Source organism: Mercenaria mercenaria, chromosome 4 (assembly GCF_021730395.1).
Source record: "Mercenaria mercenaria strain notata chromosome 4, MADL_Memer_1, whole genome shotgun sequence".
Lineage (NCBI taxonomy): Eukaryota > Metazoa > Mollusca > Bivalvia > Venerida > Veneridae > Mercenaria > Mercenaria mercenaria.
Genome location: NC_069364.1, coordinates 94,949,346 through 95,008,691, shown reverse-complemented (window position 1 = coordinate 95,008,691; position 59,346 = coordinate 94,949,346). Strand labels below are relative to the sequence as shown.

The 59,346-nt window shown below is 35.0% G+C and overlaps 1 protein-coding gene across 1 annotated transcript; it reads right to left on the bottom strand.

Annotated features, from left to right (window-relative positions):
• Nucleotides 1–27,556: 27,556 nt before the first annotated feature.
• LOC123552479 (organic cation transporter protein-like) lies at nucleotides 27,557–55,033 on the bottom strand. Its single transcript, XM_045342166.2, has 11 exons — nucleotides 54,861–55,033; nucleotides 52,415–52,704; nucleotides 36,986–37,226; nucleotides 35,948–36,051; nucleotides 35,247–35,398; nucleotides 34,500–34,668; nucleotides 33,929–34,141; nucleotides 33,545–33,771; nucleotides 31,122–31,303; nucleotides 30,101–30,252; nucleotides 27,557–29,744 (listed from the first exon to the last, which is right to left on the bottom strand). Exons 2-11 carry the CDS (start codon nucleotides 52,555–52,557, stop codon nucleotides 29,651–29,653), a joined length of 1,677 nt encoding a protein of 558 aa, XP_045198101.2. The 5' UTR covers nucleotides 52,558–52,704; nucleotides 54,861–55,033; the 3' UTR covers nucleotides 27,557–29,650.
• Nucleotides 55,034–59,346: the final 4,313 nt, after the last annotated feature.

Below are 59,346 nucleotides of genomic sequence, written 5' to 3'. Positions count from 1 at the left end.
CGCGAGGTAAAACTCTTCACACTGGATAAATATCTCCAAATAATATTGGTTGGCTCCATTTGATATATGTTAAATGTAACCCCAAGCAGCTGATGTTGAATCGCCATCATTACAGTGATGTAAATAGATAATGTCAAACCCGTCCCAACATTAATAGCTTAAACACAAATTCGTTTTGTGTATTTATACAATGCACAAACCTTTAATGTTTGATATGTATTGTTATGAAGTTAGGTTCTCAATAATGGTACAAACACAACATTTACCAGGACGTCGCGAAATAAGTTTTCAAAGTTGCTTTCATTATTCAACAGAAATGTTACTTCATAATTTTTAATATATATATATATATATATATATATATATATATATATATATATATATATATATATATATATATATATATATATATTTCAATTTCGAGTTTTGAACTTCTTAACGTTTAATATACATGCTTGAAATACCCGGACACTGCTTTCATACATTTTCTACACCACTTGAGGTCTAAAACGTCTATTATTAAACTAACATGGGAATAAATACGCGTGAAATTCTAATGTAGAAAAGGTTTTGTAAACGCTCCAAAATTGCCACCATCATATCAAATTGCCTACTTCAAGCAAATGTAATTACGTTTCCGTCAAATGCTCATTTCACTGAAATGACTACGTTTTGCTGAATAATTTCTTATCTGTTTATGGCTTGAAATAGAATGTCAGCTGTTATTACTTCATACTTAATTGTAAAAATGTCTGGACTTTCGTATCAATCTTAAAAGAGAAGCAACAACCGTTACCATCTTAAGACAAGGAAACATATAAGCAATTTGCATATATGTACTTAAATCTATAAAATTTTAGATTTCCTGAACCTGACACGATATCAAAATCTTGGATTAAGAGAGGATGGCATTTAAGTTGATTTGTTATCAGCTCTTACTTTGACATTATTGCATGTCTCAAAGTACCTATCTTGTAAAACAGTTTCAACTTACATGTATATATAATAACCTTTTCCAGATTCTATTTTTGATTTGAAATTTGAAAATACGAACTATATGTTTAGTAAATACAATTTTTTGTTATAATCAATTCGTGGTAAATGACCAGACATATTTCTCTTGATTGGAATTATACAGAATATTGTCACTTTAATAACAGAAATTTCCTTAGGTAAAATGAAACCATTAGGAAAATAAATGTATAAACGATTTGATAGTATCTAGAAGCATTATGAAACGCTTATACTTCTCATTCCTCAAACTACGTTTCAGTATAAAAATAATCAGGATTCTTTCATGAGATATATTTGTTTCTGTTTTCAAGACACTCATACAGCTGAGTTATAAAGTCATAAGTCACTTTCAAACTTTGGTGTCGGGGGAAGATCACAGGTACTGCAGTCTGGATGTTGAAACCACTGACTAGCTAAATTGTTTATTTCTAAAATAGAATTATATCTGCACCGTACAGTATTTTAACCTTTCCTTTAATTTAGGTCGTTTGACAACACCCTTAACTAGTTTACAGTCTTTCTGTCAGACGTTGGAACATATCCTTTCATAAACTGGTGTTAAGTTAGCAATGTGTTAAGTTAACAGTTGAGTTATGCACATCTTGCCTAATGTTGGTAAGCTGTCGTTGACTTATATCTAGATGAAGCATATCTCCTCAGTTTTCATATGATGCTTTAATTCTTTTTATTATCGCACATTTTTCTCACTATCGCATATTCTTATATTCTTTTCTGGCACTGACGCGCAAACATCCTGTCTGAGATTACGGGAGTCAAGCAATATAAACAGGTAGTTTTTTTGGTTTTATTTCTGGTATAATTTGGTTATAACCAAGTTTATTCTACTGACATTTATAAACATAATTTATCAAAATATTAATAAATTAAAAAAATTAATAAACTTCCTTCTTCGACATGTATTCACATGAAAGCGCCATATATATATTTACTTATTTAGCATGTATAATTAAACTTAAATTACATTATAAACATTTTAATAGTAAACTGTTGAACAATTGTCCCTTTTTTCGAATTATTTGTATTTTTTACCTCACTATCAATGTATATCGTTTTCATGTTGTCAACGTTTTTTGTTTGCTTTTTCAGATAGGAAATTATAGAAACCGTTTAATTTGTCTTCGTAATGTGATTGATACTTAAATATAGTTTCATTTTCAGTTGCAGTTTTTACTTAAATATGAGAAGGAAACGGTTTCTTCTGCAGCATAATTTACATTTGATCCACTATTGATGACTGTGTTAAGAATCAAATTCCCCAAGTATACTCACAAGAAGTATGAAACACACACACTCAAACAGAGAGAGAGAGAGATAGAGAGAGAGAGATTTAAAGTCTTGGATACTTTAAGTTACAGGTATGATATCAGTTAGATCATCAGTATTATTCACTAGAGGAAAACCTAGGTATGTATCTTACTGAAAATGATGTGACTTTCTGAATATATAATAATGCGTAGAAATGACCATCCACTGCTGTTATTACATTACGGTCATAAACATTTCTGTCTGGACATTAGTGTGTCAAAAGCAATGAAGGAACTTCCGATTTCGTTTTAAAACAAGAGAAATATAATAGCAACCGGAAAGTTCACAAAATAATTTCATGTACTTAAATCTTTAAATAGATTTTAGAAAGCATGCCTTATTTTTAGGTATATGAAAACACACAGTGTGTAGTCTCATTAAATAAAGTCGTTACTTACTTACTTACTTACTTACTTACTTAGTCAATTAATTAATTAATCCATTAATCCATTAATTTATTTATTAATATAAAATTCATGAAACTGAACACGATAGTTCTTACAGTTGAAAATACGATTAGTAAAGTAAAAGAAAGATCATGTTCAAACGGACAGAGTAAAGTATAATGTGTTTTTGCACCCAATTGTGAAACTTAAATATGCCGTATTGACCCTTTCTTTTTTGTGTAAGCACCCTGTTTTGCCTACATAATGAAGCTTTTTTTTTTAAACGAAGTATGTAGTAAAACGCGTTACTATTTTTGGGGAAAATTAAATATAATATTAGTTCCCTGGCAGTGCTTTTGATACATTCAACGATATGTATAAAATGTTTTCATCTATATTTTTTCTGACAAAAGACTTTTTCCATTCAGCTTGAGTAAAAGCCCATCAATCGTGCATGACATATTAACGTTTTTTTGATGAATCACTACTGCTTTATTTTGTAACCATATCCTTGCATTTGAAAAGCTTAGATGAAGTGCTATCAATTGAAGCTGTATTAAGATCATACTTGAGGAGACATTATGGTATCTTCCCATTCATTCTGTGGAGACATCGCAAAGTATAAAGTAATTTGCTGGACTAGAAAAAACACTCAAGTAATATGTAACCATAGTGCAGTTAGTGCGTAGTTTCTTTATTTTCACAACAACAAACAAAATAAGAATTCTACGCCCGCTTAAAACTTATAGAAAGTAAGGGTAAACATTTTGTTTTGTATTATAAGAATTTCTTTCTCCAGACAACACATCAACAGGTCTTAATAAAGTGGGGGGTTTTTTTAATAAAATTGATGTTGAAATGAATACTATTCATTTTTTACAAATTAAACGCGTGAGATATACAAGCTGTACAAAGGAAACATGAAGAAACCCCCTCCCCACACGCTATCTTTTACACAAGAGATGTTTTAAGATAATAAATAAAATATCAGCAGGTCTTGATAAAGTGAATGTGTACTCAAATAAATCCATATTCCGACATCCATTTTAGATATGCAAAACTCAAATAAGATGTTATTGTGAACACAAAACACATTCTGTATAAGTAATTATCCGTTTGCGGTAAATGACCAAGCTCTGTTGCAACGCAAACATATTTCATTTGGTCTAAATTGTATGGACTGTTGTCAGCTTGATAGCGTGAATTGTACAAGATGTCCAGTATACAAAATGAAAACATTGATTTTAAATTTGAGAAAAGAATATAAAGTTATTTGATATACCTTGGATCTGTACAGTAATTTGTAATAATACAGATCAGTAACTGCCTTCATATGAGAAATGTTCAAAAGATAATAGGTAAGGGTAGATTCCTCGGAAGCACAGAGCACCACAAACACAGCCTCAGAGCCACGCATTTGCAAAGTAGACCCACAACAAAAAGACTAAATATTGCCTTATTTGCTGTAATTCTTAAAAGTGATGCAGAGAAACAGTAACAACATTCTGATGTCTGATATAATATTGATTTTTTTTTTCTTACTTACTGTTGGTGCACCGCCAGATGACAAAGCACGATATGGAACGACTTTGACTCGTGTAATTCAATTTCCCAACGTCTATACCAATACATATTAGGTCGATTGTGAAACAAAATTTAGTACTTATTTAGTTCAAGTTATTATATTAATCATTCTTGACACATCATTCCTTATGGTATCCATTGTCACAACGGTAAGAGAGAAAAAGCCAGTTTCCCCTTCAAGCAATATTTTCATGTATTTAGTTTAAGACATTCTGTCCCGCTAAAAACAAAGACTTTGGTCAAGTAGAGTTGTTTGATATACATCATTAATCAATTTACACGTCCATAGTGTTGCCAAATGTGTTTGTTTTGTCTTCGTTTTCTGTGATTATCGTCGTCTATGTATTTCATATATTGATAATACACACATCTGTTAATACATTGCTGTAGGCTTTGGCGGATTTGAGAGGACTGTTTTCTTGGAACATGGATTTTCCTTATGGATCTTTTTCTTTTTTATTTCTTTTTTTTTAAATATGTTTTGTTTTCTTTTTGCTCTACTCTATGTAAGATCCCAACCTTTTTTCAGTTTTTTTCTTTTGCAAACTCTCCGTACATACAACTGACAGTACAAACAGGATTACCCGGGTCTGATATCATATCTGTTTTATAAGAATACACAAACGACTTCATTAGGGATTTGAATACATTTTAATGATTCGAAAAAAGACTTATTATTGTTTTGTGAGTGGAAGCTTAACAAAGTTTCTATTCATCCAGCCACTGGGTCAGTACAATAATCTTCGACCTTGCAAATATTGCCTGGTTCAGCTGTAAAGCTGTAGACGTTAGACTGGATCATTGTAATAAAGTAGAAAACGTAGAAACTCCGCAAGTTGAAAACACAAAAAAGAAAATGTTGCAAGCTCGGTTTTATGAGCCTGTTCATGAACGGTAGTGGGAATTCAAGCTACCGTAACCGTCCATGCACTCTAGACCAGGGTTAAGTAGGACTCAACATCTGCACATGTTCAAGTACTTGTAATGTCATATTACAAGTGTGTCATATATATACACTAGTTTTTCAGACAGATGTTACAAACACCAGGGAAGGCATTTACGGAACTTTACTCTAGTGTGTTTACTACACTACAGACGAAGATCAGCTTGCCGAATCCCTCAATATAATCTTATCAGTCCATTGTTTCAACTCGGGACCGTGCACCGCTTTTCAAGTGTATAATTTAAGGTTCAATGAAAAACGCCGTATGTACACATCTTTGAATGTCTCTTAAACAAGTTTTGGAGAATCAAAAAGTACGTTTTAAACAAATCCTGCATGTTTAAGCACGTAGGTTATACAAAAACACTGTGACACGGAGGATTTTCTATTGCAGATACCGAAAATGAATTAAGCGAATTTATTTGTTAGGTTTAACGTCGCACCGACACAATTGTAGGTCATATGGCGACCTTCCAGCTTTGATGGTGGAGGAAGACCTTAGTCGTAGAATCCTGATCATCCTGATCAACTGTAAGGTTACGGTAAATTGATAGTTCAGGGAAGCAATTCACTTTCATTAATAAAAGGGAAGTCCGCTGTATTAGATGTATATTGAAATTGTCGGTTCAAAAGCAGTCATAGAAAGACTGAACTACAGTTTGGACAAAAAAAAGTACGTAATGAAATGCCAGTTCATTAAAGTCTGTTCCATTCCAAAGGTTTACCCCAACTTTGGTGTCATATGACAAAACTACGACACTTACCGGCAAAGTAAACATGGTTTAATAAACTAAAAAAAAGTCACCCTCGAGAAATTTAACGATTTTTTTCTGCTTTGCCAAATATCCAAATAAATGACAAATTTATGTTTTCAACGGCAGTCTCCCATTGTAATTTCTTGTCGCCATTGGAGTTTGCTCTCTAAATTTAAGTATAACGGGAAAATTCACGTGAATTTTATCGGGAGCGACTCAAAACTCATTTCGTTTACAATTCCCTACATGTAAATACATTGAGTGAACTGAAAGTTTGTGTTTAAAAATATGTTATTTAGATTTAACAAAAATGTAAATTGACTCACTTTTAACCTTTTAAAAGTTTAAACCCTCCAAAAATCTTCCAAGTCCTCTGTAGCTCTATCCAATCCTCAGTGAATCAGTTGTAAACAAACAAGCTCTTTTACACACCGATGAAATTCAGGCATCAATCGCACCATGCCCTTGAAACGATGACTTGTTCAATTTAACATCATTTCCAAACGCATGGTTCAAAGATAACCTGTATTTTAGCATCCTTACTGAAGTATTTACAGTCCGCCACATATCCAATTTCTTTCACAATTTTCAGTTTTCAAAACACAATATTCGCCATATCGAGTCCCGGTTGTGTAATGCTTCTTTTTCTCCGAAAGAAACTTATGACGTATAAGATAAATGACGTAGTATTGCTGGCAATATGCAGATTTATTCGAGGCGCACTAGGGAAGAATTACACAGGTGTAGATACACAATCAGCGATAGAAGATAGACATCTTGACGTACATTACGCTAGAATTAAACTTTACTTTTTGAAATATATGTTTAAAAATGCTTCATTGCTTATCATTTCATCAACTATCTGTTTTTTTTAATTATAATTTTGCTGTTTAGGTCTATATGAAGCATCTCTTTTTAAACCTGTGACTTACTCTTGATCGAAGGCTGCTAATTTAGATTTCTTTAAAAGCGAAATCGGATCGCGAACACATTCTCTCTGTTTATTAAATTATTATTATCATCATTATTATTATAATTATTATGTCAGATTTATATTTGACTCAGAGAGAAGTCATAGAGCGTAGAATATTGTTATTTATAACCGCCGATTTCAATTATGAAATATATCCCCGAACTATCATTTTATCAACTTTTATTGTCCACCGGGGTCCGAGCTACGATGTCCAGAAACAGATCTAACATTCAAATACTATTTTCAGATCATTCATGAATAATTAACGGTATGTGAGCTGAAACTTTTTTCCGTTAAAGTTTTACTTTAGTCTTACATTATTCTTAAAACTGCCAGTCAGGGTTTTTAACAAAGGTTTGATATTTTCTTTTTGTTCCTGTTCATTATTTTTTATATATCGTACATTTCTGTCGTCGCAAGTGTTACGTCACTTCAGTTTTCTGCTGGATTAAACGAGCACAGATTAAATTTTTGTCTCTGGCACAAAGTCTTGTTGATAAAGTCCACGGAGACCGATTAATAATTCTTTTTTTGTCGGCCTGTGCTCACACGTGTATCATAATTGGCACGTGACGAGGCGCGCGATCGAAGAAAATATAATAGAATGTCCAAAATGATAAGCAGAAAGTGTAACATAGGCGTAGGAGAAGCGGGACCTGAAGGACACCTACAAATATGGTGTACAGCACGTATTTTGTTTGTCCCCCCCCCCCCCCCCCCCCCCCCCCTCCACCACTCCCCGTCGTTCCCCGCACTTTTAATTAAAACAAGAGGTTTTTCCATAGAAGTAACAGAAAAGTCCATTTGAGAGCGCATTTACATAAGAATTTGATGCAACGCAAATAGTCCAAAGATTATAGAAACATACTGATCTAATGTAATGAATTTTGAGAGAGAGAGATTTAACATAACTATGCATACCAAACCTGAATCTGAAAAAAATAGAATGCTTTATAGCTGACGAAGGTTTTCATATATACGCCGAAACCTAAACCGAAATAAAAGCATGCACGTCGGGGGCCTAAATCGGACTGAAGATGATTAAAAAGGACAGTTTTGCTCATGCAAAATGTATGTCAAATAATCATACAGGCTTTTTGCCGTGCAGTTCCCGGGAATTAATATCTCTATGTATATGTACTTGTTATGTGTTTTATGTTATCCGTTCCTAATTTTGGGGGGAAAAGTGCACGTGTTTTTATTGCGCTTCACCGGTTCATCAGCATAAAGTTTCATGTTGCCGTCATGTTTTTTTTATCAACAGAAACGATTCTGATTTTATTATAGAACGTTATCTTGAATTATTCTGTAAGTTTACCAAATGAAAATGTGCGATTCTGAGCGTGAATGAATTTCGTTTCTGTACGACGGTGACTATATGTTTATGAAATTTTCTTGTGGAAATATTAATATTTTGATTATGCGTTAAACTTCAAAAAGGACGACAAGTTGAATCACAAAAAGACTTTTCACTTATTCTGGCGGACAAAAAATTATTTGCCAGCTGGAACAATGTTTAATATATCCCTGTACATCTCGTAGTCTTACAAGCTCATATACTCTCCGTTTTTGAGGGCAAACATGTGCAAGATACGGATCGAAATGGATATGATTATCCAATGTTGCTATTAAATGTTATTTTAATAATAACAATACAAAACGTTAAATTGTTACCTTTGAAAAAGAGGCTATTGTCCGTTCTACATTTTTTATCCACAGTGGTGACTAAAGGATTTTACATGCAACATAATTATGGAGTCTTAAAAAAAAATCTTTTTAAGTTATTATTTTTCTGCATGTTTTCCGAATACTCACTGGTCAGAGTTTAAAATTTGGTGTTTCAGTGGAACATTTACATAAACTGATATTTCTTTGTTAGATCTGGGTCCTAAATATAACTTAAAAATACAGGGAAAAATTAACAAGATTATTTAGGAAAACCCAATATTTGTAATTCTAAACGGTCACGATGGTTTTTGTATGTATGAATTTATTTTAACGCAAATATTTCGAGTTGTAGACATCTAACCCTTTTATGTTTAAATAGTTTTTTTCCTTGCCCTGTCCGTTCAAATTCAGTAATGCTACGTGTGAAGGGAATATCCTGACGGACTCCGAAGTTTAGTTCTCACTTTTATTAATTAAATCCATAAAGATACTTCCGAGAGGTAATATCTATTTAGGTCACATCCACTGAAGTCAAGTTATATATAATTTTCTTTCAACGACAGAAAACATGACATAAGGAAAATGCCCATGTGTTACTAAAATATCGAGACGTTCGCACGCACATTTGTTTTTCTTTTTAGAATGTCCTTGTTCTTTTGTACTTGTTTCTTTCTATTTTCTTATTTATTTATTTATTTTCATGTTGAGGTGGCCTGAATTTCCCCAAGAATTAACATATTATGATAACAAAAACAGTCTTTTCAAATATTAACTCGGGCGTTTTAATTTTGAGTTAACCCCTAGTTTATTGCGCTACGGGCGCCGCCATATTGGAAAGTCGGCGTAACGTCATATAGCATTACGGTCTATGGGGAAAAAGAAAAATCCAAGATTATATCTTTAAAATACACTTTATTGAAAAAATGAAAAAAAGGTCTAGAGATATTGATGTATGGTATATAAATATGGTTTTTTGGACGATTTTACCGATACTGATAATTCAGAAACGAGGTAAACGCAATAGGTGGAACAGACTTTAGGACGGATTTTGACGGACTCTACTATACATACATATTCAGTGTATAGTACCACACTTAGAGTTGCTAGTAGTTGGGCAGATTCGGATAAATTGATTACTTGTTCTCAATATCTTTTAATTTCCTCCAACAGTATTGCGCATTGATTGTATTAAGATGGTGTTCTCTTTTCATTAAAATGGATAGTGATATAAAGAAATTGATAAATCTTTTTTTTACTTTAGTATCAATTGAAATATATCATCAAAATCTTTAACCTTTTAACTGAATGAAATAATAATCTTCATTAGAGGTAAATATGAGCCGTGCCATGGGAAAACCAACATAGTGGCTTTGCGACCAGCATGGATCCAGACCAGCCTGCGCATCCGCGCAGTCTGGTCAGGATCCATGCTGTTCGCTAACAGTTTCTCCAATTCCAATAGGCTTTAAAAGCGAACAGCATGGAGCCTGACCAGACTGCGCGGATGCGCAGGCTGGTCTGGATCCATGCTGGTCGCAAACCCACTATGTTGGTTTTCCAATGGCACGGCTCATATATTGTTCTTATTTATGGAGAGGAACTATATCATTTTTCGTTCGTTCTATTCTTTCGTATTTGTTTAGTATATGCATATCATACTAGTAAAATTCTGATTTAATGATAAAAAAAACGGAATAAAAATTCAATACCTTGACAGTTCCTCTTTGTTCCTGATAGTATATTTCTCGATTCAAAACACGTCATCTTAATATCATAAATTCATAACGTTACGCTGCAACTGATAAAACAAAACCGGAACTAAACATTGTTATTTGTTTTGAAATGTCATGACGTCTTTCCTGTTTACGGACGTTGGTTTCCCGCGCTTTGTTTAATACACTGCCATAAGATATAGTTCTAAAAAGAAAGCCGTTGGATTGATTTTATTTTTATTATTATTTCTTGAAATCGGTATGCAAGAAAAAGATTCTGTCACTGGTTATAGGTGCAGATGGAAATATCCGGCTCTCGGATAACTGTTTAGGCGGTAACTCGGTAGGAACCTCGTTACCGCCTAAACAGTTACCCTCGAAAGGTTAAGCACAGAAATTTGCGGCGAAATTTCCTCCGGGATACCATTTAGCAGATTACATTACATCATCTCCTCGGTCAACAGTGTCTTCTTCTATTCTTCTGGTGAATATCTCTCATCATATTCAATGGTTCAAGAGTCAATAATTGATTTATTGCATCAACTTTCCCTTTTAGGCTGAATGGTAGGAACTAAAATTTGATAGACTGAAACTTTTTAATTTACATATTCAACATATTTAATAAGTATCAGGACACAGGTTTTGAGTCAACAAATAAAAAAAAAAAACATTTTACATTAACAAAATTTCAAAGAATCACATATTACATGCTTCTTCAAAATGATTTCGCCATTTGTGCAAGGTTGCTAAAATTCATTAATCAATCATTATCAGTCATTATGTTTTTCGTTTAGTGAGTGCGGAATTAATAGAAAGAAAACGTAATTTTTATCAGAGGAAAATTAGAACGTGAGTTTGAAAGCTGCACAATTCGCAAATGCTCTACTTTTGACACAATCGAATCTTTAATACAATCTTCGAGAAGATCGTTTTAACCTTTACCTTGCTATATTTTTTTTAAAATGGACTGGTCCATCATTCAGTTTGGGCAATACCACTTATTACTCGAAATTACACTGAAAATTTACTGACTGAATAGCGAACAGTGCAGACTATGATAAGCTTGCACAGACGTGCAGGCTGATGATGGTCTGCACTGGTCGCAAAGGCAGCATTACTTGCTGCCGGCAGGCTAAAGGTTAACGCATCGAATGCAGGACAGCAATAACACAGCAGCCTCGGTTTGAGCGAAATTGATCAAGAGGGTAATGCTAAGTACAACACACCTAACCCTATCCGGCATCGACCCAGTAAAAACTTAACAACTACTTAATCAATGTAGGACTAATACGAAGGCATAGTGTAAAATAAATGTAAGTTAAAAAAATAAAAATAATCTTCCAAGTTCTTTGTTAAATGATATGTTAATAAAAACTAACATTTTTATATTGATAGATAATTATTTGCGATCACTGACCAGGAGATCGGCTGCAAAAACATGCACCATGCAATTGATATAAACTATGTAGTATATTGGCAGTTGAATAGTGAGTTAGACTAAATTTTCCATTAGACGAAATGAACACACTGATTTGATGATAACAAAATGAATGAGAAAGTGCTGTAATAGACATTGTTGATTACAAAATACTGTATGGTTGACACATTTCAAGCCAGGCAGTAACTGCTATACTCTTAAGTTGGCGTTATTTTAGTTACATAGTTTAAATTTATTGGGCAATGTCAGAAATATACATGTACTTTGACCGACAAACACAGCCAACCGAAACTCGTACGATTTTATTCAGACCATTGTTAAATTCATGTACCTGCTGATGATTTCCTTCAACAGCCCGTGTGTGTCAACTGTGGCTTTATTGAGCAAATTTTACACAGGTACATGAGTTTGTCGACATACGAGCATATTTTCAGAGATTTTCTGACAAATAATTAATTTTTGATAATGCCGAGGTTAAAATGCTAAGAGGGCGCCCAAGTTTAGGCTATGGTCGAATGTAGGCGAACGCAAGAACAAGTCGCTAGACATTTTAACGTCTCTCGTTCGACAATACTGCATCTTGTTCGACGTGTCAGAGACACGGGAACGCTTGTCGATAGGCCCGTGTGTAACGTCAGAACAGCAGGACAATTACATAAGTCAACGCCATTTGCATGACAGATTTGTGACGGCTGAATACACGTCACGTTTAGTGGTAGGTAACCGTGGACGGCCTATAAGTCGACATACAGTGAGAAATCTGCTGAGAAAACGGCAATTTTACAGGCGCAGGCTCTACCGCGGTCTAGCTGTTACGCTACGTCACCGTCACGAACGTGTAATTTAGACCAGCAACCATCGCGGTCGGCGTTGGTAGAACTTGGTGTTTAGTGATGAGTCATGTTTCAAACGGACGTATCCATGTATACAGACGACGGCGTGAACGCTACGCTAGAAATTGCACATTGCAGTAAATTCCTTATGGCGGGGGCGAAGTAATCCTGTGGGCAGCCAGCTCTTCGTGTGCCAGGGTGATATCGACCAGATATTAAATCCTGTGGTTGTCCTTATATTCCCTCAACGTCAAGGCTTGGTTTTTTAGCATAACAACGCTCGACCTCACGTTGCACGTGTAACCAGAAACCTTTTACAGACGAGCAACATTGACATTTTGTCTTGGCCGGCGTGCTCCCCGGACTGCAAACCGATTGGACACGCCTGTGATTACCTTGGACGGCGGTTACATCAACGTCAATCGCAGCCTGCCAACGTCCAGGAACTGATAGCAGCGCTCCACTAGGAGCGGGCCAGAATCCCACGGTATCTGGTACGAAACTGGTGCGACGTCTTCCTGCTTTCGTTGCCAGTAGAGGTGGCCAAACACGCGCTACTGATTGTGTCAGTGAAATTCCTCTGGCCAGTCTTCTGCATAATGCTACCATGACATGCTGTCTAATTAACCATCAATTCTTTTAAATCATCAGATTTGCGATGGGAATTGTTCTTTTTTAATTTTGAATCACGTTTAACAAAATGTTGTAAAATGAGTTTGAATGAGGCGTTTCTTTTTCTCGTCAATGGTGTAATTTAATACGGGGTTATCTATGATTTTTATGGGTAATATGTAATTTTGTAAATTCTTTAGTACAGACTTATCATGACTTTTACTGTCTAAAAATATCATTACTTAAATAATCATTAGTTGCCATGTTAGTAGATAAAGAACGATGTTGGAATAATCCTTTTTCTGGTATATCATTTTCCATATGTCTGAAGTAAAAAGTTTATAATTTATTCCTAAATTTATTATGGTCGATGAGTATTTTCTAATAATATCATGTACATTTAATTTAGCTAAGTGCGGAGCGAACAAGAGGCACAGTCTTGTTAAACCAGCTGTGCCACCTTCAGCAGACACATAGGTTTTCATTTGTTTACCCAGATCTGTTTGAAAATGGAAACACTTTCCAGTCCCATTTTGCTGTTTATAATTGTTATATATCAGAAAGAGGATTATGAAATCGTAGTTTTATTTCCAATCTACCACCAACAACTGCCATATAAATACGATGCTTGGTGCAAACTTTCCTTCCAAAAAACGATATTGCGAAAAATATTGCTACACACTGTTTGATAAATTAGTCTACATGTAGTAGACCTCTGTTGACAAAAATAAACCATATCAAAACTAGGAAGAATATCGAACAGGAAAAGCCACGTTCTAAAAGCCAAACCTGTTTGCAAGTCTGAAGTACAAGATGATCCATAGTGTATATTGTATCTGAATCGTATTGAAACTCCCAAATCGAGTAAAGCTTGTTTCGGATTCGGGGTTTATCCCAATCCATTGACATGTATTTATGTCGTAATCACTTCTTGATATGTTTAATGTATTTTGATAGAGTCAGCATTTATTTTTAAAGGTTCTAAGCTATTTGTGTTTATGTTAAACACATCGAAACACAGTTTCTATTTACAGTTGTTTGTATAACTATATGTGTGCATATATACATTTATCTGTATGCTATGAATGTTTTATATATGTTATATATTATAATTTCTAATTATAGTGCAAATGTAATAAATGGTACTAGTATGCATCTCTGCCAATTATCAGATATAGCCGTACCATCATTTCTCTAAGAAAATATTTAATTGGCTCCTATAAAATTGATTAAAAGAAAGTACAAAATTTGTCTTTATTCATCATTCATCAGTCTAGTGGCTAGTCGACTCTATAGTTTTCGTCAATAACATCAGTATTTTTGTCTTTCTGTCTGTATGCCTTATTTTCTATTCAGGTATGAAAGATTGTAATCAAACCAGATGAAAAACTCTACAAAAGTGATAATAATTAGACATTAAACATACAAACTGTTTATACTAGAAATATAGACTTGTAGAGAACAACACGAAGAAGCTTACACTCATACTTGCTGGAAAAAAGAAAAACGCAATTCTTTGCAAATTGACTTATATTGAAAACTAATAATCGTCTTCACTACTTACTGACTTACGTAGAAAAAAAACAGAATTCACAACATTGTCTATTTTCTGAAAACTACATGTAACAACTGTGTAATACTTTTATTTGGTTAATGCTAATGTCTATGGCATTGTTTTGGTTATCCGCTCAGTTTCCTGACTTGTCTTTGAACGTGATTTACTCTCAGACTGACTTAATTAAATATCCTTCACTTGTCAAAACGTTACCACGTAATCCCGCAATAAGCAAAAAGACACGGACTAAATCAATTGTTTCTCATTTGTATGGACAAAGGACAGACGTAAATATTAGCGTCGAGATAATTTCGAGTTTAGGAGTACATGAAACTATCACTTATGGTATAGATATTCCATACAAGTAGAACATAAATCATTTCTACTGCTTTTATTAAATTAAACGAATTTCAGACCAGCACAGTAGCAACAGGATTACAATTCTGCCATGACTTAAGTATTTCAATTTAATACACTCTGTTCCAGTTTACCACTGTCCATTTATTATACGTCAACATAATATATTTTCAATTTAGAATTCAATATTCTTGAAAGGTTTGAAAGAGGGCTGGCATTTTAAGATTATATTATTTTAGCAAAAACATATTTTACAAAATAGTAAACCCATTCCCATTAACTACAATTAGTTAACTATTTAATATTTTCAAATTTGAACTCGCGTTAACATCCATAAAATTCTTGAAACGGGGCTGGTATTTCAAGATTAGAAAATATTGTAATTCTTGATTTTGTTACAGCAAAGTTCAGAATGAATTCTCAAGTCCTAGATTATGCTGTGTCCTAGGATATACTATGTCCTAGAGTGTACTGTTTCATAGAATATACTGTGTCCTAGAGTGTACTGTTTCATAGAATATACTGTGTCCTAGAATATACTGTGTCCTAGAATATGCTGTGTCCTAGAATATACTGTGTCCTAGAGTATACTGTGTCCTAGAATATACTGTGTCCTAGAGTATACTATGTCCTAGAGTATACTGTGTCCTAGAGTATACTGTGTCCTAGAATATACTGTGTCATAGAATATACTGTGTCCTAGAGTACACTGTGTCCTAGAATATACTGTGTCCTAGAGTATACTGTGTCCTAGAGTATACTGCGTCCTAGAATATGCTGTGATGTCCTAGACAGATCCTTTAATAGTACAATTAAAATTCCTACCTTGTCATAGATTGTTTCTTTGAAATGATAAACTTTCAAAGGAAGTATTTTAACACTTTCGTTGTAAAGATATTATCACATTGAAGGTTTGTATTGATGTCTGACATTTGGTTTGGCACGGACAGTACATACTGGGTATACATAGTCATTTAAGATGCCAACATTACTGGTTAGACTGACAACTGATAATATATCTAATATGTATACACTATTACATCTATCCACAAGTTTATTTCCATGACTCTGGAGACTAAATTTTCATATCTCTTTACATTGAATGGTTTCCATTTTTCTCATTTAGCTCCATTTGTAGTATTAGATATCATTCACTTTATAAGAAGTCAATCCATTTTATTAGTATATAAAATAAGACAGATGGATCAGTAATCACGCTCGGCTCGACATACAGTCTACCAAAATAATTTCTAGAATCCAGATGGTATTACATGTCAGTCACTGCGTTTAATATCCTAATGCAGAATCAGAATATTATACCGGAAAGAAGCTGACGATTTTAAGAGTAAACAAATTTCAAATTTAAATCATTGATACACTTTTTGTTCTGTTCGTGGATATTTTTGTTACCTTGAATATATGTTGAGGGGATAGTTTAACATTAAATTCGTAGTCAAAACTTTGTTTACTAGAATCTTTTGAAGAAACCCCGTTTTTTACTATGACAACATTAACTAAATTTCTATGTAAACATTTTGTACTTAATCTGTTAATACATAGTGCATGTAAATAAAAACAAATCATTTTGCTGTCCTATGCGTTCTTCAGAGGCATGCTTTTTGATTCAATACATCAAGCTAAGCGACGTATGATTTTTATTGAGTCGGTATGACACTAAACTCAACTCTAACGAAAACAATACACAGCATTCATGAGGAGTTACTTTTGCAAGAAATTTTTATTACATATTCACAAAATTTTATTTCAATCAAAGTCTGCGTGACATTAACAATAGCGGATAGCTCCTTGTCACACCAAAGTTTTTTAATCTGTGTAGCTTTAATTTGGAAAATATATTAGTGACTATCCTCTTTTCTTAAGCCATTGTGCATTTTCACTTAAAGGCATCGCTCTCCATTGATTAACATATACTTAAGAAAAAGTCTTCTGGTTTGACAAAAAAGTACCAACAAAAATGTTCAATGCTGAAATTGATCCGAAACCTTGCATTTGTCTAATGAATGTGCTCATGCTCACTTCATATAGATGACATATACCAAATTCCGTTTGTATTGGACTACAACTGAAGGAGGAGCAGAGTAAGAGGGTACATTTGTAGTTTTTTATTATTGCTATTTCTATAACTGGGGCATAACTCAAATAATAATCAGAAATGGAGGTTAGGAAGGCATGCGCATGTCCACTTGATTTTGATGATGCCTATTAAGTTTCATTGGAATCAGATGAAATCTGTAGGAGGAATAAAATTCACAAATTACATTTCCACTTGATATTAATGATGTATACCAAGTGTCTTTTGAATTTCATGAAAACTGTAGGAGGAACTGAGTACACCAAAAAGGACGGACGGATGGACATTTCAAACGTTTTATGCCTCCAGGGTCTGCGACACCGGGAACAAAGGAACGACATACGTTTTCCTTTCAAAGAAACATACATAAAGCTGATAAATTAGTGAAGTCGATATTCATTCGAAAAATGGCATCATAAAATATATGCTCTGTGAATCATAAGCGCTTCTTTCGCGCATTGCTTTATTGAATATAGTCGTCAGTTGCGTAAAATAATCATTATCCAAGGTAAAATGTATATTTTTATACTGTTTCCATTTTAAAATATACTAGGACCGTGCAAAGAGCGCTATTTGCAGTTGAGTTTTTATATCAATAATTATTGTTAAATGTGGAAATAATTGGAGACAACCTTTACACAACGTCTATTTCGAGGTCTCTTTATGAAATACTGTCGGTATGTTTACGTATTATTTAGTTCGTAGATACTTAATACTATCGGCGAGAAGTGAATCAATACCTAAAGTCTCGGAGAGTTTATTAAATTCATTTATGTTGTGTATTCGCATCATGCTTACCATTTTTATTATAAAAGTCGAACTGAACATCCAAAGAAAAACATCATTCTTGCGTGTTAACTTCCCGTATCGTTTGTCGTTAATGTTAATATTTTAATTTTATTTTCGTAAGGGATATTTATCAACTTTTAAACCTGGTAAACAAAGAAACTGATGTCTTCTAAATATTATTTTGAAACTGGCATAATATCGCGGTCACAAAGGAATATGGCAAGGCTCTGCAGTTTCCATTTACAACTCCCTGACAATTTCCTATTATCGAAAATGTGAATAAACCTAGTCTTAATCCAATACCAACAGAATATAAGCCTACAAAAGGAGAAAATATTTAGGACATTTTTCACAAGCACAGCTTCGTTTTAATTTGTATTATTTTCAATAATCAACTGATGTAAGAGTTCACACGGGATATTGACATTGCACTTTTTCCGTTATTAACAATTTTCTGAATATATCCTTGTTAATAAATGAGGTCCGTAGTAAGAGGCTAAATTTGACATAGGAAAATGAAAAAGGCGTTGGTTTGTGTTTTTTAGTGTAATTTGAACGCCAATGGCATTCACTTGTGCTACTTTGCGTCAATGAGGGAAAGAGTTGGAAGGGTGTTCCTCTGCTTTAGGCAGGCCGGGGTCTCCTGAGCAAAAAAAAGGTAACAGGTTATGAACTAATACAGCCTTATGCATTGTTTAAACTTAAAGGTTTTGTTCCTAAGAATAAGAAAAATTGACGTAGGCGACGAGGTACATATTCTATTCCGTTTTCATTCATGTGTTAGCATTGCCATAAAGTAGTATTCTATGAATAGATCAAAATAAATCGATGAATGTGCTTTGGAATCCAAAGCTCTGGTCATTATTTTCAGCTTATCATTTATAACGTTTACGGCTTTAAAGGCTTACATATTAGTTTACTAGTGATTTTTGCATTCTGTTCGTAAGAATATTTGACTATTCAGATAAACTTTGATTAAGTTGCTGCCATTATACCAACATAGTTTGTGCGTACGTGCGTGTGTTCGCGTGCGTGTCTGTGTGTTTCATATAATAAGAATATTGTTAAACAAGAGTAGCGTGTCCGTATTTTGTGTAAACAACTTTTGACGATTTCCTAAGAAGATTCATGTTGCATTTAATTTTTTTAATTTGAAATATCATTTTGGTCTTACGCTGTTAACGCAACAGTTATATCCATTGAAACATTTTCAACAGACTACTGCTCGAGACCTGTGTTCTATTGCGTTTCAATTTGCGGCTTAATGTTTGTTTGTTTAAGGGGTTTATGTTTTACTTTTTTGCATGACTATATGACCTGTACTAAGACAACTTTCGTGTTATTGGTACTGTTTGGTTTCTCAGCTCGAACATTTCGGCCTGGGTGGTTCCAATACTCCAGCTTTCATAGCTTTGGGTATTGTATAATCACCCCATGGATATGGTGCCTGCTTTTTAATTTTGTCTTTTGGCAGTTCCTGTGATATGCAGGCTCCATAACCTCAGATCCTCTTTCTAAATTCCAGCTTGTTTAGTTCTGCTAATTGTTTTCTCGTTTAGGGCAAAACCATAAAATTTTATTTGGGGACCATACGCCGCTTCTCATGGAATTACATGCAAGAGTATCATTGAAGGTTCCATGTGCACCGCCGTATGAACACATCTGCGGAAGACTCTAAATTATTTTTGTACTTGTAGCATGTGTAAATGTTGAGTTCTGCTCAACCCGGGGCTAGAGGGCGTGGACGGTAGCATGCATTTCCACTACCGTCCATGAACAGGCTCAATCAAACCGAGCCTGCAACATTTTCGTTTTTGTCGTGTTGAGCGACCTGTGGAGTTTCCACTTTTTTCTATTTTAATGATAATAGCATATGGTTTTACATGTTTCACTTGTAAATTGGTCCAAATGTCTTACGTCATTTTTATTATTCTCTCCAAGTCTTAAAATCATTTGATATTGAACCGATTACATTATTCAGCTTAGATTAAATACAAATACAAATAATGCCATTTATATAGCGCAAAAATTATAAAATATTCTATTGCGCTTTACAATTACATAATACAAATTTGAAATTTATACATTCAAAATATGAACAGGATTCTAGTACTTAGATTTAGAGATTTAGATATGTATAAATACTACTTTATACCACTACTGATATTTTGTATTTTAACAAGAGTACACTCTCATTGTTCATGAAGGATATATAAACATGTCTATTGCTTTTAGTATGTAACAATTAAGATTTATTACTTAAAGGAATCAAGTTGTATTGAATATTACTCTTTAATAGTAGGAACGTGATGTAAATAAGAAACTAAATGTGTTGAACGTAATTATAAAACATATTTTTGATTGAGACCTGTGCTCACTTTACAAGGCGACTGATACACAAGTGTATGTGTTACAGAAAACGTCAGTTAATTCTTAATGGAACTTCCGGACAATGCCAATGTCCTTTGTGACCACAATATTATGTAAATTTCAAAATTGCACTTTTCAGACGTACCAGATTGAATTTTGTTTTGCTACACTACTAAAACACGTTTTGTAAACTGTCGTGCCAGAAAATTAATAACGTTTTATTGCTCAAATAAATCATATTATTAGTTACACTGCTTGTTGGTGACAGGATACGGGATATACGCTGTCGAGGAAATCCATATCAGGCGAGAGACAAGCTGTGTAACGATTTTATCTTGCCGACTACTCTTTACTTACTTGCTGTAATCTAATATTTGTAAATTAACAAAGCGGCAGCCATTTGTTTTAATCAAAATTCATATCTGAAATGTACTAGCAGGATATGGAATATATCCTGTCTCCACGTGACGTCTATTGACCAATAGAAATGCAAGAAACTTGTAGGAGGCAAGATAAATACATGTCTTGACATTTAACTAAATAAACATTGAACACTGCGAAAATGATAAACATCGCTGGCTAAAATGATTTCACGTATTTCCAAAATTTTAACGGTTATCTAATCATTACTGAAGATAATTTTGACTTAACAGGATTTGAGGCCGGATAAATCATAAATGCAACAGGGCAGAAGCTTCAGTCTGTAGTTACTCTAGAAGATAATCCGAAACACAGCAGAGTCATATGTTAGACACCCTAAAGCAGGGTACTTATTGGATATAAGTTATCTAAGTCCATTACATTACTTCCGAACCACAGTTATCAGAAATTTTCCTAGAAGAAGTTGAAATAATATTTAGCAACGACAGTATTTTCGTTTAAGTTCTTTTTGCAAGTACTATAGCAACAAATAAGAGTAATAAACACGTATCATAATGGATTCCAGGATTATTGTCAAATATTATTAAAACAAGATAGTGCCAGTTACCATTACGATTATGGCACACGGCGCCTTTGTCCATCAGTCGACGGTGGACGTAACGTTTGACGTTTTTTGTTACTATTCATAGTAATGTATATGTATGTAATATTTTTAATAACTTTTGAATTAATAATTATGTTAATAAAAAAATTAATGGTATTTATTCATAAATTCTGCTGTATCAAACGACACTTAAATTAAGCTAAGAAGAATGAAACGAGTGGATCTCGTTTATTAAAGGCGACATTACAATCAGCTTATAGTATTTATTGAATCTAAAGGGTGTGTAGTAAATTCGTTCCTATTCGTTTTGTTACCCAAATAAACTGTATAGTGTCGAATGGATTTTGTTGACGTCTTGCATTGTTACTTTAAAGCCTGTTTAATATACAAGAATGTCATCAAATGCAATTTGGCATGTAGACAGTAAGCTAGATTTCACATTTAAAAGGAGTGCCAAGTTTGGATAATGCCATTTCGGATAAAATCAAGCTGTTGAATATTTAACAGGCTAGCTTTTCCATTTCGTAACTAATATAAGCTACTTTAGCCAGAACCATGAATTTATTTAAGTGACCAGTACATATAAACTGTATAATTCAGAGGATAGGGGCAGTGAAAATATTTGCCTTTTCAAAATTGAGTGATTTCAATATATATATGTTTTATAGACAAAGAATCCAGTTTTTATTCGGAAATTAATATATTTTTTATTCAATGTTCTAAAACTGACATGCGTTCTTGTTTAAATGTTTAAATTACAGCGGCACTTGCCTCCTCATTTGAAAATAAAACCTATGGTGAAAATAGGAACGAATTTTTTACACACCCTTTAGTACATTTGTAACAGCTTTGCACTGATATTGTATCTAGGTCATGAAGGATATTCACATTTCACGGTAATATCCATTAACAAATCCTTTGCGTTTTCCGTTGTTAAATTACATTGTTTCCGAAACTGTCAATGATAAACATACACAGAAATATCTGACAAAGGTGATTTTATAATACATATTATAGTTCAATTTGTTATTGTCAATGTCAGTTAGTCGATCGGTTTTTCAGATCAGTAAATATCCTATGTTGGGCGAAAGATGTTTCGATTTATGAGATAACGTATTTGAAACATCACTGCTGACGTGAAAACCGCATTTCGATAAATAATTTTTTATGTAATATTCGCCGTACTTCTACACAAATTTGTCGAAGTTATACGATGATAAAATTGACTTTTTTTTCTTTCATCTCGGTCAATATCAGACTCTTTTAAATTGATTGATTTATAAACTCGGCCGAATAAAGTGAAACAAGTTTTAATTTGTTCAGCAAACTAGGTTCATATCACTTTAACCTGGATTGTGATACCAAAACGGGAGACAGAAATGTATTTTAGTTGAAACTATGGCAGGTCTGTCGTTTAGTAAACGGATATTCATTCACTTGGTTGTGGAAAAGGGCATTTTACTTAGTTGTTGAAAAGGGCCTAATTGCAACATACCTTTGGCAGATTCATGATTCAGGTATTTTTTGCTTTGAAACTAATCACGACTATAAATCAAGGCAAAGGTTACATTCAGCAATCAACAGTTAAAAAAGAAAAACAAAAAATGGTCAACTGTTTGACATCGAAAGAAGAAATAAAAAGAAATAAACAATAAAAGAGCAATATATTCGCTATATTATGATGTCGTACTAATAGGTATTCAATTCCACAATTATCAGAGTTAATTCGTCTAAGCACTGAGAAAACCTAATTTATAAGAGGTCAATCCACTTTGTTAATTCCTGAAGTAAGACAGATATACCTTGTACTCACGAACTGGCCGACCTTCTGTCATCTCTGTAATTACATGATAACAGATAACAGTTCTTGGCTGTCAATGAAGCTCTAAAGCCTGTAAGACCCACAATACCCCTGTCTAATTATTACTATGTTGGCAATATTTTAAATCAGTATACTTGCCTTATATTGAAATGTATGTTTTTGTTTGTTTGTTTGTTTTTGTGGGTTTTTTCATGTTTTCAGGTAAAGGTTCGACGGCTTTTATGCACTATTCAGGTTAGGTAATGGTAGTCAGGGGTCAAAGAGTAAGTCTGGATTCTATTTTGGTTATAACTTGTTCTCAAGTAATACATTAACCTGAGTATTCCAAAAGCGAAAAGGCGTCAAAAAATGGCATCTCAATCACGTAATGCGATTTAGCCAATTGGATTAGCGTAGCTATTTAATAAAATGTTTGTCTTGGTGCACTTTTAAGATTGAGATAATACTGAGGTCATACAGGATATTGGCATTGTACTGCAAGTTCCATAATTCATTCACTAGCCTATGCTTCCGACACGTACATTAAGAGAAATGTGATAAACACGATAATATTGCTTTTGTGTAATAGTGCAACATTGAGTAATGTTATTCAACTCATATAAGCATCCTCCAGGGAGCTGTGATATTGTAAAAATAAATTTCAAACATCACAAACGTTTGCGTCCCAAACTCCTTATTACCTGAAGATAAATGCCGTATTTGGTCTGTATGATACTCGCAGACCTTCACTAACTGACATTATACTTCGTGAGAATCATCTCGTTTCACCTTAATTTGGGAAGTGATTTTCCCTAGGCAGGTTATGAAGAGGCGAAGTGGTACAAAGTGACAAGTAAATCAGTTCTTAAGACAGTATATATTATGTACAATGATTTTATTAATTTTTAATTGGGCGACATCAGGAGTAACTCATAGATATAAAAAGATACCTAAGTGGTATTTAATTATAGACTTTGAATAGACAACTGTTTTCATACTTCCTTTCTGTTTGTTGTGTAAGTTTTTATCGTATTGGTAAGTTAATTAACAACATGTGAAAGCTAAGCATAAAACGTTAATTCACCACATATTAATTAACAATTTCATGGATAGCTTTCACACACTGTTTGATACATTTCAGCTTGTATAAGCAAAGATGCCTTATGAAGAGCGGATGACTCGAGGATAGGCAATTCTTGGACTGTTCTACTTTGAAACGTCTTCTGGTCTGTTGCATCCAGCAATGGTGTTTCTAATTACGCTCTGTTGTCTGCAGAGACTAAGAGTATATTATAGCGAATGCAATTATTTGGGTTTGCATTGCATGTATTTTACCCGAGCATATTTGCGTTTACCTGTCGTGCATTTTGGCGGGTATAACTTTTATCTACACTCTCCTGTAACTTTGGAGCTGTCGTGATATTTACTGCTTACCATTGAACTGTTTTAACACCCAAATGATGTATTTGTAACTGACTGTTTCAAGATGCCACACTGTGTTCGTTAACTTGTATTGTTTTTCCTCTTTGTCTATATATGTATTACTTTGGCTAAGTATTTTGTGGATATATTATAATCGTGTATACGCTGCTACAGGGGACTGCGTTCGTCAACTCTTGCTATTCTTTTGGACATTTATCCTCTTGCTACCTCCTCTGTAGCCTAGTGGTAGAGCGCCCGCTTCAAGTGCGGGAGGTCGTGGGTTCAATCCCAGGTCGTTTCATACCAAAGATGTAAAAATTATATTCGTAGCTTCCTCGATTGGCGTTCAACATTAAGAAGATAATGCTAGGACAGGTCAACCCGGTGTCAGTATAATGTGACTGGGTAGGGTATAATGTCTACGGCGTAATATTCCAGTGAGGCAGCACTATAAAGTTGGGCATTGATCACTGATACAAATAGACACCGTCATTTATATAACTGAAATATTGTTTAAAAAAAGACGTTAAATCTGAACACACACACACACAGTGTCATCTATGAAGGATATATTTTGGATCTCCCTAGCCTTTTTCTTTTCATCTTTAACATTTTTATACATAGGGACGGCTGCAATTTTATGCATGCAAAATCATGAGCTTAAAATCTGGCATAAAAAAAATCATCCGCTTTTACTATATAATAAAGCAACTGTTTTGTTACGGGTGTCAAAAGGTTGAGTGCGGTACCTGCACTTCATGGATATCTATGGCTGTATCAGGTGTTTTCATTAAGTTTCAAATCAACATCAAAATTCCACAACCTCCTGTATCAAATACTTTTTGTTCACTATACGTTAATCAACAAAGTCTATCGGCGTATACCTTATTATTGCTTATGGATGTAGATGAGTAAAACATGTATATCTTTACAAAAAGGCATTCTACATAACATACGACTCATTATTATCGGAATTCATTATCAAACATATTATTGTTCACCCTAGTACCTGGATCAACTTTGAATAAGCAAAACTATTGAAAATAAGTAAATATAAAATCTAATCCATATTCTTTGTACCAAGTGGAAAGTTAATAATGTCACATTTTCAAATATAACGTGAATCACAATCTTAATGTGGAACGTATTTATGAATTTATTATCATAAATGATTTGTTACATAAATATATGTTCTAAACCAGCTTTCCTTTTCCATGTATTTCAATATACTATCAACAGCAACGTTCTGGAGAACAATTAAATTATTTCTCAAATTAATATTAGTGACGGGATTTTAACTGTGAATATGGCAGTATGCATATAGAGAAAAATCCTTGTGCCCTTTCGGGGTATATCTGATTTGGACCTGTCGATCGCCGGACGGTTCGTTCGTCCGTCTGACGGAAGAGGGAACGGTTTCCGCCCGATAACTTGAGATTTATTTGACCCAGAATATTCAAACTTTGAAGCATAATTGGGCGTACGTAGTAGATGAGGCTATTGTTTTGGGAGTCAATAGGTCAAAGGTAAAGCTCACAGTGGCCTAAACCTTGAAAACGGGTTCCGCTCAATAGCTTCAGAACCATTTGACCAAGAACATTCAAACTTGGCAGCATGATTGGGCTTATAAAGTAGATGCCCAAATTGGTTTGAGTAAGTCAAAGGTCAAGGTCACAGGGGCATGAACCTTGAATGGGTTCTACTTAATGACATTGAGAATCACAGACAGACTTAGTAAAGCATGATTGCAAGAAGAGTTGCGTCTATGTATTTCGGGGTATATAGTTATTAACGTCTAGTCACAGTCTGAACTGATAAGTTCCATTAGAACCGGTAACCCCATATACTCAGAATATAATTCATGGTCACACTACGCTTATGTTTTAGATGATCCTTTTCTTGGTCAGTAAGTCATTAGTCCACAATCACATGGGCCTGAACCTTGAAACAGGTTTGCGCTCAATAACTTGAGAACATTACCTCGTATCTTCGATTGATTGAGATGGCTATACGAAGAAATGATACGCTAATGTTTTTGCTATACTTAAGGACATCAGTGACAAGGGGCTTAAACTGTAAACCATCATGAGCACTGGTTTAACAAACCACTCTGTTACATTGATATCAATTTTGATTCTAGACCGTGTAAAGCTGAAAATATGCCATCGTTTTCTTGTTTGGTCCTTTTTTTTATTTGAGGATCGGTATTTCATAGTATCGATAACGGTTTAATTAACAAATGATTTTTGTATATATCGAGGCTGATTACGCTAACAAGTAACAATTTTTGTAAACATTAAATCCTGAACGGGTACGCTCAAAATGTTGCTAATGTATTATCGGTGGAATCAGTTTATATTGCATATTAATAATCTAATAAAAGGTAATCTTATTCATGGCCAACCTTAATTTTAAATTTTGTTCTTACCTATAACCCCAAATCTACTGGTCTATTTAACTAGATGCCATCAAAGTCTAAAATCTATTAGATCATATCACTGGAAATATTAACGCTTTATAAATAAACATCGATGTCGACAGCGCGGAGGTCCAGTAATTATGACGAGACCCTACGCACTGACATTGTTTTTGTTATAAGTTATGATAAAGAGCATTCACTAATACCTTACAATTATGTAACAATACAGTTTAAATTAACATACATTTATTGCATAATGTAAATAGTATAGTAACAAAAATCTAAAACCCATAACTCTGCAGAATATTTTCTGAAAGAACCAAACATGCACCATGTAAGGTTGGTACTGATCACTTTCAGGAGATTAGGCGTGCACAAGATTGCATATGCAGACTCTATGTATATAGTTTAGTAACAAAAAGCAAAGTGTCATAACTCTGCAGAATATTTATCTAAAAGAACGTAGCATGCACCATGCACAACTAGGGTTGGTACTGATCACTTGTGTGAAGTTTCATTAAATTGAGTGCAAGGGTTCATGAGATTAGGCGCGCACAAGATTGCATATGCAGACTCTATGTATATAGTATATTAACAAAAAAACAAAGTCCCGTAACTCTGCAAAAAAAAGAATCTGAAAGAACCTTACATGCACCATGCACAACTACTGTTGATACTGATCATCTGTGTGAAGTTTCATTAAGTTGTGTCAAGGGGATGAGGAGATATGGTGCGCACAAGATTGTGTATGATTGCATATGCAGACTCTATGTATATAGCATATTAACAAAAAAAAACAAAGTCCCATAACTGTGCAGTTTTGTTTTCTGGAAGAACCTAACATGCACAATTCACAACTAGGGTTGGTACTGATCACTTGTGTGAAGTTTCATTAAACTGTGTGCAAGGGTTCATGAGATTAGGTGCGCACAAGATTGCATATGCAGACTCTATGTATATAGTATATTAACAAAAAAACAAAGTCCCGTAACTCTGCAAAAAAAGAATCTGAAAGAACCTTACATGCACCATGCACAACTACTGTTGATACTGATCATCTGTGTGAAGTTTCATTAAGTTGTGTCAAGGGGATGAGGAGATATGGTGCGCACAAGATTGTGTCTACAGACAGACGGACGGACGGACAGACAGACATACAACCTAAAACCAGTATACATCCCCCTTATAACTTCGTTGTTCGCGGGGTACAAATAGAATTAAAGACATAGTAGTATAAACTTGATAAATAGACGCCCGATGTAAAGATAAAGCTCATTTTCATACTATATGTATAAAGAACTATCTCAACAATTTTATTGATTCAAATGGATCTTAATTAAGAGTAAGGGTGTTCTTTAATCATACAGTACAACCCCACATTGGCATAAACCACAGGGAAAACTAAAATGTGTTTCGAGGGATGAATGAGAAAGAAGTATAAATGCATATAGACAAGAAACACTTAGACTTCTTTCGCATTCCTGTCGGTTATTTGAACAGAGACTGTTGCTGTGAAAATGTAAATGTTCTAAGAATATCGTCTTACATTAAAGGAAAACTATTTGCCTTTCCATGAAGTGTCTTTAGCTGAGGTTATGTTTTATACAATTATTTAGGATTTAATACTACTCTAAAAAGACATATTAAAACATTAGTTACACCTAGGTCCATTTTCGAAAAACAAGATACATATCTTTCAATACAGAACACAAAGGAAACAACACACATACAAAAGTTTGCGTTGAGGCGACAAACTGATCACTTTTACCATTTATCCGTCTACCCATCTTGACACTTTCTGCCCATAATATCAATCGTCTAGCCATTTAATAAAGCAGTAGACTTGATACTTGATGAAGTTATGTGACAAGAGGCTGTGTGTAATGTAACATATAAATGTCTGAAAGTAGCATGATAGAGGTTGTGTGTAATGTAACATATAAATGTCTGAAAGTAGCATGATAGTATTCTTGTCCGACTTTTATTAGGGTCACCATATGAATTTAAAGCGAATATATACACTACCAAGAAGAAAATGTTCGAGTTATGCCCCGTACAAGTTTTACAAAAAGGAGAGATAATTCAAATATGGGACCACCTATAGTTATGGTTGTTATTGTACTCTCTGTCAGTGACCTCTATCAATATGTGAAGTATCAAGTCAATCTCTTACATAGTATTCAAGTGATACCCCGAACATGGTTTTAAAAAAGGGAGATAATTCAAAACTGGGACCACCTAGAGTTATGGTTTCTTTTCACTGCACTTCCTTTCAATGAGTTATATCATTTTATAAAGTTACAGCTTGGTACTTTGAATACGTTCTGAGTAATCCTCCGGACAAGAAGTGTGACAGACGGACGGACGAACAAGGTGGCGACTATATGCTTCGGGGAGCATAAAAATGTATAATGAATGAAATACTTTCGTACGTCTTGGCGACGGATATCACATTACAATATGTCTAATTAACCAATACGGGTCAAAGTTGTCCATGAAAATATTGAATCTTTCAAGAAAGGAATTAAACATCTGCAATAAAAATTCACTGAGCAACTGAAAAACAGAGCGGTTGATTTGTAATGCTGTTGACACATAAAGCATAAAGCGTTTGTGTTACTCTCCATTACATGTTGGTTTGCTGCCTTTATCCTTTGCAATGAATGGCGCTTGCACTTCTAGTTCCATATCAAACGGTGGATTCGGTTTCCTATAACAATGTAGATTATTTTCATTTAATTTGACAAACGATTATTTCAGAGAAAAACACGAAATCACAAAGGATTAAAAATGTAAGAGATAAATTGCCATTTAATTCATTTCCTAAAGCACATGATTTTCATGACACACCGTGTCTTCTGAATATTCTTTAATACAAGTAAGTACAGATGGCTAAAGTTTCAAGACGAATTTTATAGAATGCTAAAACAGCCAAATAACAGAATTTCTGTCCACATTTTTAAGCTTAATTCCAATGTGTTGTTTTTACTTGTTTACCCATCATTTGGTCATATCCGACATACATCAATACAATACGAAGATAGATTTATACCAGTGTGGCAGTACCTTCCTAATTCCTCTCCTTCTTGAATGGTATCTGGCAGTTTCTGGTTCAGTGTTTCTGGCAGCAAAAGTAGAAGTAGACCAGAGAGTACTGATAGACCTCCAAACACTACTAAAGGTTCTACTTGACCAAACTCGCCACCTATCAACTCACCCTGTGTCAAGACAATATGAATACAATACCAGTATATAATTCTTACAACCGTTGGTAACTGCAAAACACCTTTGAACGTGTATAGATACATGCAAATGGTGCGAATATGGTACTCAAGTAATAATGATTAAAATAAACTGCATCAACAACCGGCTGTGGTAACAACAGGCATAACTCCAAGGTCCTACAAACGGAACTGCATATGAGATTTACACTAGATTAAGTTCTATTATCTTATGATAGAAACGCACCCATGATGGTATGTATGAGGTAACTGAAACAACTGTAGTCCTTGACTGAAAATAGGACATTATCCTATGATTTTTTCTATAAAATCTGACTAAGGTAAGAATTCTGTAGATCTTGATAAAAAAACATTTTTCAGTTATGCCGTTTCTGTGATCTTGACTTTGACTTACTGACCCAAAAGCAGAAGGGTTGATAGGGTGACCAATCACAAAAACCATTTGAGGTTTAACTACAGTAAGCTCTAGCATTCTTCAGTTACTGACTGGAAACAGTTTCCAGAGTCAAGGTCATCTAGATCTTAAACAATAACCAATTGGCTCCAAAAGCAATGGGGATCATCAGTTGACCACAGGCAATCGTTCTACGCAGTTGACTAATCTTAGTCAAATCGGTCTTTAATCATTGATCGAAAACCAAAGTGTCAACCGAGAAATAGATGTGGACAGACGGATGGACCTACCGATATGAGCATGAATATCCTCACTTCTTTGAAATTTTCACATTTATCGTCAAGACAATAGCTTGTTTAAGTACGTAATTGTTCTACACATTGGAATGTTACCAAAGATATCATGTTTGATAAGAGTTGAGTGCATATTACAATAAAGGCGGTATACTTACGGATTTGGCAATATAAGGGGCAAGCATGGCTCCAACACGTGCAGCGCACGAACATGATCCTATGGCAGCATTCCTTACTACAGTTGGAAGTAATTCACTAGTAAATATGAACACAACGGCGAACGCCATTGAGGCTCCAGCCTTTCCTATAAACGCGAGAGTTATCGTCAACCACTGCAAATCTTGAAAAATAGTATAATCATAAAAACTGTAGTTACCTGGAGTTATAAAAGTAAGACTTTAAAGTTATGTTTGTTATTGCTTTCGGCACTCCTGAACGTGTGGATCTGAGGCTCACAAAATGGCGAGTCACTTTGATATTATTAGAAATCAAATAGAACCAGAGCACAAGCTTTAACATTTTTCAAAAATTTTGTGTAGAATAATTTGCACTTTCATACTAAGCCTTGTTTGGCATCTATAGTTTTCACTGAACTTAAAAACGGATTTGTCAAGAACTAATTAGCTAATTAGCTGTGCCGTATAAGTTCGTGGTATTTTGCTTTGAATCACTTAAATTAAACTCATTTGCAGTATGGAATTTTCAATATAATAGGCAACTCGTGACGGGGCTATAAATTGAACTTCCTTTATGCTGTATATAACACAGTTAATGAAAAACAGGACATTTTACCGTTTCACATTAGTACAGCGGACAACATGTGCAATCTAATTAAAATCGTATTTTCAAGAAAGCTTTGCACGAGGTTAATTGTTCTTAAAGATCCATCACGGGAAAAATTGTATTCTTCTCCGTTTCCATCGCGGACGTTAATACACAAAACAAACGTGTATTGTCTTGAATAAAAAATAATTACAAGACGACTAAATGTATTGTATTCATATATGATGACTTTGCGATTCCGGTACATTTTTAATTACCATTCTGTTGTTTTTGGAAACGGTAAACATTAAATACCCATATCCAGGGCCCAGAAATAAACAACACTTAGTCTACCAAAAGCACATCCTGAAGCTTTTTAAATGATTGTTTTATCTCTCGTTATTATAAACATGACATTACCAATCATTTTTCATATAACTTAAAAGTTCGGTAAACAGGAGCACAATTGCAAGAATAATACTTTACATTCGAGTTATTTTGAGTATGGATACATTTGGAGTACGAACGTAATGACAAGCTTTCAAGCTTTTTATATAAATTCTTCGAGAACTTCGATAAAAACATACCGACTGATACTTACCAAAATCATAAATATGATTCCTATAAACAAACAATCTCGCAAGCTACATGCGATTCTTAAACATTCACGGTTATCTACAAAAACTGAAACGACGCTGAGTTCTAAAAGGGGAGTAAACAAGGGAAGAAGCGAGTAAGAACATTGTTGGGGGCAGTGCATTTGGCGTTGGTAACTGATACAGCAAAACAGTCTATGATTTAGGTTGCACCTTTTATGCTTCAAAAGGAGGTTATTATGGAAGAAATAAGACGCAGATACCAGATGTCAATCTGCGGAGAAATACATATACGTCCCTGGGAAAGCATTTCAAAACTAAAAATCGTGTATTAACACACGTTAATTGCCTTGCACACGACTTTTCTCCCGTTAATACATGGGCGGATCCAGTGAAAAAAAATAGTTTTATGCAAGAATTAAATTTAAACCACATTTTGTTTCTACAGAGAGGAATAAGTTATTAATTTAAGTTTTTAAAACTACATTGAAAAGGGATCGATTGAATTCGTTAGCAGATGAAGTTGTGAAACATATCAATGCAGGATGATGTTCAAGAATTATAGGGACAAACATAGGGAGAAAACGTCACCAGGTTGTTGTGGGTCTTAAAGTCTGATTGTTTCTTGCATATTACTGTGTAGTTACTGAATTCTAATAAGTAGCTGTAAAGCAAACAAGAAAAAATATTAAAGACAAAAACGACAGAAATTAGAATTATCAAAATATTTTGTACACCATTAAACATCAATTAAAACAGCAGAATGATTCATTTTTACTTGATTTAGAGACACGCCGACACATTTGGTAGTGGTCACGGTGGTCACGTGATAAATATTTATTTTATTTACATTTACGATTGTTAGTTTCCTGCTGAGGCATCTGCAAAATCGCTAAGAATTCTCCCGATGTATGACAAGAAAAACATTCGTTATCTATAGGTGTGACTTAAGCCCGTGATGTTCCCTATTATAAGATACCAGATATAATATGCATTTATGCCATAATTGAAGTATTAAATGCATCACATTTAGCATAAAATTATTGTACTCATCACAAGGAAGACAACAAAAGCACAATAAATGCAAAGAACCAAAAAACCTGCCACTGCGCAAGTAAATTGCTATAATGCTTTCTGGAGAATTCAAAGAATGTTCATGTGCGTAAGATCTGGAGAATGCAAAGACTGGTCATGTGTGTAAGATAACTAAAACATAAAACTACCTGCTTTCGTCAATAACACTGTTGGCACTGTGGCAATACAAGCTACACCACAAACCAGCATACCTCCGGCGTTACACCATCGCCGGCCTATTCTGTCGAGCAGGAGGATACCAACGAGATATCCGGGAAGTTCGGCCACATCCATCAACAGGAAATTAAGATAGAAACTTCCGCCGAGGTTCCCAGCGTTCATGGTAACGCCATAATAGGTCATGCTCACTATCATCCTGTAAAACAGATATGTGCGAGGGAGATCAATAGCTAAAACAAAATGGTTTATGGAAAGCGTACTTTCCTTCCCTTTACCCGAGTACAGGATATATAGTATGCGAAAGTTACATTGAGTTAATGTTTGTTGTTTGTTATTGTTTGATATAAACATACCAGTCTAAGCACAATATAAGCGTTCGCTTCAAGAGTACGGGGCTCTTGACCACGTGCCAGAGATTCCCATGTGTCCCTTTATCGTCTTCTTTGACTTCCAACATTGATTCAGAAAGTGTGACTTTGTTTGTATCTGCTACTTTACGAATAATGGCTGCTGATTCGCGTCTTCTCCCTTTACTGATAAGCCATCTGGGCGATTCTGGTATAAACCTGTATTAACAAAAATGTTTCAATATTCTGTCTCATTTATATACCGGACACATACTACAATAACGTGAATGCAGAAACGTAGAAACTATAACTTGATTCTGGTCTACGCTCACACCATTCTAAGAACTATTCACAATTACTTTAAATGTATTGATCAGTATCGCTAGATTTTTACTTCGCTTGTAGGAGAATTAAATCAGTGCGAAAGCAGCGGAACTAATCTCTCTACAAGGTACGAACCTGTGACCAGTGGGTAAGGATTTCAAATACCTTTGAAGACCCCCTGCTTGTGGCAAACTATAATTATAATGAAGTGTTTAAATAGGGTAATATCTCCCAAAATTGACAAGTTACATACCACCAGAGAGCCAGATAAAATATACATGGTATAGAACATGCTGCGTTGATCCAGATCCAATCCCGGGCGAGGTAGCTCACAGTCGCCAAGTATATTGCACCAACAGCAAAGAATATTTGTACGAACGTGCCGGTCCATACCCGTTTTCTTACACCAACAATCTCCATACCTGAAATGTTTTTTAAGATATTAATTTCACCAATAAAATGATATACAAGGTGATCTAATTATTTCTCAGTCTACCGTCATTTGGAAACCATTCGCTCAAAATAAGCAAGGTCTTCAATTATCTAATATTTTGAGATCTTATATATAGTAAACATTACAAAATGTTTTTCAATAAATCAGTTCCATCATGAAAAACTTTAACACTAAGTAAATAAAAACAGTATCATAACCACTAAATGGCAACGATTTATAATAGTTTTCCTCATATCGATATTTTTGACTGTCTACTGCAAAAGCTTCTCGCAAACTAGAATTCTACATGTATTTGCAATGCGACTGTGTTGGACCTCTAGTGGAGTATACGAAAGATCACAAACTGGCATTGCACCGTAACTTGATGTTGGGTCATTTTTTACAATCTTCTAATAGTTTTCTAATATATTTCGGTTATTGTAAAGAGAAAGTTTATAAACCTCATTTATTCTCATTTCCAAAGGGACTACAACTTGCAATTCAATCCCTTTTAAGCAATGATTTATTAACATGTACACGATTATCACCGTGTTATCAAATACGTACTAAAAACGTAGATACACACATAGGCCCCATGTGCGAAGGCTCCGATAACAAAAATGACAGCAAACGAGTAGAATTCTGGAGCCCACGTAACGCTCGCGGACGCCACCAGCAGAAGAGTCAGTGCTCCACATAAAGCCTTTTTTCTACCCATTCTTAAAAACAAATAAAAATAAACTTCACTATTTTAGCAATATAATTAAGATCACGCAACTTTGACACATTCTTCATACATCAGTTCCTGGACCTTTGAAAACCACGTGTAATTTAGGGTGCGAGGATGTGTGTGAATCTTACATTATATCTCCATTTTCTACTTATACTGACGCATATTTTGCTTTGTGATATGTCACTTTATCGGTTTCCTAAATCCTTATACTTATATATACAGCATATAAAAGTCGAAATGGTCCGCGGCTTCGTTAAAATAATTCGGCATTTTTCCTTCTCAGACACATCTTTGCTGTATTAAATGGCTACCAAGGAGAAAAACAAACATAACAGTAATATATGAACAAGCTTTAAAATAACTTGATCCATAAATAAGAATCATCAAAGCAACTGTTGACCTAGGAACAGACGGACACAACTTCACAGTTACGTTTAGATAATGACAACGGAAGAATATTTTTAGGATAACAAAATCCGTAAGTCTGTTCTGTAGAGTCTAATGTCTTTCATAAAACATATCAACATACACTTACATGTCAGCGAACATTCCAAGAACAAAGTCCCCAACCAGAACTCCAAAATAGAAAAACATCTGTATATGGGAGGTCTTCAGCGCATCTCCGCAAACAAAGTTCGCCTGTATCGTAATAGGACAGAAAATAATGTTAAGTATAACCTTTGTAGATGTTTAAAAAAATCTCTATCATGTTCTTATAAAAGCTGAATGTCCAGCAGACTTAACATATAAAGCTGATATCACACAAATCTGGTTTTAGATATTGACCTGGCATCAGTTTTGAAATGTTCATGTTATGTCTAATTTTGTTTTACGCCCTCGAGCAAATAGAGATTGAACTGTCCGTTTGTCCGTCCCACCGTTAAAATCAGATTGCCTACAACTCACATTGATGACCCGATTTAGTTCATACTCTTGTAGCAGGAGCTACAAATTGACATATACATAAACTGCATTGACCCTCATATGACCTCCACCTTTTAAATTTAAATCCTTGATAAACAACATTTCGGTCCTAAAGCCCAAATAAATGATCCACTTTAGTTCATATTCACTCTCAAACCCCTTGTGGCAAGACCTACACACTGACCTATATATAGATTTGACCTTCACCTTTAAACGTAAAATCTCAAAAAAAACAACATCTTTGGTCATACACCCTGATGGGGCATGATTTTTCGTTTTTAAAACCCAGCTCCTTGTTTCCGATTAGCGATTGATATGTATTTTATCGTCTGAATGTCGGACCAATATCATTAACAAATATCGGTTTGCCGATGTTGGTCCGATAAAACACTGTTTGCTGGGTATGTGATTAGGTATCAATAAAAATGTTGTCGTGTCGTACGAACACAAACAGCAAACTTACGTTTAGGCATCTGGAAACCATAAATGAGCTTTAATGCTACTTTGACCTTGACCTTCTATCCGCTGTCTAACGCCTTTAGTTAACTTTTTGCTCACAGTAGGACCCATTTGGAGCTCTTACCAATCAAATATCAATGTTTGGTTACATACAGGTATGAAAAACTTTACATAAAGCGTAATAAATTACCTTTGAGGTAAATGTTTCGCTGAAAACTGATTTGTCGTACACCCATTCCGTACACTTTAAAAGACTTGCGTTTATTGGTCGGTTGTTTCCGTCAAATGCTGCGCTTCCGGTATCGTAAACATTACACTGGTCATAGGTCAAGGTCGGATCATCTGATAGTGGAATAGTTTCATTGAGCAGTTCTTCATGAAATGTACCCTGAACTTCGTATGTGTCATTGTCCAATCCTGGTATTTTGCATCTATAAATTGTAACGCAACTTTAAAACATGTATGGAAAATATTATTAGTATGCACTTACTGAATGGCTTACAATGTCAGTATTCTTATTGACAAGTCATCCAATAAGTGTTTCATTATATGTCATCTGAAAACAAAAGTTCACAGTTCACTTTAGCCATACAAACATGTGTCAATTTGTCAATTAATAACAAGTGACACAGCAAAAACATAAACTGACTTAAGAAAATAGTTTATGCGCATTACAGTTTTATTCAAAGTCACTACACGATTCAAACAGAATTACTCATTGTTCGGTGATAAAGTCCTGATTATTATTTTTTTTTTTTTATATATATATTTTTAAACTCATTTGCCAAAAATGACTTCTGTAAAATCTAAACGTTTTTTTTTTTTTTTTTTTTTTTTTTTTTTTTTTTTAAATATTTCAGTTTTGGAACGGCGGGCAGTTAACCTTTTCCAGTATTCCTGTATTCTGTGCTGTGCTTGTACAAACCTGTTCTCCACAAGGAACTGCCAACTTCCCCATATGAATCTGAGGTGGAGGAAGAATATTTTCAGACACAATGTCTTTAAATCGTCACGGCGAACATACGCCCCAACCGGAGATCGAACACATGATCCCAAAATCCATCCGTAGATATTCGCTCTCCCTTTTGAGCTAGGCGGGCGTGTTAAACTGATGCATTTAATAATATAGTTTCGTCTTTATAAAATATTTCTGATATCATCATCTGTTTCATACTTTCAAACACATCGGTCATTAACATTGTATGAAACAGAAATTTAACTTAACTTTGCACAGTTATATAATTCTTATTTTTTATATAGTATAAATGAAGACACGAACACCGTTTCAATACTTGCAAGTCAAGCAAAAACCAAAGCAATCCGCTCCAGCTGAAAAGAAGCACACTATCTCATGATCAGTAATCAGTAAAGTTTCATCGTGCATATAACTGTGAAATTTAAAGCCGTGGACTTTTCGTGAAAACCTTTTATTGTCAAATGCATCCAGTCGAAACTGGATTATAGAAGCGCGTTAGTATACTACTAATGTACGTAAATGTTAATTTTCCTTTTTGTATTCATTTTTCTTCTTTAACAGAACAAAGATAAGCGCCTCGCTAAAGATATATAATTTTACAGCAGTTGGCATACTTCTTCATTTTGACCTCTTGAACCTTTTCAACCACCTCAATATTCAAATAAACCACACAGATTTCTGTTGTTTTGCATATAACACGAGATAAAAAAAAAAAGGTGAAAAAATTAATGAGTTTGTACATGTATTAGTGTTCGAAGATACGAATTACTCATATATAAGCCGGAAACAAACGTATTTAAAAGACATATATAAGAATAGGAAAACAATCACATGTTGTATACGTATAGTTATGAATAATGAATGACGAAAAATATATTCTTTTGGCAAGGAAAATGATTTAGGTTTTGAGAGGGGATCGATATACGTTTTAGAGTGGGGATTGATTCATATTTTGCAGGGGGATTGACTGACGTTTGAGCTGGGGGATTGATTCATATTTTGCAGTGTGACTGATTGACGTTTTAGAGGGGAGATTAATTCATATTTTGCAGTGTGACTGATTGACGTTTTAGAGGGGGGATTAATTCATATTTTGCAGGGGGACTGATTGACGTTTTAGAGGGGGGATTAATTCATATTTTGCAGTGTGACTGATTGACGTTTTAGAGGGGAGATTAATTCATATTTTGCAGTGTGACTGATTGACGCTTTAGAGGGGAGATTAATTCATATTTTGCAGTGTGACTGATTGACGTTTTAGAGGGGGGATTAATTCATATTTTGCAGGGGGACTGATTGACGTTTTAGAGTGGGGATTGATTCATATTTTGCAGGGGGATTGACTGACGTTTTAGCTGGGGGATTAATTCATATTTTACAAGGGGACTGATTGACATTTCTGAGGGGGATGAGTGTGAGACTCGTTCCCAGTAAGTTTGACATGCGATTTGTTTAATTTTTTTAGACCGAGGAAAATACAGCGAACATTTTTACTGAGGCTGTAATGCTTTCAAATTAAGATGGACACTCTTAACATGGCGAAAATACGACCCAAAAATAAAATATCTGACAATATTTCCACGTCCTAAAAAAGTAACATTATGCACACAAAGAAAGACATGATTGCACCAAATAGACATAAGAAAAATCAAGACATAAAAGCAGTGAAGTTGTGTAACTGCTTAACAAAAGTAAGGACGCAGAAAAGCTATCGATGCTCATTGCAGGAAAAGCCAAAAAACTGAATACTCTTTTCTGATATACTAGTATTCCAAACTGTCCAACTTTCTCCTCTGTCAAACTTCATCTTGGTAGATGCATTTCTCAAAAGTAAAATAAGTGAACCCGGTAATATTTCGAATACAGTAAATCAAACTAAATTCCGCCTCTACGGTCGAGGTATTCGTCTACAAACGGGAACACTTGTTTATCATATAAAGTGCTGAAATTAAATCATTGCTCATTTTAAGTGTAGCTTTTACAAGTAAATCAAGCGCGTAAATCTTTTTTTCTTTTTTTTTTTTCTTTTTTTTTTTTCTTTTTTTGAAATCGAGAAATATACAATAAGGAACGAAGAGCACCTATCAAGGTATCTGATTTTTATTGAACTTTACTTAGCGATTTATGGATCGTTAGATCGTTAATTGTCTTTAACAGCACGAGAGTCATCTAGTTAAATCACTGGAAATGCTCGTCCCTTGTAGAAGAAACGTCGTTATGGCGCCCCGACAAACGTCGCCTCGCCGAACACCGCCTCACACCAAACGCCGCCCCGTCGAACGCCACTCCGCCGAACGCTGCTTCGCTGAATGTCGCCCCGCCGAGCGGACTGTGACTAAAATCAGATCTGGAGCCGTCTGTGATATATAACAGACTCCGTTACATACCGGATTCAAGCGATTTGAATGACTAGTATCTTCAGTGTATATTTATGAAACTATAGTATTCCTAACCCTAACCTTTAGTCAGTATATTATACATATATACACTAAATCAATGCGGACATGCAAAAATGAGCGTATTTTTGTCGTGCTATCCGATGATACTAATGCACAGAACGACTGACCCACATCTGTCATGAGATAGCGCCGAACGTTGCCCCGCTAAATGCGCCCTGCCAAACGTCGCCCGCCGAATATCGCCCCTCAAAACGTCTCCCCGCCAATTGTCGCCCAGTCAAACGTCGTCTTTTCGCTTTCCGGAATGACATGATAGCATTAATTGAATTGGAAATAAGTTAGCTATTTCTGGCATAAATTCTATTCTTTTTTTACACACAATGACCCAGTCAATAGGAAATATGGCAAATCGTAGGGGCGGACCTAAGAAGAGACAAGTTGTCATAAAAAGTACGTTGTTTGTGGATTAAACAAAAAGACTCACCAAGACTGTCCATGAACAGGCTCAATCAAACCGAGCCTGCAACATTTTCGTTTTTGTCGTGGTGATCGACCTGTGGAGTTTCCACTTTTTCTGTTTTATTATCACAGCAGCGTTGTTTGTGCCGTGTGACGGCCGTTAAAAGTCTCCCCGTACATGCAATTAAGGCTGTTATATTTCGATCTTCCCAGATCGTTCAGCACGACTTTTATGACGTGTTATGGGTACTGTTTAGTTTATCAGCTTGAACATTTCGGCCTGGGTGGTTCCAATACTCCCGCTTTCATAGCTTTGGGTATTGTATAATGCTATTTAATTTTGTCTTTTGGCATTTCCTGTGAAATGCAGGCTCCATAACCTCAGATCCCCTTTCTAAATTCCAGTTTGTTTAGTTCCGCTCATTGTTTTCTCGTTTGGGGATACGCCGCTTTTTATGGAATTACACGCTAGTGTATCATTGAAGGTTCCATGTGCACCGCCGTATGAAAACATCTGCAGATGTTTCTAAATTAATTTTTGTACTTGTAGCATGTGTAAATGTTGAGTTTTGCTCAACCTGGGGCTAAGGGTGTGGACGGTAGCATGCATTTCCACTACCGTCCATGAACAGGCTCAATCAAACCGAGCCTGCAATATTTTCGATTTTGTCGTGCTGAGCGACCTGTGGAGTTTCCACTTTTTCTAGATTGATTGTCATCAAGGACGATGGTCATTAACAAATGCCCAACAGTCCACATCGGGAGAATAAGTCCGGAACTCGATTATATTGCCATAATCTGCATTAGGCAGATTGGAAGACCATGTACATATATTTTGACCGTATTTTAATATATGTATAAAACAGAAATGATTTTTCACCGGCTGAAAATGAATATAAAACCTCACACTGCTTTGAAACACGTTTTGGAGGTGGGGGAGGGGTGGAGTAACCTCCAGCGTTATATGCAGATTCTCAATGTAAGTATGAGGTGTTGAAGACCAAGAGTCCATAATGTCTATTTAGAGTGTATGAAGTAATCCTGAAACATTCAGTATTTTATGAAAATATTTCATGACAACATAATCATTAATGAGTAATTGGTATTGTCCGTAAGTATTGACCTGGCACTCTAATCTTTGCTAATATTTTCGGGTGTTTTCGTTAGTTTACGCAAGATTTGTTCCCTATTCAAGTTGGCGTAGTGGAAACGTCTTTGAGCTCCACGCACGTTACCACGGGTTAGAATTCACTTCAGACCACTTTTGAAAATTAATTGAGATATTGTAACGCAATTTTGTTGATACTGCTATAATTATAACATTTTTATGTAACTTAGTTCATGTTTTTTAAATTTCGTTTTCTCCCAAAGTATTTATTTTATGATTTCTTTATTTTGTCTGCTGACGCTAGTTACTTAAGATGTGTATTGAATGAAAGAATCTGATCCCGTCCCTCTTCATGATGAAATGGAGAAGAAACAAATGTTCTCTGGATTGCATGTAGTCCAATTGGTGACGTAATTATCATTTTCATTTCTCTGCGGATGGACCGTAAGGGGAGGTAACTATTGTTACGGACTGGGACTAAATTACATGGTACATTCCAAAAGCAAACAAATCGTTCCCTTAAAAATTGTGTTCATGCAGCTTACTAAGACTAAGAATGATCTCATCTAATTAAGTTACTTAAATTAAATGGGCAGTATAGAAATTTATATATAACAATATAACAGAAACGAACATTGTTGAGCATAATTAAGCTTCAGATATTCGTCAGATTTCACAAAATGCATTCATAATTATTATACTCATTTATTCATATATTTATTTCGAGGAGGGAGGGGTTATACCCTATAAACCAACCACATTCGTTGCAAGGATATGGATACCCACTCACTTGCCTGCCTAGCTAGATTTTTCAAATATCTTGTTGCATCTTTTCTGCTGGCCACGCGCCCCTAATATCGATTTGCCGTAGCGGCTATTGAGGCAACCGAGGCACTTGCCTCGGTCATTTTTTCTGTGTGATGTTTGTGAGATATTTCAGTATCATACTTCAGTTGTTGCCCGCATTTCAGATATCATAATGCAAGTGGTCTCATATTATAGAGATCGTACCTAAAATTTGAAATTATGAAAAGCAATTAAAATATTCGTGTTTGTTGCTTATATATAACATTTAAGACCAAATATAATACTTAAGTCTTGAACTGATCATTCTGAGCATGTTGTTTTAAGAGTTTTTAATTTCCATGTAGCCGCTCCTGCAGATAGCCCTACCTATCAAGCTACTGATAAATATTTAATCCCCAATTATAACCTGATTACTGCGGGAAGATCTTATCTCAATGCAGGGAATTTGTAAGATACATGCATATTGTATGACATCAGAAAATGCTTTAAGTCTAATAAAATAAATTCAGATCCACTATTTGATATAATGTTATTTGTACCATATCATATATAAAAACAAGAAAAACCTATTCAGTATTTTTCTACATATTAGACGTGATCTCTCAAGCAAGTTTGACTGTAATTTAAATTGAAAATCCGTTTATAGCACTGAAGGCTACCTTCCACCCTACTACCCACTCACATTCTTTACTGAAGTTCATTATTACAGTGTGTGATTTTCAACAAATGACTCTACCAATATAACAATAAATGGATGTCAGTCTGACATATTTTGATATCATTTCACGATTCAAACACGCAAGTAAAAAACTTTAGTAATCTTCAAAAGATTTACCAAATATAATACTAAGTTTTGCAGTCAAAAAATGTTACTCATTAAGTTACACTTGCATCGTACTTTAAACACGCTAAATGAAACAGTATCTACAATACTGTGAAAAAAAGTATCTTAAAATTTGTGAAGTGTAGTGAATGTCGTAAAGTAAGTTTTTATGCCTTTTTTGTTGCTTGGATCTCATTACTTGGTAATATGGACATAAGTTGCAGTGTCATTGAATTTTTTAAATAAAATTGGAATGAAAAGCACCTGATAACTCCGTTCGAATGATAGAAACAGACAGCAGCCTCATACTGTCAATGATATGATTTAAAGGAAGTTTAACTTTTCAGATGTAAAATTCAAAAGATTGCCGGTGTAATGAAGTATATCGACCCCCATAGAATAACGACCCCCCGGTCATTATTCTATAGAAAATGTGACTACTTTCCTGTAAAATATTGACACCCCTTACAAAACAAAATGACTCCCTTTGAAAACTCTATAGAATCCGGTCGTTATTCTATAGAAAAACTGACCCCTCCAAGTAAAATACTGACTCCCTAAAGATGACTCCCTTCGAAGCTCATAGAATAACGACCCCGGTTATTATTCTATAGAAAAAGTGACTCCTTCCATGTACAATACTCACTGCCGAAATTACTATATTCGAACTCTCATACAATATCGATTCCCGGACATTATTCTATTGAAAAAAGTTACTCTTTCCGTGTAAAACATAGGCTCCTAAAAAGACTTTCGACGATAATATCTATTAAAAGGTGATCCCCACCAAACCTAACGGACAATTTTACTATATCTACAACTCTAATACCCTCAATTGCCAATAGTTAACATTTTGATTGTACTACTACTACTGGTGCCGCTACTTCTATTGCTATTACTACATCTACCTCTTCTTCTCCTGCTGCTGTTGTTGCTGTCACTTATTCCTCTGCTGCTGCTGCTGCTGCTACTGCAACTGCCACTACCACTGCCACTACTACTACTACTACTACTACTACTACTACTATTACTACTACTACTTTCTATTTTCTATTGTTGCCGCTACCGTACTTTACTGCCACTGCTAAGTATTGCAACTTCTATTAATACTAAGTTCTATGCTAGCAGTTTCTTGTGCAGTTTTCTTCTGAAGAATTACTTCATACCGAAGTTTGCAGGGATTATTGACACTAGTGTGTTTTGTGAACGTATTGTGAATTGTTATTTTCCTGAAAAAAATGTATACTTCAAGATACAGCGTCTAGAAATAGAATCCCTTTTCCCGTTGCGAAATGCTCTGATTTCTGTGTCAAGTGATGATATCTGGGGCTAATGGTCTAACGGAAGGACGGACGGACAAGGGCAAATCTATATGCCCCTCCCCCGAGTGGGGGCATAAAATGCAGCAATTAGGCCTTAGATACATGAGTTATCACTAAATTTGACCAAATGACCGGGGTCGTTTTTTTATGGGAGTCAATATTCTTCGTGAGGTTCAGTTTACTTCACGTGGGGGAGTCATAGTACTATGATCTGGAGGTCATAATACTATGACCGGGGGTCACTTTTTCTATAGAATAATGACCGGGGGGGTCATTATTCTATGGGGGTCGAATTACTTCATTACACCGGAAGGCAGCGTCTTGTAGAAATGGGAAACGCATTTAGGTACTTTTATACCACGAAGAGTAGGGAAACAATCTTCCAGTCAAAATTCTTCGATGGAAATTATAGACTTAAACTAGATTCTACTCAAATTTAAAATTTAAACAAACAATAGCAAAATGCTTTCGGTCAGAGATGTGGAGTCTAATTACACGCTTACACTTACCATTGCTACATTACATACAATGTATTGTTCAAGATTGTACGACTATTTTATACGAATAAAATTTGTAAATTTATCATACTTGAAAAGTATATACGTGTATTGCATTTTTAGTTTTCATAGCTTTAAATATATCCATAATATCTGTGTCAAACAAATTAAGTAATTCATTGTAGATACCAATTCAAACTTTGATCTTCCCCCATTCATTTTCAAATAAGCTCCCTTACTGTAGTATCAGAGTTAAGGATGAGGGCCAAAGGTGTAACCCATATATCAAAACAATATTGAAGTACTTTCCATTTTGCGTTCTTACACTTTAGCAAACAAAGTCGAATGAGATCTTAGGAGTTACTCAGCGTGACTGCTTAAGACAGATGGCTGCTTAAGTCATGTTGAAATTAGTTTGTTGATTAACTACTTAATACAGGTGACCGCTAAGACAGGATTTACTCTATACCTCTATTACAGTTTAAAAGATTATATTGTTATCAAATGCGTGCAAAATGTCTCCCTGAATCTTCCTTCATTTTTAGCTCGACTATTCGAAGTATAAGGAGAGCTATCCTACTCACAACGGCGTCGGTGTCGGTGTCACACCTTGGTTACGTTTTCCGTACCAGTCCACATTTTGACAAAACCTTATCCAGTTTAAGGCAAGAGTACACAACTCTGTCAGGGATTTTGACTGAATTATGGCCCCTTTTAACCTACAAATCTTGGTTAAGTTTTTCGTACCAGTTCGTATTTTGTGTTAACTGTTTGACGTATGGCTTTGAAACTGTGACAAAGCCTAAAAATAAAAAGGGTATAATATCAAAAGAAGCAATGAGACAGATCAGCGAGGGTATGAGGCTAGTGCCAATGTTTGCGCATATATTAGTAAACTGTATAACCATGGAGGAGGGTGGGACACAACCTTCCAAACTAACCCCTGTTGGCGCTTTGTCTTTACCATTCAAATTTACCCTAAAACCACGAAAAAAGGCGCATACTAATTTGCCTAAATGTAAGGAAAAGCAAAAGATTGCAGGAAAAAAACAGTGTCTTCTTCCAAGAAAAGTAGCAGAATAAGTTTCCCGTCTAATTTAGAATTTAAACTATAGCAAAACTCTTTCGGTCAGATGTGTTGAACCTTATGATAAGTTCTTGTTACACGTTTACACTTACCATTGCTTCAAAATTGTACGAGTATTTTATACAAATAAAGATTTATATATTTATCATACTAGAAAAGGTATATTCGTGTAGTACACTTTAAGTCTTACAGCTTCAAATATATCCATAATGTCTGTCTCAAACAAATTATGGCAAACATTGTAGATACCAGTTTAAACTTTGATCTTCCCTATTCAGTTTCAAATAAGCTCCAATATTTTAGTATCAGCCAAGGATGAGGGTCGAAGGTGTTGCTCATAATTATATCAAAACAATGTCTTAGCACTTTTTATTTCGAACAATAGAAAAGTTAGTTTGGAAAGTTTCTTGATTTGCTACGTAAGGCAAGTGACTGCTTAATTAATACCTGTAGGTGACCGCTAAGGCAGGATGTACTGTATACATCTATCACAGTTCAACATTAAATGTATGCAAAAATTTTCTTTGAATCCACCTCATCCCCCCACCCTTCAAATTTTATTTATTGAATTTCTTTTGTTTATATTTTTATTGTCGAAAAATGACGATATGCCTGTGCGTATGTTAGTATGCTGAGCTACGTGCTTGACATGTGCATTATAGATCTACGCAGGTCATACTCGCCAATCACTTTTACTAGAAGCCACAAGTTCTCTTTCTATTCCCAGAATCTTTACCCGTGGGGAGATGCAACTGACCCACAAAAGCATCCTCCCGCTGATAGCTTCAGAATTGGTTTCCCTATATATGTAATGAACTAGGCCTGTAAAACCAACCAAATAGCTATTTCCAAACATTCACAAGGATTGCATTTTTCATGCGTGTAACATATGGATCCTAAATTGAAATTCGCACCCCTCCCATCGTCATTTCGTACTTGAGCACTTATAACCTGGGGATCGGGAGGTTGATGTTGATTACATGCTCCACCAGAAAATACCTACGTTTCTTGCTACTTTATGTTTAATTTCCTACAATATAAATTCAATTTTTTTACAAATCCAATCTAATTTCAAAGTTTGGTTAAGATTCAAAATAAATCGATGAATTTGTTTGTGCCAAAAGCAAAGTAATTTGAAACTTAATGAATTTTCATTATAGTTTATACGTATTTCATTTTCACTTATTTTGAGGAATATTAAGCGCGAAGCTGCTGTTGAATCGTCATATGCAGACGATAGGTAATGCCGCGTGGACATGTGGTATCGTGATCAACTGATGAAACTTCATTTATGCTGTAATCATTAATTGATATGTATTTGAATGTTCTTTTCAACCTAACGAAGTTTTATTTTAATTTTACATCGCAAACAATTTATTAAAACGCAATCTTCTCTGTTATCCAGTTTTTTTAGCAACGATAGACATAAACATTATACTAGTACTAACTCCGTTCATTGTTTGATGTTGGTAGTAACTTAAATTCTTTAGCTCCTAATTTGTCACGATACCATTTGCCATGTATATATCTACACGCCATGTACCCGGATAATCTTAACTCTGTTCAGCGACCCTAACTCAGTGCCAACATGGCGGATGTAAAGCCGATACAACTTTGTTTTCTGTGTAATTACGATGTATAAAGGAATGTTTCTGTTGTTATATCTATCTCCATTGATCAAGTGTATATTTATTTCAAAATGTATCATGTTAAATACATCAACCTTTGCGTATTCAGGTGGAAAAACGACGAACAAGGCAACTTTTTCAATGAAAACTTTTACAAAAAATCTTTAAAAATACTTCTATGCTTTTGATGCCTCAACTATTTTGTTGTTTGAAAGCAAAGATATACTGCTTTATAGCCCCCTTTACACTATGTTGTTAACCCACTACATGTTGACACAATACATGTTCAAATGTACTGACAGCGATAAAAAGGATAAAAACCTAACTTTGGTTTGATAAAAACCGAACTCAGTTTACATGAGGAATGGATAAAAACCTAACTTACACGAAATTGTGTGACGGATAAACACCTAACTGACTAGTATTCTATAGAAATGAATGAGTTGACATGTACATGGTCTGATTATTGTAAACATTACTTTATAAGCGGTATTGTCTTCAAACTTTGTCATTAATTCAAAGATGTTATATGTATGCCCACTACAGTCAAATATTTTTTTCATAATTTTAATATTATGCAGATAGCAATGTTTGGAAAAATCTGGATAAACCCTAAAAAAAACCTCAGTATAAAAGTCAAAATTATTATATTTACATAAGAAATTATTTAATACCACCGATGTTCGAAGTTCTGTAGTCCCCAACCCTCTCTCCCTCTTTCTCTCTCTCTCTCTCTCTCTCTCACACACACACAAACACACACACACACACGCACACGCACGCACGTACGCACGCACGCACGCACGCAAACACGCACACACACACTGTTTTAGAAGAATTGTGTTTGTTTCAAATCTTGTATATCGTATAGTGTAAGAGATTTTTATAGAGGTGCTAATGGAATATTTTTTATATTGTTAAATGGGATTAGATTTATGATTAATTATTAAATATGATATTTTTCAGACGGTAAATAGGGAAGAAAAGTGTGTGTGTGTGTGTGTGTGTGTGTGTGTGTGTGTGTGTGTGTGTGTGTGTGGTGGGGTGGGGTGGGGGAGTGATGCATGGACTGACGGGACAGGGGTGTGGGTATCCTTACATTTTCACTTGTCCACGGACACTTAAAATCCACTTGTCCATAGTCAAATTTCACTTGCTCTGATTTGTAATATTAAACCTTCATGAAAGCGCAAATAGACTGGAGATCGAGTTCTTTATTTAGGACAACGAACCCATGGCAGCACTGTATGCAAAGCTGGGGTTACAGGAGGTGACAGAGGCTATTCGCACCAGACGCCTGAGGTGGTATGGCCATGTCATTCGTGCATCCTCATGCATCAACTCAATCTTGAGTATGTCAATACCAAACTCCAAAGGACGTGGGATACCTAGAAAGACCTGGTTGGAATGCGTCAAGGGGGACTTGAAGGCTTACAACCTTGACAGCTTTGACCCAAATGACAGAGAGACTGGGTGTTAAACAATCTAGCCACCTACTGCCTACCCTAGTTTCTGGCACACCCGCAGCAGTCGACAAATAAACAGGATATGATGATGATGATGATGATGATGATGATGATGATGAATGAAAAGAAAAGCATATCACAGTAACTGTGGTAAAATATAAGCTGTTGAAATATTTGCCTTTTAACGTTTATAAAAGTCTGAAATCGCGTAAGCAGTGTTCGGGATCTTTTGAGGTCATGCCCGAAACACTGCCCACGCAATGGTGCAAAGCCAGATAAATTCAGAGAAAGACTTTTAAAACGTTCCGACTTGTTTTAGTCATACTTGCGATCTCTGCGTGCTTTTGATTTTAATTTGGCTGACTACTGGGTCAAATATTTCCTTGGACAGTGTCTCAGCAGTTGGAATTCTACTTACAAACTTGTCATAATACTTTTTATAAGTTGTTTACGTTTCTGATGTCTTTAAATGTCCTTTTAGTTCTCTGTGTGTAACCCTTGTTTTCCTTTTTTTTAGTTTTAGTTACAGAATGCTAGATCTATATGCTGATGATGCAAATATTTTTCTTCAGCTACTTTAAGTAGTTCTTATGTTCCCTTTAGCATGTATATGGTTTCTTCTTTTATTTTTTTTTAAATGCATGTTGTAAAATGTGACTCTTCTTATTTTTGTGTAGTGTCAGCTAATTTTTTTATGTTGCTTTAAATGTGCTAAATCTGTATGTGGTAGATTACCTTTTCGTTTTATTTGCTAGTACATGTGCTATTTTGTTTTAATGCGCTGTAACATGTATGTGATAATTTGTGATTTGTTTCTTATCTACTTTGAGCCAGATGCTTTATTTGCTTTAATGTGCTTTAACATATTTGCATTTTATTACAGCTGTTTTACTTATGTTGAGCTTATTTACATGTATTTGTCGGAAAATAGCTTTAAGCTAGTGTTATATGTTTATACTTTTCCGACGTTAAATAAATCTTCTTGTATCTAAATCTTTTCTGATATTTTATCATAGTCACCGAGTTACAGTGTGCGCGAGACCTAGTCAAAGAACCCACTATCTTTATCACCTCCATACACTTGAAGCAACACACAGTCTAAATGATATTTTATGTTTTCTCACTTTATACCTAAAAAAGTATGCTTGTCCGCGAACACACAGAATGAAAAATGCACTTGTGCACCGGCAAAAAATCACGAGTCGGATAAGTTGGACATAGGAATCCCACATCCCTGCAGGGGTGGGTAGATCAAAGAACTTCGAGCATCAGCAGTCCATAAAAAGCACATACGACCAGCAGTTTTCGTTTGGTTAGGTGTTTATCCATTCTAAGTTCGTATTTATCCAGCACTGTTTCCTATACCAGTTAGAAATTATCCGCAAATTTAAACCCACCTCATAATCAATACAATTTTCAAGCTATAAAAATCGATTTCAAACTTTGATACTGTTAAACATTGTCAAAGAGCTATTTATGGAACTAATACATTTAATAAGTAAGGTCTTACTGCAATTTCTGGTACTTTAAAACAGTTAGAAACATAAACATGTTCATTTTGAAGACTTTTTTGAGTACATTGTAATGAATTCCAGCCACATAATGTGACATTTCGATTGAAATATTTAGTACACAAAACATGCAATCAATACAGGATATTATGACTATCAAAAGTTTTACGCTAACTTTGCATACTCGCATAAAAACACGAAAAAAGACAAGGAAATTAACTACATACATCGTCTTTCTGTCAGCCATGTTGGCACTGAGTTAGGGTCGCTGAACAGAGTTAGGATTATCCGGGTACATGGCGTGATCTAAGGGGGTACTAAAGTCTGTGTCAAAAACAGTGTTAAAAGAAAAGTGAAAAGATTAGCATTTTGTACAGGAGTTACGTAATTGTTAAAATTAAATCTGGATATAAAAATTGAAACGTGTCTCTTGTTTAATTGAAATTGAAATTGAATACTTAGTATTTCAGCACTTCGTAAAGTACAAAAGTTTTTAGTAGCAAAATACCTGAAAATCAAAAGTGTGTGAAACTCTGCTACAATCTTTGTAATTGTGTGAAAAAAGAACTGTTTATAGAAAACTAATGTCCTTTTCAGCATGAGAGCAACAATAGACGGAACTCCGATTGTAGGGAAAAGTTTTTGAACATTTTTACATTTAATTTTACTCGTACGAGATAAATCAGGAGCTCCATCAAGAAGAATATTATACATACACCTCCCAAAAAGTAAGTCTAGTGTTGCATCCGAGACCTCCATCGCAAGAGAGACACATTACATTTGAACCATAAATCGGTATTAGTACCCGGGGCAGATCGCGGAGTGAAAGGGTAATTTTTCTCTTTTATACAAAAACAGCGCACCAAAGTGTGTTTTTCATATCATTTATCCTTTTTTCCTGGGGGCCCCCACAAACCCTCTAATGGAGGAGGGTGGGACACAACCTTCCAAACTAATCCCTGTCGGCGCTTTGCCTTTACCATTCAAATTTACACCACGAACAAGCGCGCATTTGCCTCGGTAAACTTTAGTTTCTCGCTACAGCCATGTAAGAAGACGAAAACAATAAAATGTTGTACACGTATATTTAAGAATAATGAGCGATGAAAAAATATGGTTTTGAGAGGGGATCGATATACGTTTTAGAGCTGGATTGATTCATATTTTACATGGGGACTAATTTATATTTTAGAGGGTGTGAGTGATTCGTTTCCAGTAAGTTTGACATGCGATGTATGCTTAAATATTTTAGACCGAGGAAAATACAGTGAACATTTTACTGAGAATAAAATTTTCATTGCAGAGGCGAAGAGGCTGTAATGCTTTCAAATTGAGAAGGACACTCTTAATAGATACCAACATGGCGAAAATACGACCCAATTATAAAATATCTGACAAGATTTCCATGTCGTAAAATATTAACATTATGCACATAAAGAAAGACATGATTGCACCAAATATCAATGAGAAAAACCAACACATAGAAGTAGTAAAGATGTGTAACTGCCTAACAAAACTAAAGACGCAGAAAATTACCTGTGATCCGGAGTGTAGAGAACTACAATCACCATAAAACAGAAGCTACCAATGCTCACTACGGGAAAAGCCAAAAAGCTGAAAACCCTTTTCTGATATATTCCAAACTGTCCAAGTTTCTCCAGAATTTCATCAAACTTCATCTTGGTAGGTGAACTTCTCAGTAGTAAATAAGTGAATCCGGTAAATTTGCGAATACAGTAAAAGTCTTTTTGATATCAAACTAAATTCCGCATCTGTGGTCGAGGTATTCGTCTACAAACAGGAACACCTGCTTATCCTTTAAAGTGCTGAAATGAAAACATGGTTAATTTAAGCGTAGTTTTTTTAAAAGTAAATCAAGCACGTCAATCAAGTTGTTGTTGTTTTGTTGTTGCTGTTGTTGTTTTTTCGTAATAAAATTTATTTTGAATTGAGAAATATGCTATAAGTTTTTAGTTTATTCAATTCAGTCATCACATTATATATTTGATGTAGGTCAACATGAAACATGATCAAAACTTGACAATTAATGCACATTCTGAAAAGCATTGGCAATGTCTCAAATATGCTTAAAGAGTTGAAGTACACGCAGTGACAAATAATAAAGTTTCCCTAACAATTGCAAAGTTGTGGCAAGAGACTATGTACTTTAATTCCAGAGAAAACATATAAAATTTAAATACTGTCTGTGTATTTATAGTTACTCACTGTGGATTAAATAATTACATGTAAGGTTTTCTGTTTTCAAAGGCACTATATGTGAAAGTAGCTACACTTCTTTTCGGATGTTAACAATTCGATTGCTTTGTGCATGCTCGGTGCTTGGCCTAATATATTATTTTCTTAAATCATTACACAAAACACATTCTAGTAAAAAACGGTATTCGTCTTCTAGTTTGTTACAGATCAGACATATTCTATTTTCAAATGGTGAATTATTCCACCTTCCCGTTTCTACTTTAAGCCAATGGGATAAAACCCTACATCCAGCAAATGCAATCCTATATTTCTTAATATTTAATTGATATAGGGATATTTGATAATTAAAAGTTGAAAAAGATCTATAAAATAATGTTCTGCCTGATTCTCAGATCCTGTTAATCCACTCTTGTAACTGTATGACTTTTATTCTTTGTTTAAAATTGATAAAAAGATAGTTACATCACCAACATTTTGTGCGAGCCACACTTCGTAAAAGCCCATACACATGTAATTGAAAGCGTATCTCTAACCAGTTAAGCCCAACTTGTCTCATTTGGATCAAGATCTCTTAACATTAGTTTGTATATCATTGAAACATATTTTCTTTCAGGTGTGTTTACAACTTTTAGCCAATATTTTATTATTTTAAATAATCGTAATGATTGAAATTTCAACCTTCCAAATTTCTCGCCGTTCTGTGTAGTAGTTTCAACCCCCAAAAGAATCTTACAAAATTGTAAATGAACTCGCTCTATTTGATTAGCCTGACAGAATCCCTACGTTTCGCTCCCATAGTTCAAAATTGGTGAAATCAGTTTATCAAATAGTTCTAGAGAATGGGAAACACTAATATTAATAAATTATTATATTTTCTTAGTTTAAAAAGTATTTTTGCGCTTGATCGGCTAGCTAGCGGGGGTTCTTTTTTTTTTGGCTTCGCAGAAAGAGCCACCTGAGGTGAAAACAATACCTAAATATGAACATTTATTAACTATTTCTAGCTGATTATTGTAAAAATAAAAGCTTAAATTTCGTGGTAACATACAGCTACCGCATTTTTCTAAAAACTACAACTTTTTGGGGGGAGGGGGAGTGGGGGGGGGGGGGTGGAGGGGGAAGAGTTATTTACTTTCAGTTTCCACTTTGAACAATACGAATGCAGACTATTCAAAGCTTTTTGAAGTTCCTATAAGGAACGAAGAGCAACTATCAAGGTATTGATTTTTATTTAATTTTACTGAAACAGTATACGAATCATTAGATATCGTTACTTGTCATTAAAAGCACGAGAGTCATTTTGTAACCATAGTAACCCTAGCGTGGGGTTAATGCCAAAAAGTATGCCCGCGAATTATTAGTATCCTAACCCTAACCTTTAATCAGTATATTATACAAATATACACTAAATGCGTGCTTGCATGTACGAATTTTCGTAGTTTGCCTGCGCTCCGGTGATAATGGTTTTGTGACATGCGCAGAACGACTGCACCAGATCTGTAATGGGATCGCCGCTAAATGTGCCCGCACCAAATGTCGCCCAGCTTTGCTTTCCGGAATGACATGATAGTATTAATTGAATTGGAAATAAAAGTTAGTAAGAATAACTAGCTATTTATCGCATAAATTCTAATCGTTTTTTAGACACAATGACCCGGTCAATAGACAGTATGGCAAATCGTAGGGGCAGACCTAAGAAGAGACCAGTTGTAACAAAAAGTACATAATTTGCGAACATAAAATTGGATTAAACAAAAAGACTTACTGAGTGTCTTCAAGAAAAATGGTCATTAACTTGCATCAAATCCAACTGTAAAACTACATTTTAAACTTCAGCTCAACATGTTTTAATATATCCAGCATTTAAGGGTTTGAACGAGTATATGACTAAGTATAAAGAAGATTTGTTTACGGCCAGAATCACGCTAAACCTAGCCTGCAGCTCAGTTCGAATTTCAGATTTGAACAGTTAGTGTTTATATTCGTTACAACTTAAAAAGCAGTTTCAAGGGATAGTTTTCCATTGTACATACTTTTTGGACTGATTCAGTATTATATCTGATAAATCTCTTTGCAAGATGACTTAAATTTCTTTTCTGACGTTTCTGCATCACGAAATGATCTCACAATCTTTTAATCATTTCATTGTAATAGTGATAAAAAATATTTGTTTATAATGTTTTGATGATATAAATCAGTTTGATATCATCCCCATTCTGGTTGGTTATTTCGCCTGGAGAATATTTTAAGTGAAATAATAAAAAGTGCATGTGCACTAGCCCAGTAGCCATTATCATATAAATGACAACTGTGAAATATTTACTAAGCTGGAGGTCTGACAATTAAATGTTGAATGTAGGAGATTCCCACCTTCCACAGGATATTTGCCCCCACCCCCTCCCATTGAAAGAAAGAAATTTGCCCCCACCCCTGTTAAAATGGTAAATTAGACATTTGCATCTATCCCCTGTTAAATAGTAGGAGAAGACATTTGCCCCAACTCCCTCAATTGCTTTTAACTGGAATAGACGTGTCAACATCGGCCCTACCTATCACTTCAGGGAGGGCGGACGCAAATGTCCAACGAGAGAATATGTCCGGATCCCTACTATATTGCCATAATCTGCATCAGACAGATTAGAAGACCATGTACATATATTTTGACCATATTCTAATATGCGTATGCGAAAGAAATGTTTTTTCACTAGCTGAAAATGAATATAAAACTTCACACTGCTTTGAAACATGTTTTGGAGGTGGGGGAGGGGTGGAGTAACCTCCAGCGTTATATGCAGATTCTCAATGTAAGTATGAGGTGTATTAGACCAAACATAATGTCTATTTAGAGTGTATGAAGTAATCCTGAAACATTCATCATTCTTGCAGTATTTTATGAAAAATAATAATCATTAATGAGTCATTAGTATTGCCCGTAAACACTGACCTGGCACTCTAATCTTCGCTATATTTTCGGGCGTTTTCGTTAGTTTACGCAATATTTGTTACCTATGAAATTTTGGCGTAATGGTAAAGTCTTTGAGCTCCACGCACGTTACGTAAGAATACACCACAGACCACTTTTGAAAATTTATTGATTTATTGTAACGTAATTTTGTTGATACTGCTATAACTATAACATTTTTATGTGACACAGTTCACGTTTTTTTTTTTTTTTGTTTTTTTTTAATTTATTTTCCCCTCAAAGTATTTATTTTATGATTTCTTTATTTTCTCTGCTGACGCATGATGTGTATTGAATGAAAAAAACTGGTCCAGTCCCGAATTTCCCTGAAAATACTTGCCTGGTGATATGTAATTTTTTCTATAGATCTACGATGTTTTCAGGATTTTTATGCGACATTTTCTACAACTGTTAACTAGTTTGATAAGATTAGTATGGTAATATTCACAGTAATGTTTGTTTTTTGTTTTTGTTTCTTTTTTGTTGTTGTTGTTGTTGTTGTTGTTGTTGTTGCTGTTGTTTTGCAAAATGATTTTAACGCAAGGTTTTGAGCATTCGTTACCTTCACAATTCATAGAATCACATGACTACACCTCGCGGACTTTGAAAGGGTACATGTTATTGAAAAATGGGAGAAACGGGAATACGCGGAACCATGTGTTCAAATCATTTTGCAAAAAGGCGTTGGTGAATTTTGAAAGTGTTAAAATAGAAATTACGTAAATAAGACTTGAATTAAATGCCAAGTGTTATCAAATTCATTTGAAATTATTCAGACGAGAAAGCTACAATCACATGCAATTGTTTGCTTTTTTTTTAATTGTCTTGCGTGCATTGTGAATGTGTTCTTCATTAATTTCATTTTGCACTGTGGCCACTGGATATTGAACAAAATGACCAAGAGTTTTGAAACTGCTTTGTAGTCACTGAGCATGCCGCCTGGTGTTTTGTGTCTCAGACCTTGCATGCATCGTTAGAATTTTTTTGTTCTTCGTTTGGTTTTAATTTACACCGGGCATGCTCATGTATTCACTGAGCATGCTGCCTGGTGTTTTATGTGCATTGTTCGAATTTGTCCTTCGTTTGTTTTACATCGGGCATGCTCATGATGAATGACGGAGAAGCAAATGTTCTCTGGATTGCATGTAGTCCAATTCGTGACGTAATTATCACTCTCATGCCTCTGTGGATGGTCCGTAAGGGGAGGTAACTAGAGTCACGGACTTTGACTAAATTGCATGGTACATTTCAAAAGCAAACAAATCGTTCCCGAAAAAAACTAATTGTATTCATGTAGCTTACTCATACAAAAATTATCTCGCTTAACTAAGTTCCTGTCAATTAAATGGGCAATAAAGAAACTTTTGGGAAACGCCCCACAATATAACAGAAACGAACATTGGTAAGCATAACTGAGCTTAAGAATTTCGTCAGATTTCACAAAATGCATTCGTAAGTGTTATATTTATTTATTTCTATATCTATTTTGGGGTTTGATGGGTATTACCCTATAAACGAGCCACATTCGTTGCAAGGATGAGGATACCCACTCCCTTCCCTGCCAAGCCCGATGTTGGATCTTTTCTGCTGGCCGCGCGACTCTAATATCGATTGTATGCCTCTAATATCTAACAAGTTTTGCAAAAATTCTTTAACCAGGTAAGTCCAAACTACAGAAAATAGAATAACAACAAAACGCCTTGTTTGAGGCTGTGAATGGAATAGATGGATCAAACAGACACTTTCTCATAAAATGATAAATATATTTTTGTAGCGGACAAAGCATACAGACTAGCATTAAAAAATGTAGCTCTTAATTTCAGTTTCAGTTTAACGACTGTTGATTATTTTCTTGTGTCGCACACTTTCCACCAAATAGATCTACTTGTATCTATATCGATCTGTCTGCCAGAATGAATGATAAAACACAATACTATTAAAGACTCACATGTAATAAGAATTATTTTGTCAACAAACAAATCAAATCACCCTAATCTTATTTCTTAAAAGAAAACATATGATGACGTAATTTGTATACAGTAACGTCAATGAAATCAACAACCGGTTCCGTGGTCGATCCTGTAAAATTTAGACAGTGGTGGGTTGTTTACTAATAAATAATATACAAGTACAAGATTAATGTACTGTATATTCTGTTTCGTACACATTCTTAGCCTACCATCGGTCCCTGGGGCGTTCATAGGATGTAAGTTCGGCCATGGTAGGGTGATGATGGTAGAACGGCGTTAGTATGATGTCAATATCACAAACTGTCGTCCAACCGTCCCCATTCTGCCTACTTTCTTACCGTGCACCAGATAACTGTGTGCTATTTTAACTATATATTTTTCACGCGAACGCTTTTTTCCGGATGCGATGATAGGATGACGATGGTGTTGCGCATGACACGTAATCTTATCATGCGGAACATTTATGCCAATTACTATTGTAATCCTTTGATGGATGACAGAGTTCTGGACCGGGCACGAAACAGATCCTGTTTATGCCATGTTAACATTTGACTGCCAAGTGTGACCATAACCTTTAAGTTAGGGCTCTGAAAGTTATGCCTGACACATCGTCTTATTATAGGTCACATTTGTGCCAAGTAATATTAAAATCCCTTCATGGATGGCAGAGTTATGGGCCGGACAGGAAATAAGCCCTGCTGACTTTTGATCTCTAATTAAGACCTTGACCTATAGCTAGGGATCCGGATTTTGCGCATGACACGTCGTCTAATCATGAGAAATATTTGTGCCAAGTAATATTAAAATTCGTCTTATTATAGGTCACATTTGTGCCAAGTAATGTTAAAATTCCTTGATGAATCATAGAGTTATTGACCGGACACGAAACAGACCCTGTTCATGCCATGTTAACATTTGACTGCCAATTGAGCTAGGAGTCTGAAAGTTGTGCATAACACATTGTCTTATTATGGGGTACATGTGTGCCAAGTAATATTAAAATCCCTTCATAGATGGCAGAGTTATGGACCTGACAGGAAAATAACCTGTTATCATTTGACCTCCAACTGTGACCTTGACCTTAAAGCTAGGAGTCCGGGCTTTGTGCATGACACGTCACTTAACATGGGGAAATTTGGGCTAAATACCATTAAAATACCTTGATGAATGACAGAGTTATGAACCGGACACGAAATTGCGAACGGACGGAATGACTGACGTTCCTACACATGGGTTTTTATGTGGCTACTCTTTTGTTCTCTCAATTATTCTTTCAGCCACATAAAAGAAAAATAGCCACATTAAAGCTTACGGAATGA

Coding starts and splice junctions, on each gene's coding strand:
- LOC123552479 (XM_045342166.2), bottom strand. CDS start 52,557: ATGAAGTTTGATGAAATTCTGGAGAAACTTGGACAGTTTGGAATATAT. Junction 37,227..52,414: donor CTCTACACTCCGGATCACAG/GTAATTTTCTGC, acceptor TACAATTTATAG/ATGCAAAATACCAGGATTGG. Junction 35,399..35,947: donor CTTGGAATGTTCGCTGACAT/GTAAGTGTATGT, acceptor TTTGTTTTTAAG/AATGGGTAGAAAAAAGGCTT.